Genomic DNA, 72,089 nt, shown 5'->3' on the forward strand with positions numbered 1-72,089 from the left:
ATGACCGTCTCTTAGGATAGTCCACACTACACTTTAAACGATCGTCAATGGATGCTAGTCCAAACCCGAGTAATGTATTATTATAATCAAATTATTATAATGAAACAATAAATGTATAACACTCCGTATATGTTTGAAAAGAATCAAAAACAAAGAAATGAGATGATTTATTTCTTTGTTTTCCAATAATATTATCACTCCAACTTCTTATGGTGTTTTTCTCTCTCGTACATATACAAGCCAATATGTCAGTATTTATATTATGGAGCAAGTGTTTTCCAACTTTTAAGTAAAAAATGTGTATGAATTATTTAGCTTTATCTCTATCTTTTGCTTTTTGTTTGTTAATACAAAAGAAGGGAGACAATGGAGTAGATATATATGGAATGTGCAATCATCATTCCATTGTAACTAATATTAGCTGGTACCAAATCATAAAGTTTATGTTATATATTAATTTATTAATCAACCAACTATTATTCAATATATAATATTTATCATATATTCAAACTTACATAGTTTAACTAATTCATTAGCCATTTAGTCTTGTTTCATTACTCGAACAATATACATATATAATGTGTGTATATATATATATATATATATATATATATATATATATATATATATATATATATATATATATATATATATATTATTAATTTGACATCTAGGTGTATAAGTGTGTGACCCCGATGGCTCAAATGAATTTAGCCATATAGTTGTATGTTGTACCTTGCACATAAATCCTACAATATCCCATGTACTTCTCATTTTTCTTCTCAAATAAAACATTGAAAACCCTAAATCCCCTTGCATCAAACAAAATCTATACTTAAACCATCAATTAAACTCAAATCTTCATCACAGTCAAATCAAACCTAAATTAAACTCAAATCAAACCCACAATACTATTATAAACTCAAAATTATAAATCTGGAAGCGATTTACTTTGTACTGTTTACTCAGTACTAAAACCCACTACCGACGATGGTTTATGGAGGAATCATTATCTAGGTCATCGGACATCGTTTCTAATACAATATGTTATATGTTCGTTTCGGATCCGAAGGGACTATCTATTCGTTTCAGATCTTTGATGCATCAGATTTATAAGTCCCACCTAGATGGTGGCAGTTTAAGGTGGTCGCTTGGATTCCAACGAGAGGTGGTAGTAGCTCTAGAAGGTCCGCAAGAGACGATGGTGGTATTACAAAGAAAGTGATGGGGATTTGCAAATTGGTGTGAAATTAGGGGATGACATCAGTGCTGGTGGTTGTTTGACATCGATGTTGTGTAGAAAAAGGAGAAGTAAGGAGAAAAAGAGAAATAAGTGGATTTTGGGTTTTCAATTTGGTACTACATTTGTTTGGGGTGGTGGTTATTTGTTTGGGGTGGTGGTGATGAAGTATAGATTGTGTTTAACGTAAGGGGATTTAGGGATTTCAATGTTTTATTTGGGAAGAAAAATGAGAAGTACATGAGATGTTTGGTAGAAGATGAATATCTGAATCAAAACGACACATTTATTCTCATATGCATTGCATATGATCAGATTTAACATAAATGTTTAGTCCGTCAGAAATAGAGACTGAATCAGCAACATTGACATACCACGGGACGAACTCCGTAAAATGAAACGTCTCGTCCAATACCACTTTGGCCCAAGAGGTTTACAATAGGTCCAAAACACGGTCAACGCCCTCTATATAAGACGTTTTGACCAAAACTTGCATTCATTACATAAGGGTGTTTCCATAGTAGATAGTTGACATAAGTAACAAACTTCTAAAGATAAAAGTGAGATAAATAGTACGTTAACACAACATAAAAACCATAAACGAAGTACATAAACATAGTGTAAGTAACTAGAGGGGGTGAATAGTTACTTAATGCGATTTTAAAATCTTTTTTGATTTAGAACTTGAGATTACTATAGTGTGATTTGATTTGTTTGTTCACAAGTAAAGCAAATGCAAAGATAAGGGATAAGAGAACAAACAAGAAGATTTATAGTGGTTCGGGAAGATGTTAACTCATCTTCCTTAATCCACTCCTTAATTCTAATAAATTGAGAGTTAGTTTCACTATGATGCTCCAAACTCGGTGGAGTGTCCGGATACAACACTAGCTCCTCGATAAGCCGCAACTTATGAACCCTTACATCCCTTTGAAGAATTCACAATAACCAAATGCTCTTACCACAAGATCCTAATGCTCCAACTAAGTGAAACCTCAACTATCTTCTAGATCCCTTTAAGAAGATAATTTACAAGTAAACTCACAACTAAGTTTACAATCACTCTTACTATAATCACTCTAAATATATTACAAAAGTATTTGAATGCTATCAGTAAATATATGGAAATGTAAGTGCAAGAGGTAAGTCTTCAAGTGCTCCAAGGTTTGGCTTTTATAGGCAAGAGCAAAATCAAACCAGACGCGTGCGGCTCTAATTGGTCATTGTTTGACGCGATCGTTTGTACTTAAACATGAAAAAAGTGATTACATTTAAGTGAAAAACAAGGTACTTTGATGAAATTTCGTTTATTGTAGGTGTGAAAAGAAGTTAGTGCAAAAGGTGCGAAAAATGGCGTTTGAAGTCAAGTTGTGGAAAAAGTTAGAAAAAACAGAAAAGTAGCAGCATTTTAACACTGGAGTAATTTACGCCACATCAGAGTAAATTACGCGAGCTTTTACGCCAAGCAAGTTTCAAAATCAGGAAAATAGGCATTTTAAGCGTACAATTACGCCAAGTTTTTACGCCAGTACAAATATGGGCGTAATTTATGCCAGCCTGGCGTAAATTACGCCAATGTAATTTTGCTGATGCCAGATTTTGAGAGATTTTTTTCTTTGGAAACAAGTTATTCATTCCCTATATAAAGGAAACCCTTTGCCACGAATTGGGGACCTTTTTTCTCCAGTTTTTAAGCCCCAAACATCAACCCTAACATCAAAATCATCAAGGTTTCAAGGATCGAAGGCAGTTCATCATGGTTCATCAAAAATCCATCATGTTCTTCTTCATCATCATCATGCTCGGTTAAGTTCCTTTCTTTATTCATTCCAATGAACATTTAGTGTATTGTTTATTCATTCAAGTATGTGTTTGGTTTGTAATTTTACAATGATAAAGTTCGTTGATTAATAATTTTGTAAATTGTTCAAGTGATTATTTAATGCAAGTTTGATGATTTTGATTATTGCAAGACGTATTATTGTGATTTAACAATTGTGCTTGATCCACTTAGTGTTAATTTAGATTAGGAATGAAGACAAGTGTTTAGGCTACATAATCATGCCCAGGATAATTGTTTTAACGAATTTAAGAATTCATGTCTATGTAATTTAGATAATAACATGATAAGCACACATGTTTGTTTGAATAAATGATACCTAATTGGGATTTGGAAGGGATAAAGCTTTTTACCTATTGATCACAACACATCACTTTTAATTACTAGTTTCATTCTCGTTGCTTAAACTTCATAAAGTTTAAGTCATTTTCATTAAAAGTCTTTTAATTAGTTTTAATTACAAAATCGACTCTAAGAATTGCTTGCTTTTGACCATAATCTCCCTTGGAACGAATCCTAATTACCCTAGCAAAGCTAGAGTATTTAGATCATTTTTACGGGTACTTCGACACCCATCAAATTTTGGCGCCGCTGCCAGGGAGGTGTGCGCTTGATTGCAAGCTCTTATTTGTAATTTGTTTTCTTTTAAATTTTAAAAAAACCATAAAAATTGTAAAACCTAAAAAAAATCCAAAAACATTTTCTCATTTTATTAGTTTTGTTCAGTTTTACGCGTTGTGTTTTCTTGTTTGTGTTTCTTTTCAGGTAGGCGAAAATCCTATTTGCAACAATGGCAGAGAGACACACACGAGGTGTCGATTCGTATTACCAACCGGGTGATTACGAAGATCACCCACCAATTGTTTATCCCGCTATGAATGCGGATAACAATAGAAGATTTGAGGTTCGCCCTCAATTGATTTCTATTTTGCCAAACTACCGAGGTATGGCAACGGCAGAACCTTATGAGCATATCATCGAGTTCAATGAGATTTGTGCTACAAATCAAGTAACGGGTTCACGGATGAAGAGATACGCCTTCGCCTATTTCCTTATTCTTTAAAAGATAAAGCAAAGCGTTGGTTTTTGTCCTTACCCGCCCGGAGTATCACTACTTGGGCAGTGATGAAAAAAATTCCTTGAGGAATTCTACCCGATAAGTAAAACTTCAGATATACGTATGAAAATAAAATCTTTTAGGTAATTGTGAGGTGAACTTTTTCATAAAGCATACGAACGTCTGAAGAAATTACTTAGATCTTGTTCCCACCACGAAATACCGAAATGAGAACTTGTCAAAGTTTTTTATGATGGTCCTGACTCGCAAAATAGACAATTCCTATTAGCGGCTAGTGGCGGCATGTTTATGACAAGAAGTAGTGAGGATGAGTGGGCATTTTTTGAGAAATTGAGCAAGGGTTCAAAAACCCAAGCTTCGGTTGAAAGGAAAATCCACAATTCTTCCCAAGTTAACCACATGTCTAACTCGGGAAGGTCAACTAAGAATTTAGAAAAGGAATTAGATGAGATAAAATTGTTGCTTCCCATGTTTAACAACCCGAACTAGGGTGGTAGTTTTAATTCTGTGCAGGTTCAAAAAGTGTGTTCACTATGCGGGGATACTTCACATTATGCAAATGGATGTAAGCAATGGAATCCACCAATGATGGAAGAACAAGTGAATGAGGTTCAAGAGCAAAAATATGATCCATATTTCAACACCTACAACTCAGGGTGGAGAAATCATCCAAACTTTAGCCGGGACAACAACAACACATTAAATGCACCAAACTAACACCAAACCATTACCCGAACCAAAACAACAACCAATACAAAAGGCAAAACCAAAACTAAAACCATAACTATCGAAACCAAAACCTGTCTCAAAATAATCAACAAAGTCAATCCTCAAGCACGGATGCCAGGATAGAGTCATTCATGGAAGAGATGAAGAAGACTTTGGAAATTCAAAATAAGTCAATTGCGGCATTGGGTAAGCAAATTGGTCAAGTGGCGGAGGAAAAGGCAACACGAGAATCGGGTACAATTCCGAGTTATACATTGCTAAATCTTAATCATGAATCATAAGGAAGAGGACATGAAGTGAACCTGGTGGGCACTTTAAGAAATGGAAAGGCATATGATAACAAGGTAAAAATGCCAAGGAACCCAAAAATCAATTATGGTCCAGGTAAGTCTCCTATTTTACATGATTTGAGTAATAATGTTAATGAAGTTCCAGTGAATTTTGGGGTTGAGTTAAATGTTGAAAAATCGGTAGTTGAAAAGTTTGAGGAAACGGATATGGAGACTAATACTATTCCATTCCCCAAGGCTTTGGAGTCCCTGAACCAATTCCCTTATGGGAAAAAGGGACAAAAAACTGATGATATTTGGGAAATGTTTAAATAAGTAATTCCACTTATTGATGCAATCAAACAAATTCCTGCATATGCTAAGTTTTTAAAAGATTTGTTTGTTCAAAAATGGAAACTCAATGCATCATTGCACAAAAAGGTCAAATTAACTGAAAAAGTGAGTGCTGTTATTTCTGGCTCACTTCCACCGAAGTTTAAAGACCCGGGGACACCTTTAATTTCTGTTACGGTTGGGAATGTAAATATTAAAAAGGCTTTGTTGGACTTAGGGGCTAGTATTAACATACTTACATCGAGTCTTGTTGAACGGTACGAGTTGGGAACTTTAAAACATACTGATATTCTCATCCAACTTGCGGACCGGTCAATAAGAACTCCAGAGGTATGTTAGAAAACGTGATTGTGAAAGTCGAAGATTTTTATTACCCTGTTGATTTTATAGTTATGGACATTGAGACTAACTTTAGGGAGACCCAACAGACGATCATTCTTGGCCGTCCATTTTTTTACCAAAATTGATGCACTTATCAATTGTAGAACTGGGGTTATGGACATTTCTTTTGGTAATAAGAGATCACAGATTAATATTTTTAATTCATTACATACACCGGATGTCCAGGATTTTTTTTGTTGGATACTAACCATGAACAGTTTCAAAAGTATGCACTGGATGTGAAAGAGAAGGAGGAGGTAAGGAAATCTAGTGAAGAGGGTATGACGAGTGAATTCATGGAATCTCAAATAAGAACTAACGCAGAAATTTTGATGAATCAACAAGAGTCGATAAAAAAATCTTGAGTGGGAATCCAAAAATTTAAGTCAAGTTCTTGAAACCAAGTCGAGTTCATCTATTAGCACCACTTATTTGTTACCGATGAAAGAAACCGTGATGGCAGTGTCCACATTTATTGAGAAAGATGATAAGATGGAACATTTGGTAACTCCGAAGATGATTGAGCCTTACCAGCCACCATCCATGAGAAAATCAAATGAGCATGTATCTAGTGGTAACAAAATGGAGAATATGTGTGCTGGGAATGTGATAATACTAGATTAAGCTTCGATTCATGTATAAGTTTAGGATTCAGTTTAAAGATGATGATGAATAATAAGAACAAGTATGAAGATGATGAATATACACAAACACATATCTAAATCTAACAATGTTTATTGATTTCTGAGTTTGTACAATGATTAGCACGTGAATTCAATTGTAGTCACAAATGAATTCCACGGCTTTCTTCAACAATCAAATCGATAAGGATCAAATTGATGTTACAAGGTTAACTTAGTCTCTCAATGTGTTTGAGAGAGTATTTGGGGGAAACACCTTGAAGGTGTGTGTAATCATGAGCTAGGGAGGGAAGGCTTAAGCATTCTTAGGGTGTGACTTAGTATTTATACTCATACTAAGTCACTTACAATTTAGCATATAAACACTAAGCCTATCAAACTCAACCCTTGATCAATCACTAAAATATATCTATTATTCTTAGGAATTTCTATTCCTAACAATCTCCCCCTTAGATATATGATGTGATTGATAATCTTCAGCTTTTGACAAATCTTTTGAGAAACTCATCTTTGCTGGAAATATTGATAAATCTTCAACTAGAAAATTATTTAAAGAAATCTTTTCTCTGAAGCAATCTTCAATCCTGAAAACTTCATTGAAGCTCTAATACTGAGGAGTATATAAGATACGTTGAGCAGATATCTTTAACCTTTGTGGTACACTGCAGTATTCGTCGAATCTTTATCTTTCTTGAAATGCTCAAGGAGAGAGAATATGAGTGACATTTGAGCTAGCTTGACTTTTATAAGACCAAAGACATTTTCTGAAGATCCTATTTTCTTCGAGGATCAAATTTTTATCACAAATATTCTTGTGTCTTGCCCATCTTGCCTCTTTTAACCCGAGGTGATTTTGTTAGAGCTTGATACTTGTACCGTGTCGCAAACCTAAAACCAAGGTTTTGCTGTGGTTGACAAATTTCCTTACCCAAAATGTTCGTACGTAATTTTTTGCATCATTCAACCAAGCATGATGATCATAAAGATTCAAGTTCATCATGAGGGGGAGAATATAATGATGAAAGTTGAAAATTTCATATCCAACAATTTACAAGACATCGAATGATTCTTCTACTCAGATTCAATACAACAAAATGTCAAGATTTCAGAGTATTAGATTTAAAAGACTTGTTTGGTTGAGGGGGAGTAATAGAAATTACCACTCTATATCTAAGGGGGAGATTGTTAGGAATAGAAATTCTTAGTAATTATAGATATAGATTTGTGATTGATTAAGTGATAACATAGGCTAGTCTTAATGGTTAAGCTTAATTGTAAGGTAAGTGGTATGAACTATAAATACCACTTAACCATGCAGAAACCATAAGCCTTCCCTTCCTAGCTCATAATTACACACACCTTCAAGGTTTTTCTCCCAAATACTCTCTCAAACACATTGAGATACTAGGTTAACCTTGTAACATCAATTTGATCCTTATCGATTTGATTGTTGAAGAAAGCTGTGGAATTCAATTGTGAATACAATTGAATTCACGTGATAATCATTGTACAAACTCAGAAATCAATAGACATTGTTAGATTCAGATCTGTATTTGTGTATATTCATCATCTTCATACTTGTTCTTATTATTCATCATCATCTTTAAACCGAATCCTAAACCTATACATGAATCGAAGCTTAATCTAGTATTATTAAGTGGTATCAGAGCCGAGCCTATAATGAACCGTAGGTCAGTCTATATGAACTCGATGAATGTTCCTTCATATCTTCATATCACCTTCAAACCTTCATCATGAAGATCTTCATATCTTCATGATGATCTTCGAACCTTCTTCACCAAACATTCATATCTTCATCCGAAATCTTCGAATCTTCAAACAAAATATCTAAAATTCTCAAAATCATCAAAACACTTAACCAAAACATAAACACATCCGAATTTCGATCTTCATCCGAATTTCATAAATCCGGATTTCATTCAAAACTTAAAAACTTTTGTGAATCTATACTCCTTCTGATTACTACATCATTTCATATCATTCAGATTCACAAATTCAAAAATCAAATTTCATATTCATGATTTACTCTTATTGTTACTGTACGTCACTGTTCATCATCTACAAATCTCAGATTCTTCATTTGATGATTTCACAACAACTTGATGATAATTCATGTTCCTTACACATCATCTAAGCTTCGTTGATCATAACATCTGGTTTTACAACATCACATCAATCGAATCAGTAGAGTTTTTATTCGTCACTTCAAAACTCAATGAGTTGAGGTCCTCGGAGTGCTTTGATCTATCTCAGATCAAATTAAACAGTGATTTTGATTCCTCATCATCCAGTAGTGCTTTGTGGTTATTCAATTTGTGTTAAAATACATCTCAGATCTAAGATTTGTGAAGTCAAACCTCGAATTCAAAAAGTCAACTGATTCATCTTCATTCAAATTCAAAGGTGTTTCAATGTTACAGGTCTTGGAGATGATTAGCGAGTGGTATATGCATCACTTTAAGTTAATTTCATGAATAAATCAAAAGCTAACACTCATCAGATCTCTAGTTGAATTGTTGAATGTTCACTAGCTGATGTTCATGTTTATTACTACTGTTCGCTAAGTTTAATTGATGAATATTGCTGTTTTGATTGAAGATTATCCTCAGGAATCTTTAATCGCCATCACAGGAGTAATTTAGAACTTGTTTCAAGCTTCGATTTAACTCTTGATGAAAATCAAAGTTCATGAAAAAGAGGCTGTTCATCATTGGCTGGTCGATGATGTTTTTGTGGAAATTCCTTCATGATTTCTTCAAATCGCTGCATTTAGATGCTATTTCCATCGATTTTGAGGCTTGAATTTGAATTTGAGACAGTTACATTGTTACGTGGAGATGAAGATGAATTGGTTGTTACGTGAAAGGTTACCAGATTCTCCTGATGATGTCACGTTACTAGATCATGATGCTAGTGATGTTACCGGATCTGAACAACCTACCAGATCTTAATCGGTTACCGGATCTAAGGCCCAACAGAAAAGGTGTGACGACCCGGAAATTTCCGACCAAATTTAAACTTAATCTTTATATAATTCCGAATTGATAAGCAATGAATTTTAATAAATCTTGAACCTCCGGAAAGAGTTTTACACAAGCTTTTGGTCACCCTTTTATTCCGACGATTCACGAACGTCATAACTTGATTTAATTGTTTAATTGTTTAATTATTGTGTATATACATGGATTTATATATATTTAACTTGAAAATATGATAATTAAATATCTCATTAAGTATATTAACAAAGTATTATATATATATTTTTATACTACTAATTTAAAGAGTTTTCAAACAATATATATGTTACTATTTAAACGACGTAATTAACTTATGTTAAAATGTATTTACATATAATATATTACGAGTGTAAATACATCCTTACAAGTATTGAATACACTTTATAATATACCAATACATATAAAGGATAGCTATACTCATATTTTCGTTCAATTTTCTCAAGAATTCTACTCGCATTCATATGGTATTTTTACCCGTATTATACACAGCTTCTAGAAGTATTTACTATTAGTATATACCAATAGAAATCTGCAATTATTTGTGTGATATGTCATCCATGAACTAATCAATTTAGTATGTCATGCATGACTTAATACAATTTAACTTATATTAGATATTTTCACTAAAAGCCAAAATTATAAGCTTATAAATAAGGACCATTTTAACTCATTTTTACTCCACATTTTCTTAAACTAAAAACACACACTTGAATGCTCTCATATCATACTTTAATCTCAACAACTTTCCTCTTCATAATCAAGGTAAAATACTTCTCAAAATCCTTGTTCAATTCCTTGTATAGTTGCTATCTTATTATACTTATAAAACTTGTAAAAACTAGAACTTGTTTTGGTGAACACCAAGCTTGTTTGAAAAGCTAATCTAATCTTTCTAACATAACTCTAATAACACTTATTTATATGTATTATGATGTTATATTAAGTTAATATAAGAACTTATAACTTGTACATATGAAGAACACCTTGAAACTTAACATATATCCTTTAATCTCCATTCGGTAAAAAGCGGGCTGTTTTGGGTTGGGAATTAAAAACCTATCTTAGACTTTGAGTTCGAGGGTAAAACTTTGGAAATATATTAACATATGTAAATAAGACTTCTAGTATTTTTTTTCATGATTTTAGACGAAGTGAAAGTATTTTATCAAAAATCATATATTGGGTGGATGCCGGGATTTTTCCAAATCTGTCCACCGACATAAAAAGAGGGTAAAGCTATAAAAATTACTACTTGGGATAAACTTTTAGAATTGGTTTTATAAAATCTACTTCTTAAGGAATCTATAGCAATTTGATTCACTTTAAACGGAGTTGTAATGAATATTTGGCGAGCAAAACAAAATCTGCTAAAATTAACGTTGTATGGACGAAATTTATATTATAAAAACTATATTAACCATATCCTTCTTAACTTTTCCTATATCCTATATATATATATATATATATATATATATATATATATATATATATATATATATATATTTGGACATGTTATCAGTAGTATAACAAAATATTATAATCTTGGTTAATTCTGTGATTGTATATATGTATAATAATATTCTTGGTACGTCCTAACACAATAAGTATACAATACGTTTTGATAAATCCTAAGACAATACGTACACAATACGTCTTAGTTAATTCTAAGACAATATGTATATAATACGTCTCTGGGTTGATGCAAAGACAATACGTATATAATACGTCGTGGGGTAATTCTAAGATTATATATATATACCGATTATTGGACTGTTGGACTTTTCAGACTATTTTGGACTACTAACAATGGACTACTAACATAAAATGTTAAAAATTATTATATAAGTATTCTATGAACTTGCTTTATTTTATTCATATGTCGTATTATTATCTGAATCGTTATTATTGTTATAGGTTCGTGAATCCAAGGACGATGGTCATATTTTTAATAAGTTGAAAAATTATTATTAATATACTTTTACTACTGTGAGTATATAGTCCCATTTTTAAATTCTAAAAATATTTTGGGATGAGAATACATGCATTTTATGTTTTACGCCATGGACACAAGTACTTAAAATATATTCTACGTTGAGTTGTACCACATTGCATATCTTCCCTAATAGCTTGGTAACTAATATTTACATGTTGTAAGAACATGTAAGCACGAATCCTATTGATAGATCTATTAGGTTTGACAACCCCAACCGGGCTTGAAGCGACCCATCCTAATCCATAAGGACGAATACATTACATTTGGTTACATCGCGAGGTATTTGACCTCTAAATGATACATTTTACAAACATTGCATTCGTTTTTAAAAAGATAAACTTTCATCACATCGAAAATTGACGGCATGCATAACACTTCTTAATATATCCAACTATAAATGACTTGATAATAATCTTGATGAACTCAATGACTCGAATGCAACGTCTTTCGAAATATGTCATGAATGACTCCAAATAATATCTCTAAAATGAGCAAATGCACAGCGGAAGTTTCCTTTCATACCTGAGAATAAACATGCTTTAAAGTGTCAACCAAAAGGTTGGTGAGTTCATTAGTTTATCATCAATATTCATTTCATCATTTTTAATAGACCACAAGGTTTTCATTTTTCATTTCTAATAAATGTAATCTCATATCAGGCATTTCGCACGGCATAGAGATAAAAATCATTCATATGGATTGAACACCTGGTAACTGACGTTAACTTAATGCATAGAATATCCCCAAAACAGAACCTCTCGTCTGTATAATAATCTCGAAGTAACCATCCATAACCTGAATGAGGGTTGTTAAGCCCAATAGATCTATCTTTAGGATTCGCGTCAATCAGGGGTCATTTCCCTAAATTCTTAGGTTACCAGGCTTGAAGGGCGATATTCGGTTTAATAATACAACCATAGAATGTAATTTTAAGTACTTGTGTCTATTTCGTAAAACATTTATAAAAGCAACGCATGTATTCTCAGTCCCAAAAATATATATATAAAAAGGGAGTAATGAAACTCATAATACTGTATTTTGTAGTAAAAATACATATAACAGCATTGAACAAGTGTAGGGTTGGCCTCGGATTCACAAACCTATATCATTTGTATATATATATTAAAACATATAATCGTAACTGAACAAATTTATTTATTATACCTTTAATTTATATATTATGTGTGTTTAATTTGGGTATATATTCCTAATGGTGAATATTTATATAATTATATTAATATATTTATATGCATACTTGTTATATATTATTTTTTTTTTTTAAAATTGATAGTTTGTTATTTGTAAGTATTTGTATAAATAATCTTAGTAGGTTTGATATATATATAGTTATGTGAAATTTTAATATAAGTATAGTATATATAATGAGTATATTTTATGTACAAAATATCTATCTGCTTAAAAATGATAGTGTTGATATTAGTGATTTACTAATAATCATAATAATAACCTTATTAAAAATGATAATATTAATGCTAATAATATTGATATTATTAATAATAATACTAATAGTTACAAAAGTTTTACTAATACTAATATTTATGTAAATAATGATAACTTGTATTATTTTCATAATAATGATAATAATAATGACCTTAATCATGATAATAATAATACAACTGTGAGTGATAATAATAATAATATTCATATTTGTATTTATAATCATAAAAAATGAAAATTTTATCCTAATACTATATTAGTGGTAATAATAGTATTGATAATTATAATACTTGTAGTAATAACATTAATTAATAGTGATACTCATAATCCTAAAAATGATAATAATACTAAAAATAATAACAATTATATATACTTATACTAATACTAATACTAATGATAATAATAATAATAATAACAATAATATTCCTAATACTTAATAATAATAATGTTGATAATAATAACAACAATACTAATACTTAATAATAATAACAATAATAATAATAACAATAATAATGATAAGGGAAATAAAAATCAAAGAGTATACCCATCTACATGCTTTTCTAAAAAGAATTTCCCCAGACGAGGCTCGAACCTGTGACCTCTAGCTCACCCGCTAACACCCCAAACCATCGAGCTGCTACCCATTTTCTGATTTATAACCCCTCGAATATTTTTATAACCCGTATATCTTTTATTTCCTATTCTATCTTCTTCCACCATTTTCAGTCGACCAGACCAATTCAACCAAAAGCAATACACCATGAATTGGTTTTTGAATTCATAAACTAAACATAAACAAATAACGGTTGATTTATTTATTTAAAACAAACAAAAAAAATAAAAAAAAATAAAAGAAAATCGTGATGTAGCAGTTCGTGTTGAAAACTAGGAACTCAAATTGCGTTTTTAAAATCTAGACAGTTTTAGACTAAATTTTCAACATGAATTATGTTTAAAATTACTCCTGGCAACTATTAGAATCATCAATTTAACTTAATTCATAATAGAAAGTTCGAATTTGATTTAAGAACAATGTTTGACTTTTTAATTCAAAAACTTTGACCTTAAAATTCGTACTCGATAATAAAAATTAGGATTTGAAACTTTCCAGAAAGTTTAAATGGATGATTTCTATCAATACTGCATTTTTAGATTTTAAAATTTCAATCGAAATCACGCAATTGACAAGATGAACTAAGACAGGGGAGTACGAGTTCTTTTTTTTTTGCAGAAACTGAGGCCCGAAATGCATATAATATTGCTATGGCTTCTCACCCCCCGTCGCATCATAAAAAAAAAGTGCAGCTGCCAGAGCCCCGTATTTACCAGCGGGGGTCCCGAGATAAAATTTCGATTTGATTCTTCATGTAAAGTAGATAATGATATTTGTAGTTGATAAGGGAAGTGATGAATTGAATGAGATTGTCAAAAACTCAGATCAATTGTTTGTTATATCGCTAAGTTGATCAACATGTTATATAAATCAGAAGAAAATAAAAAATATAAAAAATATATAAAAGCATATAGAGATTTCTAACTGATTTTGTTGGTTTCTTAATTGTATTCGTTCTATTATTCGATTTAGAGACAAGAAAGATAATCTAACACAGTTTGATGGGTACTCCTAACAAATTCGTACGATATCCCTTCTATATAGTTTATATAGTTATTTTTAATATTAATAATTAATAATTATATTAATAATAATAATTATTATATTATTAGTAAAAATAAATAGTAATGATATAAAATAATTATATTTAGTAATGATAATAATGATAGATGGTATTATTTCCCAATAACTATAATAATAATGATATTAATAACTTTTATAATAATAATAACAATAATCCTTAACGATAATGGTAATAATAATAATATTTGATAGGATACTAATACTAATACATTAAAAAAAATGATAACAATAATAATATAATGATATTGATAATAATAAAGATGATAATACTAATAATAATAATAATAATAATAATAATAATAATAATAATAATAATAATAATAATAATAATAATAATAATAATAATAATAATAATAATATTATTATTATTAGTAATTATATTAATGATAACGAAGATCCTAATTTTTATCACTAGTCATAATGATGATGATATTAACAATGATACAATTATTATAACAAAATCAAATATATCAAATTTATTTGTATGTATATAATAGTATTAATAATACTGATTTTAGTATTTATTTTTAATCCTAATGAAGTACTAATAATAATATTAATAATTAAATTTTAACTTGTACTATATATCTTTAATTATGTAATATCATATAATATATTATTTAATAACTTTTATTGAATAATTACTATTTATATATTACAATATATTAATTATTAGTAGAGATCATATAATAATATCATATATATATATATATATATATATATATATATATATATATATATATATATATATATATATATATATATATATATATATATATATATATATATATATATATATATATATATATATATATATATATATATATATATATATATATATATATATATATATATATATATATATATATATATATATATATATATATATATATATATATATAATCATTTTAATAGTAACTTAATTATTCTAATTATTATTTTACATTTTTAATTCCAATTGATTAAGTGTATTTTGTTAATTCAAAATATTAGGTATACACTTATATTTATATTTATATCTATATATGTATTTACATATTTATTTATAAAGAAATCGTATAAATATTTATATTTATAATGTTCGTGAATCGTCTGGAATAGTCAAAGTCTAATGAATTCTTATAAACTGTTTTAAAATTTAGAGACTCAACTTTACAGACTTTGCTTATCGTGTCGGAATCATATAAAGATTAAGTTTAAATTTGGTCGGAAATTTCCGGGTGGTCACAGTACCTACCCGTTAAAGAAATTTTGTCCCCGAAATTTGATAGAGATCATCATGGCTGATAATACGTATGTTTTTATGACGAATCTGAGTTGATAAATAGAGTTTTATCATCATTGAGTAATATGGATAAATACATTCGATTATTCATAGAGTACGAATGAAGCTATCACAAAAGGGTGAAACAAAGACATAGAGATTCGTTTTAACTTTTGACGTAGTCATGGTTGATTTCCGAAATTTCGGGTATTTAAAGATAATCTTCGAATCTATATAAGATTTGATTCTTCAGTAAATCAAGAAATTAAGATCTTTCTAATTAAATGCGGAGATCTGCCTTGATTTCTTTATCAGATATTTCACTATAAATTAACTTCTTCCGTTCTATTACTTTTACCACTCCTATACTCAATTTCCAAATTCAAAAGATTGTGAGAATGCTTAATCCAGTTCTAATCCTTGATATTTTCCTAATTAACATTTCTGTCATCCTTCTTTTTAATCTTCCACCAGAAGAATCTGTTTACTTCTACTATTACCTTGGGGTGATACTATTCTTAATTCTACCGTGTCTTTATATTGCTATTCGTATTAATATCCACGGTTTGTAATTTATGTGTTGTTATCAGGATTTTTATTCTCCCTTATATTTTGAAGTCCCTGCTTCCGTCTTCTATAATCATTGTCATTCACAGTTAATGCTCTCTCTTATTTGCTGCGATTTATACCCCCTTTGTATTTCAGAGCTTCATGCTTTTGTTTTCTTTTCGTAAGTAATGGTCCAGAATTCATAGGTATGGAGTTTTGAATTATCATAATATACAAGGTAGAAAGGAAAGGTAGTAGCACGATTTGATTTATCAAATTACTAGAATATTCGGAAAAGACCGAATCATCAAGAAAATATTTTCTTGATATTTTTGAGGTTAAATAGAATACAAGAGTTGTGTAACATGGCACATGATGACGTTATGATCTGTGAATCATCACGTTCCATTAGAAACTCAGCATGACTTACTGTAATATAATCACGTTGATTAAGTGTCATTATATTATACTAACCCATGCTTCAGTTCCCAACACTACTTCAAAAACATTCATATTTTAAGTTCAAAGTTTTACATAATATAGAAACTAAACAGTTTCCTTTATGATATATAGAGATAACACGAAGGGATAAATGATTTCAGATGGGAATAGTTATGAAAATATCTTCAGAAATACCGAGGATGTTTATAATGAAAGATACGATGATAACTTAGAATTTCTAGTATCGATGGATGATGAAGAAAATTTGTCCGCAAGGATTCAGAATAGATAAGGAGTAAGGTATTTTCAAAAGACATTAGTAGACACTGAATCATTTAGATTCTTTAAAGGCAGGTTTAGTTTTTATGATTTTGTCCACAGCCTCCTTCAAAGTTTCGCATAATCCGCTTTTCGCTACTAAATTTTCTATTTAGCATTTCTAACACTCCCTTCTTTATCATCAAACTTTTGGCCATTTAGACCGCCTATGATTTTGCTATTTCCTCTGCATTTAATGCTACCATATCTGGATCATCGGTTATCAATCTGAGGTGGTTTCAAGAGAATTGTGTTTTTAGATGATTAAATGCTGATGGTAATATGGTGGAATATAAAAGGTTTCCCGGTAATAATAAAAGAGTACACATATATATCAAGGTTATAATAAAGTTTTTTTGAACGAAAAGTCGAAGTTGATTTGCTGGAGCTGTGACAAAATTGGCTAATTTTGAAAGGGATTGCAAAGTTATTTTTGGTAATAACAACGCCAAAGGAGCTAGCACAGATTCGTGTTTAACGTTTAATCAGGTTTCGATTTTTTTCAGGTGCATGATTATATGCATAAATTTTTTCTTTCGTAGATGAAGTGCGGTTGGCTCATCCTCTAGATTGAGGTGTTTTCAAGAATCATGAAAGGTTTGAACGCCGATTGTAATCGTCAAGATACAAACGAGGTTTAAGATGAAATCAAGTGGCAAACTTGAAGAAACGTTTAGTTTCATATGTTATAATCAATATTTTAATTCATTTTAATTGTCCAATGTTATTAGTCCACAGTCGATAGTCCATAGTTAACAGTCCAATAATTCATATATAGTTTAATATATAATATTCAAATTAATTAATACCTATCGTGACATGTGTACATGTCTCAGACTCGATCACAACTCAAAGTATATATATTATTTGAGAATCAACCTCAACCATGTATAGCTAACTCAAGCATTACTGCATATAGAGTGTCTATGGTTATTCCAATAATATATATAGATGCGTCGATATGATATGTCAAAATCTTGTACACGTGTCCCGATATTTAAAGTGCGTAAAATAAATACAGAAATTAAATGACGATAAATAAAATTGTGAGAATTTAATTTGAGATAAATAAATTGCGATAAATAAAATGTAATACGGAATTAACAGTTAGCTAGGAACAGTTAGCTAAGATTTTGTTAGCGTGGATTCTTAACAGAATTTTCTCATAGTTAATTTGTTTGTTCCTAACAAATTTTATTTTGTCTAATGTTTTCTTCATTATGCCACTTGTTGGATTCTGATAGGTCAAAATTCAAATATGAAATTGAATGAAAATGATTCTCCTGCGGTGAACAGATACGTATATCGGTGATTGTAAGTAGGATAGTAAATGACTGTTGAATCAGATTCGAAGGATGTAAGGTGTAACTTATTAATGTGAAATTTAAATATTCCTCAGGTATTACCTACCCGTTAAAATGTTTTCACCATTAAAAGTTTGTACAAAAGAATTTTTAAATTACAATCTTTATGAAAATATATATACATATATATTTGCTTCAGATGTAATGATGGATTTAATGAGTTAATATGATATTAACTCATCTGATTTACCGTTAGAACAAGAATATATAATCTCTAAAACATCAGAGATTACATAATCACCATGTCGAATGAAGATAAATGATGTAGAACGATATGTAGAATGATGATCATACTCGAGGTACAGAATGGGATGCTGAGGCATGGATTGTTGATGGTACTGGTGCTGTTACTGGTGGTGCTGTTGATGTCGATGATGTTACTAAAGCTGGTAAGTTTTGCACCATATTCTCCAAATTGATTACTCGAGCGTGAAGCTCGTTGACTTCTTCGATTACTCCGGGATGATTGTCGATCGAAACGAGCGGCTGAATAAGGTTTAGAATTTGGGATATCATATAATCATTGCGAGATATCCTGGAAATGAGGGTGAATATGGTGTTTCGGACAGGTTCGCCGGTTAGTGCATCAGGTTCTTCACCAAGAGGTGAATTCGGTTGGTGGAAAGGATCGCCTTCTTCGCGTCTCCATTTATTAAGTCGACTACGAACCCATCCCCAATTCATCCAGAATTGGTGATGACTGATTTGTTGATCCATTCCGGTTATACTGCTTTCGGAGCTCGAGTGAAACTCCATATCGGAATAGCCGTCGGATTCCGAAGAACTTGAAATAGTGGCGAGTTCCATTTCGTATGATTGAATAAAGAATTTTTAGATAAGAAATAATTTTTGAATATCTGATGATATTCTAATTACATAGAATACCTATACATAGTACAGAAGATCCCGTAAATTACAGAGGAAATTAAGGAAACGTGTCAGATAAAGTCTACATAACAGATACGCTAACATATGGATTTGTTTATACACTGTTCATGCAATGAATGCAATAAGATGTGTCTAGACTGTGAACGATATGCAGGTAATTTCTTAAGGAGGATAAGCAGATAATTTTCGACTAGAAATGATAAGCAAAACTTTTGACATGCAGACACGGTCAAAGTCCAGACTCGCTAATGCATCTAATCAACTATCAGTTAGACACACTAATGCCACACCTGATTCGCTAAGACCACCGCTCTGATACCAACTGAAGCGACCCGTCCTAATCTATAAGGACGAATACATTACATTTGGTTACATCACGAGGTATTTGACCTCTAAATGATACATTTTACAAACATTGCATTCGTTTTAAAAATACAAACTTTCATCACATCAAAAATTGACGGCATGCATACCACTTCTTAATATATCCAACTATAAATGACTTGATAATAATCTTGATGAACTCAATGACTCGAATGCAACGTCTTTCGAAATATGTCATGAATGACTCCAAATAATATCTCTAAAATGAGCAAATGCACAGCGGAAGATTCCTTTCATACCTGAAAATAAACATGCTTTAAAATGTCAACCAAAAGGTTGGTGAGTTCATTAGTTTATCATCAATATTCATTTCATCATTTTTAATAGACCACAAGATTTTCATTTTTCATTTCTAATAAATGTAATCTCATATCAGGCATTTTGCACGGCATAGAGATAAAAATCATTCATATGGAGTGAACACCTGGTAACCGACGTTAACTTATTGCATAGAATATCCCCAAAACAAAACCTCTCATCTGTATAATAATCTCGTAGTACTAAACCATCCATAACCTGAATGGGGGTTGTTAAGCCCAATATATCAATCTTTAGGATTCGCGTCAATCAGGGGCCATTTCCCTAAATTCTTAGGTTACCAGACTTGAAGGGCGATATTCGGTTTAAAAATCTAACCATAGAATGTAATTTTAAGTACTTGTGTCTATTTCTTAAAACATTTATAAAAGCAACGCATGTATTCTCAGTCCCAAAAATATATATATAAAAAGGGAGTAATGAAACTCACAATACTGTATTTTGTAGTAAAAATACATATAACGGCATTGAACAAGTGTAGGGTTGGCATCGGATTCACGAACCTATATCATTTGTATATATATATATTAAAACATATAATCGTAACTGAACAAATTTATTTATTATACCTTTAATTTATATATTATGTGTGTTTAATTTGGGTATATATTCCTAATGGTGAATATTTATATAATTATATTAATATATTTAGATACATACTTGTTATATATTATTTTTTTTTAAATTGATAGTTTGTTATTTGTAAGTATTTATATAAATAATCTTAGTAGGTTTGATATATATAGTTATGTGAAATTTTAATATAAGTATAGTATATATAATGAGTATATTTTATGTACAAAATATCTATCTGCTTAAAAATGATAGTGTTGATATTAATGATTTACTAATAATCATAATAATAACCTTATTAAAAATGATAATAATAATAATAATGCTAATAATATTGATATTATTAATAATAATACTAATAGTTACAAAAGTGTTACTAATACTAATATTAATGAAAATAATGATAACTTGTATTATTTTCATAATAATGATAATAATAATGACCTTAATCATGATAATAATAATACAACTGTGAGTAATAATAATAATAATAATATTCATATTTGTATTTATAATCATAATAAATGAAAATTTTATCCTAATACTGTATTAGTGGTAATAATAGTATTGATAATTATGATACTTGCAGTAATAACATTAACTAATAGTGATACTCATAATCCTAAAAATGATAATAATACTAAAAATAATAACAATTATATATACTTATACTAATACTAGTACTAATGATAATAATAATAATAATAATAACAATAATATTCCTAATACTTAATAATAATAATGTTGATAATAATAACAACAATACTAATACTTAATAATAATAACAATAATAATAATAATAACAATAATAATGATAAGGGAAATAAAAATCAAAGAGTATACGCTTCTAAATGCTTTTATAAAAAGAATTGCCCCAGACGAGGCTCGAACCCGTGACCTCTAGCTCACCCGCTAACACCCCAAACCATCGACCTGCTGCCCATTTTCTGATTTATAACCCCTCGAATATTTTTATAACCCGTATGTCTTTTATTTCCTATTCTATCTTCTTCCACCATTTTCAGTCGACCAGACCAATTCAACCAAAAGCAATACACCATGAATTGGCTTTTGAATTCATAAACTAAACAGAAACAAATAACGGTTGATTGATTTATTTAAAACAAACAAAAGAAAAAAGAAAAAAAAAACCGTGATGTAGCAGTTCGTGTTGAAAACTAGGAACTCAAATTGTGTTTTTAAAATCTAGACAGTTTTAGACAAAATTTTCAATATGAATTATGTTCAAAATTACTCCTGGCAACTATTAGAATCATCAATTTAATTTAATTCAAAAACTTTGACCTTAAAATTCGTACTCGATAATAAAAATTAGGATTTGAAACTTTCCAGAAAGTTTGAATGGATGATTTCTATCAATACTGCATTTTTAGATTTTAAAATTTCATTCGAAATCACGCAATTGACAAGATGAACTAAGACAGGGGAGTACGAGTTCTTTTTTTTTAATAAAATTTTGATTTGATTCTTCATGTAAAGTAGATAATGATATTTGTAGTTGATAAGGGAAGTGCGGAATTGAATGAGATTGTCAAAAACTCAGATCAATTGTTTGTTATATAGCTAAGTTGATCTACAGGTTATATAAATCAGAAGAAAATAAAATATATATATATATATATATATATATATATATATATACATATATATATATATATATAAAAGCAGATAGAGATTTCTAACTGATTTTGTTGGTTTCTTAATGACTTTTTTACATTCCTCGTCCCTGTGGTTTGCTACAAAATACACTCCTCGTCCTTATGGTTTTTTTTTTTTTGCTTTCCTCGTCCTTCATGTATTGAATTGATACATCCCTCGTCCCTCCGTCCATTTCAAGTTAAATTCTGCCGTTAGATTAAATCATGTGCATAACATGTGAGGGTATTTTAGTCATTTCGCCATTTTCTTCCCCAAGGTCTACTTCAGTTTTTTTCCAAAACTCAAATGTACTACTACAACGACCCATGGTACAAGTACTCAACAACCTTCATCTTCATCTTTATCTTCAACCTCCACATACATATATACATATACATGAACAAATACAAACACACTCAAATCTAACGACATTAAAGAATAAAATCTAACAAATTTACAAATCCTTTTATTTGCAGCGGATTAACAAGTGAACATTTACACATAAATTATCATCCAAGACTAGATTGTTTTCAATAAAGGGTGTTTTTAAGCAATAGTAGATATAAAAAGTAAATTAACAAGGTCAAAGCTACAATCTTCATCATTAACAGAAGTAGAGCAACATCTACATCAGATCTATAAATTTATAAAGTCAAAAATAAGAATCTATAAATAATACGTGGAATATATATTAACAAAATACATTTTATTAATTCATCATCACTCTCTTCCTTTGCTTCTTTCTGTAAATTAATCAAATCACAACAATCAAATCACATAACTTGGCAAATAAACTCGGCCATTTTGCTTACAAGTGTAGCAATCTTCTAGGACTATACATACACATATACATACATTAATTAAAACGAACCATAAATAAATAATTTCAAAATCAGAGCTTGAAACCACCAGATCTGGAGCTGAAACAATCAGATCTGTTTCTGATTCGTGATGTATCTGACGACAGTGAAGACTTTCGCCGGTATCCTTCATCAGCAGCGGTATTTAGATTTGAACACATTACATATCCTTCTTCAATTATCAGTTGTGATTAACAAGATCTGAGTTCGAAATAGTGTTCTATATCAAAAACCTAAACCTCGACGATTATCAGTTGTGATGAACAACAAAAAATTCGTCACATATCCGATCGAGTTCTTCATAAACCGACAAATAACTACCTCCAGATCTGCATTTGGTGGCTGTTACATTTGAATTCAGTGATGATCTTTAATCAGAAATTCGATGATGTCCTAATCCAAATGGGGTTTATATGAATCTAATGTCTGATGATGAAGTTTTATTTTAAGATGAAAATGAAATTTTATTTGCAGGTTAGGTGTTGGGGTTCTATTTTATTTTGGGAAGAAGATAAGAGGAATAGATGGAGGGTTTTATTTTGTCCAAAATTAATAAATGCATTATAGATAGATAATAGCAATGACTAAAATACCCTCACATGTTATGCACATGATTTAATCTAACGGCATAATTTAACTTGAAATGGACGGAGGGACGAGGTAGGTATCAATTCAATACATGAAGGACGAGGAAAGCAAAAAAAAAAACCATAAGGACGAGGAGTGTATTTTGTAGCAAACCACAGGGACGAGGAATGTAAAAAAGTCTTTCTTAATTGTATTCGTTCTATTATTCAATTTAGAGACAAGGAAGATAATCTAACACAGTTTGATTGGTACTCCTAACAAATTCGTGCGATATCCCTTCTATATAGTTTATATAATTATTTTTAATATTAATAATTAATAATTATATTAATAATAATTATTATATTATTAGTAAAAATAAATAGTAATGATATAAAATAATTATATTTAGTAATGATAATAATGATAGATGGTATTATTTCCCAATAACTATAATAATAATGATATTAATAACTTTTATAATAATAATAACAATAATCCTTAATGATAATGGTAATAATAATAATATTTGATAGGATACTAATACTAATACATTAAAAAAAATGATAACAATAATAATATAATGATATTGATAATAATAAAGATGATAATACTAATAATAATAATAATATTATTATTATTAATAATTATATTAATGATAACGAAGATCCCAATTTTTATCACTAGTCATAATGATGATGATATTAACAATGATACAATTATTATAACAAAATCAAATATATCAAATTTATTTGTATGTATATAATAGTATTAATAATACTGATTTTAGTATTTATTTTTAATCCTAATGAAGCACTAATAATAATATTAATAATTAAATTTTAACTTGTACTATATATCTTTAATTATGTAATATCATATAATATATTATTTAATAACTTTTATTGAATAATTACTATTTATATATTACAATATATTAATTATTAGTAGAGATCATAAAATAATATCATGTATATATATATATATATATATATATATATAATCATTTTAATAGTAACTTAATTATTCTAATTATTATTTTACATTTTTAATTCCAATTGATTAAGTGTATTTTGTTAATTCAAAATATTAGGTATACACTTATATTTATATTTATATCTATATATGTATTTACATATTTATTTACAAAGAAATCGTATAAATATTTATATTTATAATGTTCGTGAATCGTCGGGAATAGTCAAAGTCCAATGAATTCTTATAAACTGTTTCAAAATTTAGAGACTCAACTTTACAGACTTTGCTTATTGTGTCGGAATCATTTAAAGATTAAGTTTAAATTTGGTCAGAAATTTCCGGTTCGTCACAGGGCTAGTCGCTCTAGTATCGTAAACGGTTGCATAGTACTTCGTTTTTACTACACTTGGTACAGTGTAGGGAGGTTTCATAATAAAGGGAATATGCCACATTAATGGCTAAGTATGGTTACCGAAGCGCTCAACAACTTATAGAATACTTTTATACACTTGCGAGTGTACATATATTTATAACTATGAAATCTTGTGGTCTATATTTATATCGATGCTAAACCTATATATCTCACCAACCTTTGTGTTGACTGTTTAAGCATGTTTATTCTCAGGTCCTTAAGAAAGTCTTCCGCTGTTGCATTATCTGAGCAAGCTGTGCATGGAGTCTCATATTTTTGTTTAAATGAAGTGTTGTATTCAATAAAACCTTCGTCATGTATTATATTCAACTTTTATGTCACGTGTGTAGTATTTGGAAACCGATGTATTATGGGGATTATTTCTTAAATAATCGCCCACTTGTTTAAAACATGCATTATGTATAATAATGGTGTGCTTTTTATGAAACGAATGCAATAATTTCTAAAACGTATCATATAGAGGTCAAATACCTCGCTATGGGACCAATGAATAACGTACTGCGTTTATAGTGATATGAACGGGTCGTTTCAAAAGGATACATGGCCCAATGTGCTTATTATTAAATTCACTGGTGGATATGGGCTTGTTACTTAGGCCCAACAAGAAGATTTAAATGGTGATTTCTACCAAAAGTGCTACAGTGTCAAATCCATTATTGGCTTTTCCATATGCGATAATTTTCAAGAACTTTTGGGGATTGCCGACTTCATCAACCACATAAAAATGATGCTTTATTGTATGTAAAGATCATTTTGGGGGAGAATGTCATATGGTTGATGTATGACTTCTATACATGTACGGTATAGAACTCGAACTTTAAAGAATGAATTGTTCATTTGAGGGAGAGCTTGGTATTCGAAGAAGTTTCCACATCTTATGGGGAGTTTATGGAATCTTATATCGAAAGTACTCTTGTTAAAGATGTACCACCACTAAGTCATGTGACGAAGTCTGTGATGTGATATAGAGAGGCGTGTCCCGGTGAAAATCGGCGGTATAAGGAATTGAATGTCGAGCCCATGTACTTTGAAGTTGGAGCTTTTAGAATATTGATAGTTCGTCTCAAGTCAAGCAAATTCTCAAAGAACGTTGAAGATGGAAGATGACCTTAAGTGATTGTTGTGACTACTCGCGGGACACAACAAATTCTTACTGGGAATTCCAAGATATTCATCAACGGCACATACATAGATGCACTTAGAGAGATTGTTATATTTCCATTTGTGTGTATCATTGTATGTTTTTCAAACGAAGCCATTATAGGTCACAACCAATGCAAAGGGGGAGATTGTTAGAACCCGTCTTATTGCATTGGTTGTGCCATACACTTGATGTGTAGAAGGTATAGACGAGGGCTACATATACCTTCCTTAGGCTTCATTTGTCCTTGCTTTTAGCCATTGATATGTATTGAGTGAAGAAAGCCGTGGAATGTAACGTTTGACTATTTGACTTTCTCTCTCAATCTTCATATCAATATTCAACCCACATTCATCGTGTTCATCCCCAAAAGGGACAAACATGTGGTATCATGTTACATCGAGTCCCGAAGTCATTGATATGTCATGAGGCAACACATCTCTTTCAGTTGTTGCACTCTCTAAGGAGTGTATGTAGTCAGACTTAGAAGCTGACTGATCTTTAAGGAGATCATCCTTCCGGAGGTCTGATAAATCTACCGAAATAGTGTCATATTTCCTCTCCGTTGGACGAAATAGATCTCCCTCATCAAGATAAGTTTGACCTCCAGACCCTGTTTGATGTTGAGGCTCAACCCCATCATTTTGATGAGTGTCACCAGGAGGACTTCTAGCCGATACGCAGGGTTCCTTTCAAGATTTTTTGAAACCCCTTCGGCCATTCTGGACTACAACTTCTGACGGAAGCCAGACAATTGTGTCTTATCGGAAGACTTTACTTCCTTTTGAGGTGACTTTACACCTTTGTTAATTGATATTGAAGATAAAAAACGATAACCTACTCCCCCCTCAACATTTGCATGTTTAGAAGGGTAGATTTTGACATTTTCACTCCCCTTGAAACAAGGTCGTTCCGCTTGTTTTCATAAAACCTAGATAACTGATGACTTGACGATTCAGCCTGCGAGAAAAACACTAAAGAACGGGTTTTGCACTGTTATGTGTGAAATGTCCCATTCATATTGATTATAAACGTTCCATATTAATTGATTTCGTTGCGAGGTTTTGACCTCTATATGATACGTTTTTCAAAGACTGCATTCATTTTTAAAACAACCATAACCTTTATTTTATCTATAAAGGTTTAAAAAGCATTACGTAGATTATCAAATAATGATAATCTAAAATATACTGTTTACACACGACCATTACATAATGGTTTACAATAAGAATATATTACATCAAAAATAAGTTTCTTGAATGCAGTTTTTACATAATATCATACAAGCATAGACTCAAAATCTTATCCTTATTTTAGTATGCAATAGCGGAAGCTCTTAATAATCACTTGAGAATAAACATGCTTAAAACGTCAACAAAAATGTTGGTGAGTTATAGGTTTAACCTATATATTATCAAATCATAATAATAGACCACAAGATTTCATATTTCAATATACATCCCATACATAGAGATAAAATTCATTCATATGGTGAACACCTGGTAATCGACATTAACAAGATGCATATAAGAATATCCCCTATCATTCCGGGAAATCCTTCGGACATGATAAAAATGAATTCGAAGTACTAAAGCATCCGGTACTTTGGATGGGGTTCGTTAGGCCCAATAGATCTATCTTTAGGATTCGCGTCAATTAGTAGATCGGTTTACTAATTCTTAGGTTACCAAGCAAAAGGGGCATATTCGGCTTCGATCATTCACCCATATAATGTAGTTTCATTTACTTGTGTCTATTTCGCAAAACATTTATAAAACTACATGTATTCTCATCCCAAAATATTAGATTTTAAAAGTGGGACTATAACTCACTTTCACAGATTTTTACTTCGTCGGGAAGTAAGACTTGGCCACTGGTCGATTCACGAACATATAACAAATATGTACATATATATCAAAGTATGTTCAAAATATATTTACAACATTTTTAATATGTTTTAATGTTTTAAGTTTATTAAGTCAGCTGTCCTCGTTAGTAACCTACAACTAGTTGTCCATAGTTAGATGTATAGAAATAAATTGATATATATTATCTTGAATCAATCCACGACCCAGTGTATACACGTCTTAGGCTAGATCACAACTCAAAGTATATATATTTTTGGAATCAACCTCAACCCTGTATAGCTAACTCCAACATTACTGCATATAGAGTGTTTATGGTTGTTCCAAATAATATATATAGATGGGTCGATATGATATGTCAAAACATTTGCATACGTGTCTACGGTATCCCAATATTACATAATATATTAGAATACATATATAATACAATATAAGTAAGCTAGGATATGATTAATATAGATTTGTTACAATATTTCCCGTAGCTACAACAATCAAAAAATATCCAATCTTGTTTTACCCATAACTTCTTCGTTTTAAATCCGTTTTGAGTGAATCAAATTGCTATGGTTTCATATTGAACTCTATTTTATGAATCTAAACAGAAAAGGTATAGTTTTATAGTCAGAAATATAAGTTACAAGTCGTTTTTGTAAGAGGTAGTCATTTCAGTCGAAAGAACGACGTCTTGATGACCATTTTGAAAAACATACTTCCACTTTGAGTTTAACCATGATTTTTGGATATAGTTTCATGTTCATAAGAAAAATCATTTTCCCAGAAGAACAACTTTTAAATCAAAGTTTATCATAGTTTTTAATTAACTAACCCAAAACAGCCCGCGGTGTTACTACGACGGCGTATGTCCGGTTTTACGGTGTTTTTCGTGTTTCCAGGTTTTAACTCATTAAGTTAGCATATCATATAGATATATAACATGTGTTTAGTTGATTTTAAAAGTCAAGTTAGAAGGATTAACTTTTGTTTGCGAACAAGTTTAGAATTAACTAAACTATGTTCTAGTGATTTCAAGTTTAAACCTTCGAATAAGATAGCTTTATATGTTTGAATCGAATGATGTTATGAACATCATTACTACCTCAAGTTTTGTGGATAAACCTACTCAAAAAGAAACAAATGGATCTAGCTTCAAAGGATCCTTGGATGGCTTGAAAGTTCTTGAAGCTGAATCATGACACGAAAACAAGTTCAAGTAAGATCATCACTCGAAATAAGATTGTTATAGTTATAGAAATTGAACCAAAGTTTGAATATGAGTATTATCTTGAATTAGAAAGATAACCAACTATAAATAACAAAGATTTCTTGAGGTTGGATGATCACTTGAGATGGATTTGCAAGATTTGAAGTAAGGTAGTAAACTTGAAAGTGTTTTTGGTGTGTTCTTGAGTAGTTGTTTTGTAGGTTGATCAAAGGTTGGTTTTAGGAGCTAGATTGATGAAGACTTTGTTGAATATGCTGGAGAACTCTTAGAAAATCATCATAGAACAAGAGATAGATCAAATGGATGAAAGAAAGTTGCAAAATGAAAGTGTGTGTGTGTGTGTGTGAAAAAACGTGAATGAGGGTGATCATATAAGCAAGTTGTATTTTGATTTTTAGTGTAATAATTCTAGCAAGTTGCCAAAATGGTTGGTTTTACAAGTTTATTAATCATTTAAGGCTGCTAAGGAGCAGATTTTTATTAGTATAGATGAATAGTAAGTACATCTAGAAGCTACATATTGTACGAGTACAAATACGTGTGTATACGAGTAGAATTTTAGATGAAAATGAATGAGAATGTAATTATACGAATTTTTGTTAAGTAGAAGTATCTTGATAAGTGTCTTGAAGTATTTCAAAAGTGTATGAATACATATTAAAACACTACATGTAAATACATTTTATCTGAGTCGTTAAGTCATCGTTAGTCGTTACATGTATATGTTGTTTTGAAACCTTTAGGTTAACGATCTTGTTAAATGTTGTTAACCCATTGTTTATGATATCTAAAGAGATGTTAAATTGTTAAATTATCATGATATTATGATATATAATATATCTTAGTATGATATATATACAGTTAAATGTCGTTACAACGATAATCGTTGCATATATGTCTCGTTTCGAAATCATTAAGTTAGTAGTCTTATTTTTACATATGTAGTTCATTGTTAATACACTTAATGATATATTTACTTATCATTTAACATAAATTACCAAATGTATCAATATCTTAATATGATTCATATCTACTTAGTAAGACGTTGTTATAACGATAATCGTTATATATATCGTTTTCGAGTTTCTTAATTCAATAGTCTCATTTTTATGTATATAACACATTGTTAAAATATCTAATGAGATATTTACTTGTCATAATATCATGTTAACTATATATATAACCATATATATGTCATCATATAGTTTTTACTAGTTTTAACGTTCGTGAATCACCGGTCAACTTAAGTGGTCAATTGTCCATATGAAACCTATTTCAATTAATCAAGTCTTAACAAGTTTGATTGCTTAACATGTTAGAAACATTTAATCATGAAAATATAGTTTTCATTTAATATATAATCATGGAAAATTTCGGGTCACTACAGTACCTACCCGTTAAATAAATTTCGTCCCGAAATTTTAATTAGTTGGAGGTGTTGACGTATCTTCTGGAAATAAGTGCGGGTATTTCTTCTTCATCTGATCTTCTCGTTCCCAGGTGAACTCGGGTCCTCTACGAGCATTCCATCGAACCTTAACAATTGGTATCTTGTTTTGCTTAAGTCTTTTAACCTCACGATCCATTATTTCGACGGGTTCTTCAATGAATTAAAGTTTTTCTTTGATTTGAATTTCGTCTAACGGAATAGTGAGATCTTCTTTAGCAAAACATTTTATCAAATTCGAGACGTGAAAAGTGTTATGTACAGCTGCGAGTTGTTGGGGTAACTCAAGTCGGTAAGCTACTGGTCCGACACGTTCAATAATCTTGAATGGTCCAATATACCTTGGATTTAGTTTCCCTCGTTTACCAAATCGAACAACGCCTTTCCAAGGTGAAACTTTAAGCATGACCATCTCGCCAATTTCAAATTCTTTATCTTTTCTTTTAATGTCAGCGTAGCTCTTTTGTCGACTTTGGGCGATTTTCAATCGTTGTTGAATTTGGATGATCTTCTCGGTAGTTTCTTGTATTATCTCCGGATCCGTAATCTGTCTATCCCCCACTTCACTCCAACAAATCAGAGACCTGCACTTTCTACCATAAAGTGCTTCAAACTGCGCCATCTCAATGCTTGAATGGTAGCTGTTGTTGTAAGAAAATTCTGCTAACGGTAGATGTCGATCCCAACTGTTTCCGAAATCAATAACACATGCTCGTAGCATGTCTTCAAGTGTTTGTATCGTCCTTTCGCTCTGCCCATCAGTTTATGGATGATAGGCAGTACTCATGTCTAGACGAGTTCCTAATACTTGCTGTAATGTCTGCCAGAATCTTGAAATAAATCTGCCATCCCTCTCAGAGATAATAGAGATTGGTATTCCATGTCTGGAGACGACTTCCTTCAAATACAGTCGTGCTAACTTCTCCATCTTGTCATCTTCTCTTATTGGCAGGAAGTGTGCTGATTTGGTGAGACGATCAACTATTACCCAAATAGTATCAAAACCACTTGCAGTCCTTGGCAATTTAGTGATGAAATCTATGGTAATGTTTTCCCATTTCCATTCCGGGATTTCGGGTTGTTGAAGTAGACCTGATGGTTTCTGATGCTCCGCTTTGACCTTAGAACACGTCAAACATTCCCCTACGTATTTAGCAACATCGGCTTTCATACCTGGCCACCAAAAATATTTCTTGAGATCCTTGTACATCTTCCCCGTTCAAGGATGTATTGAGTATCTGGTTTTATGAGCTTCTCTAAGTACCATTTCTCTCATATCTCCAAATTTTGGTACCCAAATTCTTTCAGCCCTTTACCGAGTTCCGTCTTCCCGAATATTAAGATGATTCTCTGATCCTTTGGGTATTTCATCCTTTAAGTTTCCCTCTTTTAAAACTCCTTGTTGCGCCTCCTTTATTTGAGTAGTAAGGTTAGTGTGAATCATTATATTCATAGATTTTACACGAATGGGTTCTTTGTCCTTTCTGCTCAAGGCGTCGGCTACCACATTTGCCTTTCCTGGGTGGTAACGAATCTCAAAGTCGTAATCATTTAACAATTCAATCCACCTGCGCTGCCTCATGTTCAGTTGTTTCTGATTAAATATGTGTTGAAGACTTTTGTGGTCGGTATATATAATACTTTTGACCCCATATAAATAGTGTCTCCAAGTCTTTAAAGCAAAAACAACCGCGCCTAATTCCAAATCATGCGTCGTATAATTCTGTTCATGAATCTTCAATTGTCTAGACGCATAAGCAATTACTTTTGTTCGTTGCATTAATACACAACCGAGACCTTGCTTTGAGGCGTCACAATATATCACAAAATCATCATTCCCTTCAGGTAATGACAATATAGGTGTCGTAGTTAACTTTTTCTTCAATAACTGAAACGCTTTCTCTTGTTCATCCTTCCATTCAAATATCTTCCCTTTATGCGTTAATGCAGTCAAGGGTTTTGCTATTTTGGAAAAATCTTGGATGAATCTCCTGTAATAACCATCTAGTCCTAAAAACTGGCGTATGTGTTTCGGAGTTTTCGGGGTTTTCCACTTTTCAACGGTTTCAATATTTGCTGGATCCACCTGAATACCTTCTTTGTTCACTATGTGACCGAGGAATTGAACTTCTTCCAACCAAAATGCACACTTTGAAAACTTAGCGTACATTTTTTCTTTTCTCAGCAACTCTAGCACTTTTCTCAAATGTTCTTCGTGCTCTTGATCATTCTTCGAGTAAATAAGTATGTCATCGATGAAAACAATGACAAACTTGTCAAGATATGGCCCACACACTCGATTCATGAGGTTCATGAACACAGCTGGTGCGTTAGTCAATCCAAACGGCATAACCATAAACTCGTAATGACCGTAACGCGTCCTAAAAGCAGTCTTTGGAATATCATCCTCCTTCACCCGCATTTGATGATATGCAGAACGTAAATCGATCTTCGAATAAATAGACAAGCCTTGTAGTTGATTAAATAAGTCGTCGATTCTCGGTAGTGGGTAGCGGTTCTTGATGGTAAGTTTGTTCAACTCTCGGTAGTCGATACACAACCTGAATGTACCATCTTTCTTCTTGACAAACAAAACAGGAGCTCCCCATGGTGATGTGCTTGGTCGAATGAAACTACGCTCTAAAAGTTCCTGTAACTGACTTTGTAGTTCTTTCATTTTGCTGGGTGCGAGTCTGTATAGAGCACGAGCTATTGGTGCAGCTCCTGGTATAAGGTCTATTTGAAATTCAACGGATCGATGTGGGGGTAATTGTAACGACCCGGATTTTTCCAATCGTTTTATACATATGAGATTAATATTTACATAAGTTAAACATTACCAACATGATAAGCAATCCAAATTGTTGAGTCTTGTGTTTTTGAAAAGAGTTTTACACAACGTTTGACCGTCCAATTTGATCGATGATATCACGAACTATATAACATATGATAATTATACGATTGTGTACATATACGTATTTATACATATTTAACATGATCTAAGGATGGTTTAACATATCATTGTGTACTAATAACAATGAGTTATAAGTATACTTTGAGACTACTAACTTAAGTTTTCAAAACGGTAACTATACGTAACGTTCTTTGACATATATACCTATAATCTATAATGCTTATACAAGTATCGTATAAATACGTATTTAATCACTTTTAAAGGGCTTAAATACATAAAACAATATAAATATATTCACAAAAGATAGTTATATTTGAATTCTCGTTCCGTTTCCTCAAGATTTCTACACGTATACCTAGGGTATATGTACCCGTATTATACGCAGCTTCTAGATGTATTTACTATTGATAAATACCAATTATTAGACCTCAATTATCTTTTCTTAGCAGCCTTGGTTAGTCAATAACATGTGGGATCAAGTAGGAAGACTTATGAGCTAAAAATCAAAACTTAAAATCTATATATATACATACATATACACGTTTACATATACATACATATACTTCCATATCAACTTTATTTCAAGATAAATGATCTTCTAAACTCTCTAATCTTCAACCTTCAAGTGTTCTTCAAGGTCTTCATAAGTTTCTAACTTCATAATCAAGGTAAAACTATGTTTAAACTTTGATTCAATTCATGTAAGTTAATTATCTTAAATCAAGATATAAACTTACTTACAACCTTTGTTTCTTTCTTGATTTCACTTCTTAATCTTCCAAGTCATCAAGAACAAGTTCATATCTTATTTATTCAGTAACTTTCTTCATCATACTTGAGGTATAACCTTTGTTCATCATCTTGTTCAATTATAACTATCTTATTAAGAATATACAAATCATAACAACAAGAACATAGTTTGAATGATTTCAAACTTATTCGCAAACTAAATAGATCCTTCTAACTTAACTTTTAAAACACTTCAAGACCTGTAATATATCATAATGATATGCTAACTTAACAAGATACAACTTGATTTTACAAAGAACACCTTAAAACTGAATCTACGTCGTCGGAGTGCAACCGGGGGTTGTTTTGGGTTGGATAATTAAAAACCATCTTAAACTTTGAATTGGAAGTTTATATTCTGGAAAAATGATATTTCTTATGAATATGTTAATATATAATAATCTCATGGTGTAACTCAAAGTGTAAGTATTTTTGTAAAAATGATCATCTAGATGTTGTTTTTACGACGTAAATGATCACTTTCATAAGATTCACCAAAGTTTGACCTATAACCTGTGATTTTGAATGCAAACCAAGGTATTTACAGTTCATATTCATAAATAATGGCTCGATCCAAGGAAGTGGCAAGTTAAACTAACAAAAACGGAGTTGTATTGAAGAAACTACGACTAAAACAAAATCGGGTATCCGAAGCTAGTTTAGCTACGAAAATAATTTGACTAAAACCAAACTAATCATATCTTGGCTAATTAACATGATATTTTATATATATTTACTCATGATTTGATTTTACATATTTCAGGACCACCCGTAAACAATACGAGAAGATTAATTATAAGACCTCATGATTGTACGCAACACGTCATTTGACAACACGGTACTTTATGTACGCAACACGTCATTTGACAACACGGTACCATGGGTCGAGATTAATTCTGATCAATACGAATACGATGGGGTCTTTATTTATTTTATTGAACAACTAATTGTGGACTACTAACATCAGACTGCTAACTACGGACTATTAGATATTGAAAGTATTATAAGTATACATGTAACGATTATTTGAAAAGAAAATATGTTGATATATTATATATGGTTAGGTTCGTGATATCTATCGGAGACCAGGTCGGGTTATATATCTTCAAAGCGAAAGTGAGTATATAGTCCCACTTTTAAACTCTAAATATTTCGGGATGAGAATACATGCATTTTATGATTTACGTTATGGACACAAGTGATTAAAAATATATATTCTACGTTGATTTGTACCACTGGCATACTTCCCTGTAACTTGGTAACTACTATTTACATGCGATATTGTAAACGCGAATCCTGTTGATAGATCTATCGGGCCTGACAACCCCAACCGGACTGGACGACCAGTATTCAACGGTTGCACAGTACTTCGTTTCAGTGACTACACTTGGTACGGTGTAGTGAGATTTCATAATAAAGGGAATATGCGATGTTGATTAAATGTTAAGTATGGTTATCAAGTGCTCAACCACTTAGAATATTTTTATTAAAACGTTTATGTATATTAAATCTTGTGGTCTATATTTATAACGCTGCTAGCATTAAACCTATATCTAACCAACTTTATGTTGACGATTTAAGCATGTTTATTCTCAGGTGATAATTAAAAGCTTCCGCTACATTATGCCGAATTTAAGCAGGATTTGGAGTATGCATATTTGTGTCAAAAATAAAACTGCATACCGAAAGATTTGTAATGTGAAATATGTTGGAAATCGTATTGTTATTATCAAATGTAAAGTTTGTAAGACTAAGATTATCGCTAAACGATAATCATTATTATGTTGTTTAAGCCTTTGGTTATAATAAAGGTTATGGATTGTATCATAAAAACGTATGCAGATTTTGAAAAATGTCACATATAGAGGTCAATACCTCGCAATGACACCAATAAGTACGTGACGTTTATAATCGATATGAACGGGACGCTACAGTAATCCCGGTAATTCTTTCGGAAATACATCGGGAAATTCTTTTGCGACGGGAACATCACTGATGTTCTTTTCTTCAGGTTTAACTTCCTCGATGTGTGCTAGAATAATGTAACAACCTTTTCTTATTAGTTTTTGCGCCTTCAAACTACTAATAAGATTTAATTTCGCGTTGTTCTTTTCTCCGTACACCATTAAAGGTTTTCCTTTTTCACGCATAATGTGAATCTCATTTTTGTAACAAACGACCTCTGCTCTTACCTTCTTCAACCAGTCCATGCTAATTATTACATCAAAACTCCCTAACTCGACTGGTATTAAATCAATCTTAAACATTTCATCACCCAGTTTAATTTCTCTATCCCAACATATATTATCTGCTGAAATTAATTTACCGTTTGCTAATTCGAGTAAAAATTTATTATCCAAAGGCATCAATGGGCAACTTAATTTAGCACAAAATTCTCTACTCATATAGCTTCTATCCACACTCGAATCAAATAAAACATAAGCAGGTTTATCGTCAATAAGAAACGTACCCGTAACAAGCTTCGGGTCTTCCTGTGCTTCTGCCGCATTAATATTGAAAACTCTTTCACGGCCCTGCCCATTAGTATTCCCCTGATTCGGGCAATTTCTAATAATGTAGCCTGGTTTTCCACATTTATAACAAACAGCGTTAGTATTACTTGCTCCGACACTATTCGTTTCGGCATTACTTGTTCCGACATTATTTATTCCTTTAGTTCTGTTAAACTTTGGTCCGTAAACCTCATACTTTGTCGCGCTATGACCATTTCTTTTACACTTGTTTCAAAATGTCGTGCAAAACTCCTGATGATTTTCTTCACACCTATTACATGGCTGTTTTTGGTTTTTGTTTCCGTTGTTGTTATTGAGGTTGTTGTTGGGATTGTTATTGTTGTTGAAATGGTTGTTGTAGTTGTTGTTGTTGTTGGGATGTTTGTTGTAGTTATTGTTAGGATTTCGGTTATTGTTGCGATTGTTGTTGCGGTTGTTGGGATTGTTGTTGCGGTTGTTGGGATAGTTGTTGCGATTGTGCTGGTGACTCTTGTCACCGTTTTTTTCCCACTTCATCTTGAGTTGTTTCGTGTTGGCTTCTTTGGTCGTCTGCTCTTTAATTCTTCCCTCAATCAGATTTATGAGTTTATGAGCCATTCGACTTGAATTCTGTATAGAAGCGGGCTCGTGTGAACTCACATCTTCTTGAATCCTTACTGGTAACCCTTTTACAAACGCGTCGATCTTCTCTTCTTCATCTTCGAATGCTCCCGGACACAATAGGCACAACTCTGTGAATCGTCGTTCATATGTGGTAACGTCGAACCCTTGTGTTTGTAACTCTCTAAATTCTGCCTTGAGTTTATTGACTTCGTTTCTAGGACGGTACTGCTCGTTCATCAATTGCTTGAATGCCGACCACGGTAGTGCGTAAGCAGCATTTTGTCCTACCTGTTCAAGATAGGTGTTCCACCACGTTAACGCAGTACCTGTGAAGGTATGCGTAGCGTACTTAACTTTGTCTTCTTCAGTACACTTACTTATGGCAAACACCGATTCGACTTTCTCGGTCCACCGTTTCAATCCAATTGGTCCTTCGGTTCCATCAAATTCGAAAGGTTTGCAGGCAGTGAATTCTTTGTAAGAGCATCCTACACGATTTCTTGCGCCGTTAGCTGCATTGCTAGATTCGGAGTTATTGTTGGTATGTAGCGCAGCCTGTACTGCGACTATGTTTGCAGCAAGAAAGGTACGAAATTCCTCTTCGCTCATATTCATGGTGTGTCGGGTAGTCGGTGCCATTTCCTTCAAAATAGCCAACTGAATCGAGTTAATCATACAGAATATTAAGAGTAGTCAATAGTATTTCGTAGCATAATATGAACTCATTTATAAAAGCTTTTTCTTCATATTAGCGTTTTATAAGTTAATTTCGGGTACTACCTACCCGTTAAGTTCATACTTAGCAGCTAATATACAATTCAACTACTACAATTTCATATGAAAAACTGATTATAATAATATATCACATACAAATATTCTTCAAACTTACAACTTCGCTATATTACATATAACATGAAATATAGTACACTTTGATACAGGACAGTTTTTGAAGATAGACCTAGTTAATACGCAAGTTGTTCAGCAAAGGAAATAAAGACACGTAATTCATAAGTCCAGAAACAAGTCATGCATTCTGATTTTACTAAGACGACTTCCCATCCTTGGTCTTGTGGAAAATAACCGTTATGACCATTGGCTAGGCAGCATGTTGTAATGTCGTCAAAAGGACGAGGGTTTCGTAATGTCCAACAGCCCCGTAATAATCTAAAAACCTTGTTTCTCACCCCAACTACTGAATCCGTCACTTGTGGGAAGGTCTTATTTAAAAGCTGCAATCCGATGTTCTTTTTCTCACTTTGGTAAGAAGCAAACATCACTAACCCGTAAGCATAAAATGCTTCTTTATGTTGCATGTTAGAAGCTCTTTCTAATTCATGAAATCCTATGTTGGGATATGTTGAGTCAAAATAGGTTCTTAACCCGTAGCGTAAAATTGCATTTGGGTTCCTCGCATTTAATGCTTTAAAGAAAACACGGCGTAACTTACGGTCTCCCCAATGTGATATACCCCACCTATCAAAGGAAAGCCTTTTATAAACTAAGGCATTTCTGAAAAGTCTTTCAAATATTTGACCAGTTAATTTTGCCATAATTAATTGTGCTGATGAATTCTGACCGACTCTAGACAAGATTTCCTCAATCATATCCTCTGGTAGATCTTCTAAAATATTCGGTTGTCTACCCTTAACGTCCATTTTGTTTTTATACTGTAAAATAGACAAGGATTAGATTCGTAAAAGATAATTAACAAACAATATAAGCAATTTTTACATAGAACATAAAAGTACAAGCACACTACAATACATATAATACACAACATAATTACAACCCTCTAATCTGAATCACTGGTTTCTTCTTCTTCGGACTTGGTTCGTTTTCCTAATTTTTTAGGAATATATGGTGTTCCTCTAATACGAGCCGTCGTTTTCCACAATGGTTTAGAAAAACCTGGTGATTTAGAGGTTCCCGGGTCATTGTTACATTTTAGGAAATACGGATGTTGCCGATACATATAAAGTTCATCGGGGTTGGAATCGGGTTTCTCTATTTTTATACCTTTTCCCTTATTATTTTCTTTCGCTTTATTAAATTGGGTCGAGGTAATTTAAAGAACATCATCGGAATCCTCATCGGGATCCGATTCATCGGAAAATTGGTAATCTTCGCAACATTTTGCTTCCTCGGCGGAAACACCATTGACCATTATTAACTTTGGTCAGTTGGTTGAGGATTTTCTTTTATTTAATCGATTTACTATAGGTATCAATATTTCTTCCTCCGAAACCTCTTCTTCTTCCGGTTTCTCCTCTTCCGGTTCCTCCTCTTCTGGTTCCTCTTCTTCCGGTTCCTCTTCTTCCGGTTCCTCTTCTTCCGGTTCCTCTTCTTCTAGTTCCTCTTCGAAAATTTGTGAATCTTCCCAAAATATATTCGACTCTTCATTATTATTAGGTGAATCAATGGGATTTGTATTAGAGGTAGACATCTATCACACAATATCAAACACGTTAAGAGATTAATATATCACATAATATAAACATGTTAATAATATATAGTTTCCAACAACAAAAAAATGTTAAGCAATCGTTTTTGAAGAAAAACACGGTCGAAGTCCAGACTCAATAATACATCCTAACAAACTCGGTAAGACACACTAATGCAATTTTCTGGTTCTCTAAGACCAACGCTCGGATACCAACTGAAATGTCCCGTTCATATTGATTATAAACGTTCTATATTAATTGATTTCGTTGCGAGGTTTTGACCTCTATATGAGACGTTTTTCAAAGACTGCATTCATTTTTAAAACAATATAACCTTTATTTTATCTATAAAGGTTTAAAAAGCATTACGTAGATTATCAAATAATGATAATCTAAAATATACCGTTTACACACGACCATTACATAATGGTTTACAATAAGAATATATTGCATCAAAAATAAGTTTCTTGAATGCAGTTTTTACATAATATCATACAAGCATTGACTCCAAATCTTGTCCTTATTTTAGTATGCAACAGCGGAAGCTCTTAATAATCACCTGAGAATAAACATGCTTAAAACGTCAATAAAAATGTTGGTGAGTTATAGGTTTAACCTATATATTATCAAATCATAATAATAGACCACAAGATTTCATATTTCAATATACATCCCATACATAGAGATAAAAATCATTCATATGGTGAACACCTGGTAACCGACATTAACAAGATGCATATAAGAATATCCCCTATCATTCCGGGAAATCCTTCGGACATGATAAAAATGAATTCGAAGTACTAAAGCATCCAGTACTTTGGATGGGGTTCGTTAGGCCCAATAGATCTATCTTTAGGATTCGCGTCAATTAGTAGATCGGTTTACTAATTCTTAGGTTACCAAGTAAAAGGGGCATATTCAGCTTCGATCATTCACCCATATAATGTAGTTTCATTTACTTGTGTCTATTTCGTAAAACATTTATAAAACTGCATGTATTCTCATCTCAAAATATTAGATTTTAAAAGTGGGACTATAACTCACTTTCACAGATTTTTACTTCGTCGGGAAGTAAGACTTGGCCACTGGTCGATTCACGAACCTATAACAAATATGTACATATATATCAAAGTATGTTCAAAATATATTTACAACATTTTTAATACGTTTTAATGTTTTAAGTTTATTAAGTCAGTTGTCCTTGTTAGTAACCTACAACTAGTTGTCCATAGTTAGATGTATAGAAATAAATTGATATATATTATCTTGAATCAATCCACGACCCAGTGTATACACGTCTCAGGCTAGATCACAACTCAAAGTATATATATTTTTGGAATCAACCTCAATCCTGTATAGCTAACTCCAACATTACTGCATATAGAGTGTCTATGGTTGTTCCAAATAATATATATAGATGGGTCGATATGATATGTCAAAACATTTACATACGTGTCTATGGTATCCCAAGATTACATAAAATATTAGAATACATGTATAATACAATATAAGTTAGCTAGGATATGATTAATATAGATTTGTTACAATATTTCCCGTAGCTACAACAATCAAAAAATATCCAATCTTGTTTTACCCATAACTTCTTCGTTTTAAATCCATTTTGAGTGAATTAAATTGCTATGATTTTATATTGAACTATATTTTATGAATCTAAACAGAAAAAGTATAGGTTTATAGTCAGAAATATAAGTTACAAGTCATTTTTGTAAGAGGTAGTCATTTAAGTCGAAAGAACGACGTCTTGATGACCATTTTGAAAAACATACTTCCACTTTGAGTTTAACCGTGATTTTTGGATATAGTTTCATGTTTATAAGAAAAATCATTTTCCCATAAGAACAACTTTTAAATCAAAGTTTATCATAGTTTTTAATTAACTAACCCAAAACTGCCCGCGGTGTTACTACGACGGTGTATGTCCGGTTTTACAGTATTTTTCGTGTTTCCAGGTTTTAACTCATTAAGTTAGCATATCATATAGATATATAACATGTGTTTAGTTAATTTTAAAAGTCAAGTTAGAAGGATTAACTTTTGTTTGCGAACAAGTTTAGAATTAACTAAACTATGTTCTGGTGATTTCAAGTTTAAACCTTCGAATAAGATAGCTTTATATGTTTGAATCGAATGATGTTATGAACATCATTACTACCTCAAGTTTTGTGGATAAACCTACTGGAAAAGAGACAAATGGATCTAGCTTCAAAGGATCCTTGGATGGCTTGAAAGTTCTTGAAGCAGAATCATGACACGAAAACAAGTTCAAGTAAGATCATCACTCGAAATAAGATTGTTATAGTTATAGAAATTGAACCAAAGTTTGAATATGAGTATTACCTTGAATTAGAAAGATAACCTACTATAAATAACAAAGATTTCTTGAGGTTGGATGATCACTTGAGATGGATTTGCAAGATTGGAAGTAAGGTAGTAAACTTGAAAGTGTTTTTGGTGTGTTCTTGAGTAGTTGTTTTGTAGGTTGATCAAAGGTTGGTTTTAGGAGCTAGATTGATGAAGACTTTGTTGAATATTCTGGAGAACTCTTAGAACATCATCATAGAACAAGAGAGAGATCAAATGGATGAAAGAAAGTTGCAAAATGAAAGTGTGTGTGTGTGTGTGAAAAAAACGTGAATGAGGGTGATCATATAAGCAAGTTGTATTTTGATTTTTAGTGTAATAATTCTAGCAAGTTGCCAAAATGGTTAGTTCCACAAGTTGATTAATCATTTAAGGCTGCTAAGGAGCAGATTTTTATTTGTATAGATGAATAGTAAGTACATCTAGAAGCTGCGTATTGTACGATTACAAATACGTGTGTATACGAGTAGAATTTTAGATGAAAATGAATGAGAATGTAATTGTAAGCATTTTTGTTAAGTAGAAGTATCTTGATAAGTGTCTTGAAGTATTTCAAAAGTGTATGAATACATATTAAAACACTACATGTAAATACATTTTAACTGAGTCGTTAAGTCATCGTTAGTCGTTACATGTATATGTTGTTTTGAAACCTTTAGGTTAACGATCTTGTTAAATGTTGTTAACCCATTGTTTATTATATCTAAAGAGATGTTAAATTGTTACATTATCATGATATTATGATATATAATATATCTTAGTATGATATATATACAGTTAAATGTCGTTACAACGATAATCGTTGCATATATGTCTCGTTTCGAAATCATTAAGTTAGTAGTCTTATTTTTACATATGTAGTTCATTGTTAATACACTTAATGATATATTTACTTATCATTTAACATAAATAACCAAATGTATCAATATCTTAATATGATTCATATGTAATTAGTAAGACGTTGTTATAACGATAATCGTTATATATATCGTTTTCGAGTTTCTTAATTCAATAGTCTCATTTTTATGTATATAACATATTGTTAAAATATCTAATGAGATATTTACTTGTCATAATATCATGTTAACTATATATATAACCATATATATGTCATCATATAGTTTTTACAAGTTTTAACGTTCGTGAATCACCGGTCAACTTAAGTGGTCAATTGTCCATATGAAACCTATTTCAATTAATCAAGTCTTAACAAGTTTGATTGCTTAACATGTTGGAAACATTTAATCATGCAAATATAGTTTTCATTTAATATATAATCATGGAAAAGTTCGGGTCACTACAATGTGTACAAAAGCCATAGTAAAATAAAGCAAAATAGTTTTGGTTTTAAACATTTAAGAATAACAAAACATATTTTTAGGTTTTGATTTTCGAAAATAAACCAAAATATTCACAAACTTTTCCTTTCTAGGAAAAATTTTAAGTACGGGTTCTGTACAAAAGTATACAGAAGCCATAATGAAGTCAAATCCATTTGAAAATGATTTATAATACCATTTGTAGGTACTATCAATTTGACTTATTGACATTGAATTCCACCTTGGTTTGATACATGATATATCTTTTGAAAACAATTTGCGTGGAATCAATGGAGATGCCTCAAAAGAGTACTTAATTGGTTTTGAATCACTTGTTTTGGTTTTCCACTTCTTGTTTGACACATGCTTAGAAAACATATTCTTTTTAGGTTTAGAAACATGGTCAGATGTATCACAGGATTTCATGGATGGTTTCTTAGGTTTGTGTGGAAACCAACCATATTGATCTCGATATCCCGTGATCTTCCCATTCTTCCCGTAAGTAGTTTCCAGAAACAGATGATTCATCTTGGTCTCGTAACTAGAGTAAACTCTCTTATTTGAGAAAACAGATTTCCCAGGTTAAGTTGAAGACTTCAATGGAGATTGAGTAGAAGTCTTCAGAGTTTTATTTTTCCAAGTTGATTTCCTCGGTGTCTTTGTAGACTTTGGAGGACCCTGATCTTTTAATTTAGGGGTCTCTAAGGTCTTACACGTTTCTCTCAGAATCGGATTCGAGTACATCGAAGATTAATGCAACCTAGGTCTTGGTTTAGTCTTTGAGATATTAACTTGCTTTTATACTGTCTTAGGTGTAGACATTGGAGTATTGGAAAAGTTTGTCTCGGGAATTGAAACTTTGGGTTTTGGAGTGTCAGTGGTAGCTTGTTCAGCTTTAACCCTAGTTTGGTGTCTCAAATGTTCATCTTGAAGTTCTTGATATGCTTTCTCTATCATAGTCAATTGCTTTTGCAAATCATTTATTTGATGTTTTAAATCACAAAATGAATCATTTATGGTGGCCTCTAAAATAGGCGTTTGAACACCAATAGAAACATTCTTAACGGCCTTTGGTGTGGTCGGAGGAATATTACAAAATGTGGTTTGAACACCCATCGACACCATTTTGGGTTTTAAACGGTGTGATGTATTCTCTTTCAATTCAAGAGCTTTGATTTTCTTGATCAAACATTGATTTTCATGCTCAAAAGATGCTTTTTGTGATTTTAAATCCCTTTCAAGTTTTGTGATCTTAGATTGTAAGAAAACATGATCGGATTCGTATTTTAAACATTTAGTTTCAAAATCTTTTGATTGAGTAGTCAAGGCAAGTTTTTCATCTTCAAAGAGTATAGCTTGCTTCACGATTTCAGACTCTAAATCAGAGAACTTGTGTTTTAAAGTAAGTAAGTCTGAATCTCGTGTGGCTATAGAAATAGCAACACTCTTGTTTTTCGCAATTAACTTTTTATTATCAGCATTTAAGGAGTCAATGGTTTCAGTGGCAATCTTTTGTTCAGCTTTGAGATAAATATACAGATTCTGAAGTCTGATGCGTTCCTCATCAAATGAATCATCTTGTTTCTTCAACTCTGCTTTGTGCCTTGAAATTTGTTCTTTCAGCTGAACTTCACATTTCTCATGTATGTTCTGGTTATCCGTCTTGTGAACATCTGTTCCTGATTGCTTTGAATCAACCAAACCACTATTTTTTAACTTGAACTTGAACACCTCATATAGTCTAACCGGACATGGGATTGTAGACGGAAAAGAGTTATAACATTAACACAAATGATTCTTGTGTGACATTCTTGGTTTTGTGAAGGTTCTGAGGGTATTGAAATTTGTGTCTGAGCAGCGGAAGAATTTATGTGAGACATTATCAAACAAATCGAATAATCCTCGAAAAACCTGTAAAAACTGACAAAAACGCGAAATACCGAAAATACGAACAAATATCGAATATCGGTTGCTTATTGACTTTAGGAGTCAATTTAGTAAGTGTATCAAGTTTTCTCGTGAAAACTGATAAACCTCGAAAAATGGTTGAAAGTGACTTTTTGGTTCGGGGGTTGACTTATGGTTAAAGTCGAAGGCAAATAAGTCAAAATTTTGGTTAAATCAGATTAACCACGGTTAAACTTGAGTTAAAAAAATTAACACAAATGACACTAATTGGCATTGGGTATATTATATGGGCCTTAGTCTATATACAACACTTAATGGATCACAAAAGTTAACAAGACCGAAACAGATATTGGGCTTCTACTTTTGGGCCTGCAACAGTGACAAACAAATTTAAAAAAATATGTAGCAGCTAAGAATTGAACCTGTGACTTTCTACTTGTGAGCAAACAAGCTTGACCAACTAAGCCAACACGTTTTTCTGAAATGAATATGTAACTTGAACCATTAAAACCCTTCTTCTGCAGTCTTCTTTTTCACCCAAATATAAAAGTACTGTGACTGTTCTTCAAATCAAAACTCACGAGCTTAAATCTTTCACCTTCAGTTCGTTAGATTAGATCAAATCAAATTAAATGAACCCTAAATTAAAATAAACGAATCCTTGGTATCTTCTTCTTTCCTCGTCTATATTTTATTCTTCAATAATACTTATGTAACAACGAGCCGTAAATCAAGAACCCTAATTTCTTACACTTGAATTCATCCCAAATCAAATCAAACAAAATTTGGGCAGCATAACGTTTCAATTTTGAAAAATTGATGAAACGTATACGTACGGTTGCAGGTTTGTATCCGTGTGGTTAAAGTGTGAATCCGTGCAGTTACGATTTTGAATCCGTGCAGTTACAATTTTTGTATCCGTATGATTAGGGTTTGAATCATTGTGGTTAGGATATGTATCCGGGTATGATTGAGTACGGTTACAGAAAGAAGTATACGGATGGAGTTCTTGATGATTCAGGCGATCGAAAAAAAACGGTTACGGTGGTCCTAAGGTGGTTTAAGATCGAAAATGCTCAAAACCTAATGAAAATGATTAAAATTTGTTGCAAAATGATCCTAGACCTCCGAATAACACAACAAGGTAAAGATTCGATCCAAAACAATACCGATTTGCTGTAATGATTTAGTTTTTGTGATGAACACGCCGAAATTCAAATTTTTGACACAAAACACTTTAATTGATTAAATTATGATATGAAACTTGGTAGAATTTATCTATTGATCATCAGAAAACTAACTATAATCTCAATTTTGATTGAAAAACACTGAATCAATAACGCGCCAAAAACAGTTGACTTTTCTGAAAACTTTTGACTAGAAGATTCCATTCGAATTGTTGTTTGTTAATCTGTTTTTATGATGAACGAAGCTTGAATGATTGAACTATAACAGAATTAGATGATTAGATCCTACAGAAACACTCTAGATTGATCAGATCAACTCGTTTTTGACCAAAAGCTAACCGAAACCCTAGATTTTGATTAAAACTGAATGAATCTGTGAATTTGAAGATGAAAATAGAAGCTAGATCGATCAACGATTGTTGTTTTGCTCTGATACCACTTGATAATACTAGATTAAGCTTCGATTCATGTACAGGTTTAAGATTCGGTTTAGAGATGATGATGAATAATAAGAACAAGTATGAAGATGATGAATATACAAAAACACATATCTGAATCTAACAATGTTTATTGATTTCTGAGTTTGTACAATGATTAGCACGTGAATTCAATTGTAGTCACAAATGAATTCCACGGCTTTCTTCAACAATCAAATCGATAAAGATCAAATTGATGCTACAAGGTTAACTTTGTAGTGACCCGAACTTTTCCATGTTTATATATATTAATTGAGATTGATGTTTACATGATTAAATGTTTCCAACATGTTAAGCAATCAAACTTGTTAAGACTTGATTAATTGAAATAGGTTTCATATAGACAATTGACCACCCAAGTTGACCGGTGATTCACGAACGTTAAAACTTGTAAAAAACTATATGATGACATATATATGGTTATATATATAGTTAACATGATATTATGATAAGTAAACATATCATTAATTATATTAACAATGAACTACATATGTAAAAACAAGACTACTAACTTAATGATTTTGAAACGAGACATATATGTAACGTTTATCGTTGTAACGACATTTAATGTATATATATCATATTAAGAGATATTCGTACATCATAATATCATGATAATATAATAATTTAAAATCTCTTTTGTTATTATAAACATTGGGTTAACAACATTTAACAAGATCGTTAACCTAAAGGTTTCAAAACAACACTTACATGTAACGACTAACGATGACTTAACGACTCAGTTAAAATGTATATACATGTAGTGTTTTAATATGTATTTATACACTTTTGAAAGACTTCAATACACTTATCAAAATACTTCTACTTAACAAAAATGCTTACAATTACATTCTCGTTCAGTTTCATCAACAATTCTACTCGTATGCACCCGTATTCGTACTCGTACAATACACAGCTTTTAGATGTATGTACTATTGGTATATACACTCCAATGATCAGCTCTTAGCAGCCCATGTGAGTCACCTAACACATGTGGGAACCATCATTTGGCAACTAGCATGAAATATCTCATAAGATTACAAAAATATGAGTAATCATTCATGACTTATTTACATGAAAACAAAATTACATATCCTTTATATCTAATCCATACACCAACGACCAAAAACACCTACAAACACTTTCATTCTTCAATTTTCTTCATCTAATTGAACTCTCTCAAGTTCTATCTTCAAGTTCTAAGTGTTCTTCATAAATTCCAAAAGTTCTAGTTTCATAAAATCAAGAATACTTTCAAGTTTGCTAGCTCACTTCCAATCTTGTAAGGTGATCATCCAACCTCAAGAAATCTTTGTTTCTTACAGTAGGTTATCATTCTAATACAAGGTAATAATCATATTCAAACTTTGGTTCAATTTCTATAACTATAACAATCTTATTTCAAGTGATGATCTTACTTGAACTTGTTTTCGTGTCATGATTTTGCTTCAAGAACTTTGAGCCATCCAAGGATCCATTGAAGCTAGATCCATTTTTCTCTTTTCCAGTAGGTTCATCCAAGGAACTTAAGGTAGTAATGATGTTCATAACATCATTCGATTCATACATATAAAGCTATCTTATTCGAAGGTTTAAACTTGTAATCACTAGAACATAGTTTAGTTAATTCTAAACTTGTTCGCAAACAAAAGTTAATCCTTCTAACTTGACTTTTAAAATCAACTAAACACATGTTCTATATCTATATGATATGCTAACTTAATGATTTAAAACCTGGAAACACGAAAAACACCGTAAAATCGGATTTACGCCGTCGTAGTAACACCGCGGGCTGTTTTGGGTTAGTTAATTAAAAACTATGATAAACTTTGATTTAAAAGTTGTTATTCTGAGAAAATGATTTTTATTATGAACATGAAACTATATCCAAAAATTATGGTTAAACTCAAAGTGGAAGTATGTTTTCTAAAATGGTCATCTAGACGTCGTTCTTTCGACTGAAATGACTACCTTTACAAAAACGACTTGTAACTTATTTTTCCGACTAGAAACCTATACTTTTTTTGTTTAGATTCATAAAATAGAGTTCAATATGAAACCATAGCAATTTGATTCACTCAAAACGGATTTAAAATGAAGAAGTTATGGGTAAAACAAGATTGGATAATTTTTCTCATTTTAGCTACGTGAAAATTGGTAACAAATCTATTCCAACCATAACTTAATCAACTTGTATTATATATTATGTAATCTTGAGATACCATAGACACGTATACAATGTTTCGACCTATCATGTCGACACATCTATATATATTTCGGAACAACCATAGACACTCTATATGTGAATGTTGGAGTTAGCTATACAGGGTTGAGGTTGATTCCAAAATATATATAGTTTGAGTTGTGATCAATACTGAGATACGTATACACTGGGTCGTGGATTGATTCAAGATAATATTTATCGATTTATTTCTGTACATCTAACTGTGGACAACTAGTTGTAGGTTACTAACGAGGACAGCTGACTTAATAAACTTAAAACATCAAAATATATTAAAAGTGTTATAAATATATTTTGAACATACTTTGATATATATGTATATATTGTTATAGGTTCGTGAATCATCCAGTGGCCAAGTCTTACTTCCCGACGAAGTAAAAATATGTGAAAGTGAGTTATAGTCCCACTTTTAAAATCTAATATTTTTGGGATGAGAATACATGCAGGTTTTATAAATGATTTACAAAATAGACACAAGTACGTGAAACTACATTCTATGGTTGAATTATCGAAATCGAATATGCCCCTTTTTATTAAGTCTGGTAATCTAAGAATTAGGGAACAGACACCCTAATTGACGCGAATCCTAAAGATAGATCTATTGGGCCTAACAAACCCCATCCAAAGTACCGGATGCTTTAGTACTTCGAAATTTATATCATATCCGAAGGGTGTCCCGGAATGATGGGGATATTCTTATATATGCATCTTGTTATTGTCGGTTACCAGGTGTTCACCATATGAATGATTTTTATCTCTATGTATGGGGTGTGTATTGAAATATGAAATCTTGTGGTCTATTATTATGATTTGATATATATAGGTTAAACCTATAACTCACCAACATTTTTGTTGACGTTTTAAGCATGTTTATTCTCAGGTGATTATTAAGAGCTTCCGCTGTCGCATACTTAAATAAGGACGAGATTTGGAGTCCATGCTTGTATGATATTGTGTAAAAACTGCATTCAAGAAACTTATTTTGTTGTAACATATTTGTATTGTAAACCATTATGTAATGGTCGTGTGTAAACAGGATATTTTAGATTATCATTATTTGATAATCTACGTAAAGCTTTTTAAACCTTTATTGATGAAATAAAGGTTATGGTTTGTTTTAAAATGAATGCAGTCTTTGAAAAACGTCTCATATAGAGGTCAAAACCTCGCAACGAAATCAATTAATATGGAACGTTTTTAATCAATAAGAACGGGACATTTCAGTTGGTATCCGAGCGTTGGTCTTAGAGAACCAGAATTTTGCATTAGTGTGTCTTATCGAGTTTGTTAGGATGCATTAGTGAGTCTGGACTTCGACCGTGTTTACTTGAAAAATGATTGCTTAACAAATTTTGTTGGAAACTATATATTTTTAACATGTGAATATTATGTGATATATTAATCTCTTAACGCGTTTGATATTATGTGATAGATATCTACCTCTAGAACAAGTCCCATTGACTCACCTAATAATAATGAAGAGTCAAATGTAAATTGGAATGATTCGTGGACTGATTCACAAGTTCCCGAAGAGGAACCGGAAGAAGAGTCGGAACCAGAAGAAGAATCGGAACCGGAAGAAGAATCGGAACCGGATGAAGAAATAGAACCGGTGGGGGAAATAATAAAACGGTTAAGCAAAAGAAAATCCTCAACCAACCGACCAAGGTTAATTATGGTCAATGGTGTTTCCGCCAAGGAAGCAAAATATTGGGAGGATTACCAATTCTCCGATGAATCGGATTCCGACGAGAATTCCGATGATGTTATAGAAATTACCCCAACTGAATTTAAAAAGGCAAAAGAAAATAATAAGGGAAAGGGCATAAAAATAGAGAAATCTAATTCCAACCCCGATGAACTTTATATGTATCGTCAACCCCCGAAGTCCTTAAGTTGTAACAATGACCCGGGAACCTCTAAACCACCAGGTTTTTCTAAACCAATGTGGATAACGACGGCTCGTATTAGGGGAACATCATATATCCCTAGAAACTTGGCAAAACGAACCAAAACCGAAGAAGAAGAAACAAGCGAGTCGGAATAAGATAGCTGTATTCGTGTGGTGTAATATATGTAATATAGTGTGCTTATACTTTATGATATATGTAAAAATTGCTTGTATTAATAAGTATTTTTTTTATGAATCTAACTCTTGTCTATTTTACAGTATAAAAACGCAAAATGGATAGACAACCCAATATTTTAAGAGACCTACCCGGAGACATGATTGATGAAATCTTGTCTAGAGTCGGTCAGAATTCCTCGGCACAACTATTTAAGGCGAGATCAGTTTGTAAGATATTCGAAGAACGTTCCAAGAATGTCTTGGTTTATAAGAGACTTTCGTTTGAAAGATGGGGGATATCACATTGGGAAACCCATAAGTTACGATGTGTTTACTTTGACGCATATATTGCGGGGAACCCAAATGCTATTTTACGCAACGGGTTAAGAAATTATTTTGACTCAATATATCCGAATATTGGACTTCGTGATTTAGAAAAAGCGGCTAACATGCAACATAAAGAAGCATGTTATGCTTACGGATTAGTAATGTTCGCTTCTCACCAAAGTGAGAACAAGAACATCGGGCTACAACTATTAAACAAAACGTTTCCACAAGTGACGGAGTCGGTAATTGGGGTAAGAAATGAGGTTTTTAGATTATTACGGGACTGTTGGACATTACGTAACCCTCGTCCCTTTGATGACGTTACAACACGCTGTCTTATCAACGGCCATAACGGTTATGTTGCACAAGACCAAGGATGGGAAGTAGTCCTAGTAAAACCAGAATGCATGACTTGTTTCTGGACGTATGAATTACGTGTCTTTATTGCCTTTGCTGAACGACTTGTGTACTAGCTAGAATTGTCTTCACAACTATCTTGTATCAAAGTTATTGTGTGCTATATTTCATGCTTTATGTAAAATAAGCGGTATTGTAAGTTTGTAAAATATTGTATAAAAGTTTGAACGCGAAATATTATTATAATCAGTTTTTCATATAGAATTGTAGTAGTTGAATTGTATATTAGCTACTAAGTATGAACTTAACGGGTAGGTACTACCCGAATTTAAACTTATAAAACGCTAATATGAAGAAAAAGCTTTTATAAATGAGTTCATATTATGCTACGAAATACTATTAACTACTCTTAATATTCTGTATGATTAACTTGTTCCATTTAACTATTTTGAAGGAAATGGCACCGACTACTCGACACACCGTGAATATGAATGAAGAGGAATTCCGTACTTTTCTAGCTTCAAACATAGCCGCAGTACAGGCTGCGCTACATACCAACAATAACCTTGGATCTAGCAGTACAGGAAATCGTGTAGGATGCACCTACAAAGAATTCACTGCCTGCAAACCTTTGGAATTTGATGGAACCGAAGGACCGATCGGATTGAAACGGTGGACCGAGAAGGTTGAATCGATGTTTGCCATAAGTAAGTGTACTGAAGAGGACAAAGTGAAGTACGCTACGCATACCTTCACAGGTTCTGCGTTAACATGGTGGAATACCTATCTAGAGCAAGTGGGAAAAGATGATGCGTACGCACTACCGTGGTCAGCATTCAAGCACTTGATGAACGAGAAGTACCGTCCCAGAACCGAGGTCAATAAGCTCAAGACAGAACTTAGAGGGTTACGAACCCAAGGATTTGATATTACCACGTACGAAAGACGATTCACAGAATTGTGCCTATTGTGTCCGGGAGCATTCGAAGATGAGGAAGAGAAGATCGACGCGTTTGTGAAAGGATTACCGGAAAGAATCCAAGAAGATATAAGTTCACACGAGCCCGCCTCCATACAACAGGCATGTAGAATGGCTCACAAACTAGTGAACCAGATTGAAGAAAGAATTAAAGAACAGACTGCTGAAGAGGCCAATGTGAAGCAAGTCAAAAGAAAGTGGGAGGAAAACGGTGATAAGAATCACCAATACAACAACAACAGCAATTACAACAATAATCGCAACAATTATCCCAACAATCGCAACATCAATCGCAACTACAACAAACGGCCCAACAACAACAACAACAACAACAACAACAGCAACTACAACAATCATCCCAACAACAATAATAACCGCAACAACAACAACAATCAGAAGCAACTATGCCAAAGGTGTGAAAAGAATCACTCGGGGTTCTGCACCAAATTTTGCAACAAGTGTAAAAGAAATGGTCATAGCGCGGCGAAGTGTGAGGTCTACGGACCAGGGGTTAATAGAACGAAAGGAACAAATGGTGTCGGAATGAGTAATGGCGGAGCAAGTAGTGTCGGAGCAAGTTATGCCAATGTAGTTTGTTATAAATGTGGAAAACCAGGCCACATTATTAGAAATTGCCCGAACCAGGAGAACACGAATGGACAAGGCCGTGGAAGAGTTTTCAATATTAATGCGGTAGAGGCACAGGAAGACCCGGAGCTTGTTACGGGTACGTTTCTTATTGACAATAAATCTGCTTACGTTTTATTTGATTCGGGTGCGGATAGAAGCTATATGAGTAGAGATTTTTGTGCTAAATTAAGTTGTCCATTGACGCCTTTGGATAGTAAATTTTTACTCGAATTAGCAAATGGTAAATTAATTTCAGCAGATAATATATGTCGGAATCGAGAAATTAAACTGGTTAGCGAAACATTTAAGATTGATTTGATACCAGTAGAGTTAGGGAGTTTTGATGTGATAATCGGTATGGACTGGTTGAAAGAAGTGAAAGCGGAGATCGTTTGTTACAAAAATGCAATTCGCATTATACGAGAAAAAGGAAAACCCTTAATGCTGTACGGAGAAAAGGGCAACACGAAGCTACATCTTATTAGTAATTTGAAGGCACAAAAACTAATAAGAAAAGGTTGCTATGCTGTTCTAGCACACGTCGAGAAAGTACAAACTGAAGAAAAGAGCATCAATGATGTTCCCATTGCAAAAGAATTTCCCGATGTATTTCCGAAAGAATTACCGGGATTACCCCCACATCGATCCGTTGAATTTCAAATAGATCTTGTACCAGGAGCTGCACCAATAGCTCGTGCTCCTTACAGACTCGCACCCAGCGAGATGAAAGAACTGCAAAGCCAATTACAAGAACTTTTAGAGCGTGGTTTCATTCGACCAAGCACATCACCGTGGGGAGCTCCTGTTTTGTTTGTCAAGAAGAAAGATGGTACATTCAGGTTGTGTATCGACTACCGAGAGTTGAACAAACTTACCATCAAGAACCGCTACCCACTACCGAGAATCGACGACTTATTTGATCAACTACAAGGCTCGTCTGTTTATTCAAAGATTGACTTACGTTCCGGGTATCATCAAATGCGGGTGAAAGAAGATGATATTCCAAAGACTGCTTTCAGAACACGTTACGGTCATTACGAGTTTATGGTCATGCCGTTTGGTTTAACTAATGCACCAGCTGTGTTCATGGACCTTATGAACCGAGTGTGTGGACCATACCTTGACAAGTTTGTCATTGTTTTCATTGATGACATACTTATTTACTCAAAGAATGACCAAGAACACGGTGAACATTTGAGAAAGGTGTTAGAAGTATTGAGGAAGGAAGAATTGTACGCTAAGTTTTCAAAGTGTGCATTTTGGTTGGAAGAAGTTCAATTCCTTGGTCACATAGTGAACAAAGAAGGTATTAAGGTGGATCCGGCAAAGATAGAAACTGTTGAAAAGTGGGAAACCCCGAAAACTCCGAAACACATACGCCAGTTTTTAGGACTAGCTGGTTACTACAGAAGGTTCATCCAAGACTTTTCCAGAATAGCAAAACCCTTGACTGCATTAACGCATAAAGGGAAGAAATTTGAATGGAATGATGAACAAGAGAAAGCGTTTCAGTTATTGAAGAAAAAGCTAACTACGGCACCTATATTGTCATTGCCTGAAGGGAATGATGATTTTGTGATTTATTGTGACGCATCAAAGCAAGGTCTCGGTTGTGTATTAATGCAACGAACGAAGGTGATTGCTTATGCGTCTAGACAATTGAAGATTCACGAACAAAATTATACGACGCATGATTTGGAATTAGGCGCGGTTGTTTTTGCATTAAAGACTTGGAGGCACTACTTATATGGGGTCAAAAGTATTATATATACCGACCACAAAAGTCTTCAACACATATTTAATCAGAAACAACTGAATATGAGGCAGCGTAGGTGGATTGAATTATTGAATGATTACGATTTTGAGATTCGTTACCACCCGGGGAAGGCAAATGTGGTAGCCGATGCCTTGAGCAGGAAGGATAGAGAACCCATTCGAGTAAAATCTATGAATATAATGATTCATAATAACATTACTACTCAAATAAAGGAGGCGCAACAAGGAGTTTTAAAAGAGGGAAATTTAAAGGATGAAATACCCAAAGGATCGGAGAAGCATCTTAATATTCGGGAAGACGGAACCCGGCATAGGGCTGAAAGGATTTGGGTACCAAAATTTGGAGATATGAGAGAAATGGTACTTAGAGAAGCTCATAAAACCAGATACTCAATACATCCTGGAACGGGGAAGATGTACAAGGATCTCAAGAAACATTTTTGGTGGCCGGGTATGAAAGCCGATGTTGCTAAATACGTAGGAGAATGTTTGACGTGTTCTAAGGTCAAAGCTGAGCATCAGAAACCATCAGGTCTACTTCAACAACCCGAAATCCCGGAATGGAAATGGGAAAACATTACCATGGATTTCATCACTAAATTGCCAAGGACTGCAAGTGGTTTTGATACTATTTGGGTAATAGTTGATCGTCTCACCAAATCAGCACACTTCCTACCAATAAGAGAAGATGACAAGATGGAGAGGTTAGCACGACTGTATTTGAAGGAAGTCGTCTCCAGACATGGAATACCAATCTCTATTATCTCTGATAGGGATGGCAGATTTATTTCAAGATTCTGGCAGACATTACAGCAAGCATTAGGAACTCGTCTAGACATGAGTACTGCCTATCATCCACAAACTGATGGGCAGAGCGAAAGGACGATACAAACGCTTGAAGACATGCTACGAGCATGTGTTATTGATTTCGGAAACAGTTGGGATCGAAATCTACCGTTAGCAGAATTTTCCTACAACAACAGCTACCATTCAAGCATTGAGATGGCGCCGTTTGAAGCACTTTATGGTAGAAAGTGCAGGTCTCCGATTTGTTGGAGTGAAGTGGGGGATAGACAGATTACGGGTCCGGAGATTATACAAGAAACTACCGAGAAGATCATCCAAATTCAACAACGGTTGAAAACCGCCCAAAGTCGACAAAAGAGCTACGCTGACATTAAAAGAAAAGATATAGAATTTGAAATTGGAGAGATGGTCATGCTTAAAGTTGCACCTTGGAAAGGCGTTGTTCGATTTGGTAAACGAGGGAAATTAAATCCAAGGTATATTGGACCATTCAAGATTATTGATCGTGTCGGACCAGTAGCTTACCGACTTGAGTTACCTCAACAACTCGCGACTGTACATAACACTTTCCACGTCTCGAATTTGAAGAAATGTTTTGCTAAAGAAGATCTCACTATTCCGTTAGATGAAATCCAAATCAACGAAAAACTCCAATTCATCGAAGAACCCGTCGAAATAATGGATCGTGAGGTTAAAAGACTTAAGCAAAACAAGATACCAATTGTTAAGGTTCGATGGAATGCTCGTAGAGGATCCGAGTTCACCTGGGAGCGTGAAGATCAGATGAAGAAGAAATACCCGCATCTATTTCCAGAAGATTCGTCAACACCTTCAACAGCTTAAAATTTCGGGACGAAATTTATTTAACGGGTAGGTACTGTAGTGACCCGAACTTTTCCATGTTTATATATATTAATTGAGATTGATGTTTATAAGATTAAATGTTTCCAACATGTTAAGCAATCAAACTTGTTAAGACTTGATTAATTGAAATAGGTTTCATATAGACAATTGACCACCCAAGTTGACCGGTGATTCACGAACGTTAAAACTTGTAAAAAAACTATATGATGACATATATATGGTTATATATATAGTTAACATGATATTATGATAAGTAAACATATCATTAATTATATTAACAATGAACTACATATGTAAAAACAAGACTACTAACTTAATGATTTTGAAACGAGACATATATGTAACGTTTATCGTTGTAACGACATTTAATGTATATATATCATATTAAGAGATATTCGTACATCATAATATCATGATAATATAATAATTTAAGATCTCTTTTGTTATTATAAACATTGGGTTAACAACATTTAACAAGATCGTTAACCTAAAGGTTTCAAAACAACACTTACATGTAACGACTAACGATGACTTAACGACTCAGTTAAAATGTATATACATGTAGTGTTTTAATATGTATTTATACACTTTTGAAAGACTTCAATACACTTATCAAAATACTTCTACTTAACAAAAATGCTTACAATTACATTCTCGTTCAGTTTCATCAACAATTCTACTCGTATGCACCCGTATTCGTACTCGTACAATACACAGCTTTTAGATGTATGTACTATTGGTATATACACTCCAATGATCAGCTCTTAGCAGCCCATGTGAGTCACCTAACACATGTGGGAACCATCATTTGGCAACTAGCATGAAATATCTCATAAGATTACAAAAATATGAGTAATCATTCATGACTTATTTACATGAAAACAAAATTACATATCCTTTATATCTAATCCATACACCAACGACCAAAAACACCTACAAACACTTTCATTCTTCAATTTTCTTCATCTAATTGAACTCTCTCAAGTTCTATCTTCAAGTTCTAAGTGTTCTTCATAAATTCCAAAAGTTCTAGTTTCATAAAATCAAGAATACTTTCAAGTTTGCTAGCTCACTTCCAATCTTGTAAGGTGATCATCCAACCTCAAGAAATCTTTGTTTCTTACAGTAGGTTATCATTCTAATACAAGGTAATAATCATATTCAAACTTTGGTTCAATTTCTATAACTATAACAATCTTATTTCAAGTGATGATCTTACTTGAACTTGTTTTCGTGTCATGATTTTGCTTCAAGAACTTTGAGCCATCCAAGGATCCATTGAAGCTAGATCCATTTTTCTCTTTTCCAGTAGGTTCATCCAAGGAACTTAAGGTAGTAATGATGTTCATAACATCATTCGATTCATACATATAAAGCTATCTTATTCGAAGGTTTAAACTTGTAATCACTAGAACATAGTTTAGTTAATTCTAAACTTGTTCGCAAACAAAAGTTAATCCTTCTAACTTGACTTTTAAAATCAACTAAACACATGTTCTATATCTATATGATATGCTAACTTAATGATTTAAAACCTGGAAACACGAAAAACACCGTAAAATCGGATTTACGCCGTCGTAGTAACACCGCGGGCTGTTTTGGGTTAGTTAATTAAAAACTATGATAAACTTTGATTTAAAAGTTGTTATTCTGAGAAAATGATTTTTATTATGAACATGAAACTATATCCAAAAATTATGGTTAAACTCAAAGTGGAAGTATGTTTTCTAAAATGGTCATCTAGACGTCGTTCTTTCGACTGAAATGACTACCTTTACAAAAACGACTTGTAACTTATTTTTCCGACTATAAACCTATACTTTTTTTGTTTAGATTCATAAAATAGAGTTCAATATGAAACCATAGCAATTTGATTCACTCAAAACGGATTTAAAATGAAGAAGTTATGGGTAAAACAAGATTGGATAATTTTTCTCATTTTAGCTACGTGAAAATTGGTAACAAATCTATTCCAACCATAACTTAATCAACTTGTATTATATATTATGTAATCTTGAGATACCATAGACACGTATACAATGTTTCGACCTATCATGTCGACACATCTATATATATTTCGGAACAACCATAGACACTCTATATGTGAATGTTGGAGTTAGCTATACAGGGTTGAGGTTGATTCTAAAATATATATAGTTTGAGTTGTGATCAATACTGAGATACGTATACACTGGGTCGTGGATTGATTCAAGATAATATTTATCGATTTATTTCTGTACATCTAACTGTGGACAACTAGTTGTAGGTTACTAACGAGGACAGCTGACTTAATAAACTTAAAACATCAAAATATATTAAAAGTGTTGTAAATATATTTTGAACATACTTTGATATATATGTATATATTGTTATAGGTTCGTGAATCAACCAGTGGCCAAGTCTTACTTCCCGACGAAGTAAAAATCTGTGAAAGTGAGTTATAGTCCCACTTTTAAAATCTAATATTTTTGGGATGAGAATACATGCAGGTTTTATAAATGATTTACAAAATAGACACAAGTACGTGAAACTACATTCTATGGTTGAATTATCGAAATCGAATATGCCCCTTTTTATTAAGTCTGGTAATCTAAGAATTAGGGAACAGACACCCTAATTGACGCGAATCCTAAAGATAGATCTATTGGGTCTAACAAACCCCATCCAAAGTACCGGATGCTTTAGTACTTCGAAATTTATATCATATCCGAAGGGTGTCCCGGAATGATGGGGATATTCTTATATATGCATCTTGTTATTGTCGGTTACCAGGTGTTCATCATATGAATGATTTTTATCTCTATGTATGGGGTGTGTATTGAAATATGAAATCTTGTGGTCTATTATTATGATTTGATATATATAGGTTAAACCTATAACTCACCAACATTTTTGTTGACGTTTTAAGCATGTTTATTCTCAGGTGATTATTAAGAGCTTCCGCTGTCGCATACTTAAATAAGGACGAGATTTGGAGTCCATGCTTGTATGATATTGTGTAAAAACTGCATTCAAGAAACTTATTTTGTTGTAACATATTTGTATTGTAAACCATTATGTAATGGTCGTGTGTAAACAGGATATTTTAGATTATCATTATTTGATAATCTACGTAAAGCTTTTTAAACCTTTATTGATGAAATAAAGGTTATGGTTTGTTTTAAAATGAATGCAGTCTTTGAAAAACGTCTCATATAGAGGTCAAAACCTCGCAACGAAATCAATTAATATGGAACGTTTTTAATCAATAAGAACGGGACATTTCAAACTTAGTCTCTCAATGTGTTTGAGAGAGTATTTGGGGGAAACACCTTGAAGGTGTGTGTAATTATGAGCTAGGGAGGGAAGGCTTAAGCATTCTTAGGGTGTGACTTAGTATTTATACTCATACTAAGTCACTTACAATTTATCATATAAACATTAAGCCTAGCAAACTCAACCCTTGATCAATCACTAAAATATATCTATTATTCTTAGGGATTTCTATTCCTAACAGAATGTGTCTGATGATACACTTGAAAATTTTGAAGAATCCAGTGGAAAATTAGTCAAAGTAATGGGGGGAACCATAGAAAAACTTGTTGAAAGGTTTGGAGGTCACAAGATAAAAATGAATAAGAATGTGAAGGTAAATTCTCAAGTTGATTATTAAGTGTCTTCCAAATTAGAGGATCTTGAAGGCCTAAGTGTGGGGTGATAGTGTAAACCCGCTACATAGTTCTTTAAGACATGATAGTGAGTGTAAGGAATATGTGGATGACTTGGTGATTCATCGGTCCATGAGGAAATTACATAGACGGGTTCATGATGCTAGGAGTAGAGGAGACGAAAGTTTGAGTAACCGTCTTGCGTGTAACTTGTCTCCTAAAGAAAAAGATAAATTATTTGAGTTAATGCATGTCACCAAGGAAGATGATGCATGGTTGGAGTCTAAGTTGAGAAAAGTTAGAGTTAATGAAGATTCTCACAAAGCGAGAGAATAAGGAACCTTCTACAGTCCCGGAATTAGCTGAAGTGGAGAACGAGTCGTGTGCACGACTCGGAATAAAATATGCACAAACTATGTGTATAGTTTGTAAGTCTCCTTTATTTTATTTTTACTTTATTTCTATTTTATTTATTTAGTTATATGAACTTTGTGGGTATGTTCACTACAAGCCCTCACGAGACAAAACTTGTCCACCCGAGGGAATCAAGTGATTTAAAGGCTTGTTGCACATGCTAAGTGCAATTGTGTTCCCTACAAAAGTGGGCTAGTTAGATTTTATGTTTTCTTGTTGTTTTTGTTTTGTAAGAATAAAGTTGGATGGAAGGAAACATTATGAAATCTGGGAAGTTCGTGTGCTTAATACGGTTGTTATGGAAGTTGATTTTATCCCCTAGTAATATTGTTCTTTTTCTTCTTCTCTTTGTTTAATATCATCACTTTTGTCTAAAATTATTTTAACATGCATACAAGTACGTAGCATGACTTAAGTGTGAGGGGAGGAAGGAAATTTGCACATTTGGCTTAGCTTGAAAATGATTGTTGTTCAAAGGTTTTATGGAATAAATGGTTTTTAATTGCATAGGTGGTCAAATTTTTAATTTTAAGGCTATAATTGAGATGTTGACCCATGAAAGTACCCATAGTGATTAAGAATTTACTTGGAGTTTTTGGACTTGGCCGGTGAGGAATGATAGTGTTTGGCAATTTATAAAATGCATTTGACCTTATTGACCTCGACCGATAGACTTTAAGAATATGCTCATGGAAGAAAGAAAGAAAAAAGAAGATGAAAATAAGATTCCGTGGTTGTACTTTAGGTAACATGTATGATAAAGAAACACTTTAGGATTTTTAAACCATTTTTTGTTTTACACCATTTTGAATGCCAATCCACCCAGGTCGTTAGTACACAATTGTGTACTAGAATCAATTAGTTACCACTAGCAGCCTGAGCCTTTAGAATAAAAACCAAAGAAAAACCAACTTCCCATTCCTACCCTTATTTTTGGTTATTAATGTCGAATTTAATCTTACTTTATCTTGTTTAGACTTAGTAACATTAGGTGACAACGCAACTCATTTATGCTGAGATATAATTAGTTTAAATTAGAATTGCAATTATAACTGGCTATCATATTACAGTGTTTGTGGCTTTTTGATTAGTTTGACTCAGAGGTATCCTAGGTTCCACATTGGATTCCACGATTTACTCATTGGTACATAAGTGCATAACCATAATAATCGTCACTGATTCAACCCTTGTAGAGTCTACTCTTTCCTAGGCAAAGGTCGAACAAAAGTCCTTATATCACAAGCTATGACAATGATATTCACCATATCCCACATCCATTACCTACATCATACATATATCTATATATCATTGTCATCATCACCATACATTCACCGTTACATCCAAATATGTATATGTTATGCTATCATGTTAGAAGAAGAAGAGGAAGAAGTTGAGAGAGACGATTTTTTTAAAAAAAAAAAAAATGAAAAAAAAAAGAGTAGAAGAAGAGTATGCCAAAACTTGTGAAATGAGTGCCTCATAAAGCATGGACCACTGAGGCATAAAATTCGTTCTCATTGAAGTGTAAAGTCAAAATCAAAGTGAACACTTCTCATGACCTCACAAATATATCCATACCTTTTATTTGATGCCTTGCATAAATGGGTAATGTAACCAACATCTGTTTCACCAAGCTTGTAGTATAGGGTATTTCTAATTAGACTTAGGGGTTTCATTGGTGTCGGGACTTAAAACCCATGCACTTAGTACTAGTGTAGACAAGGGCATGAGTTTGGTTAGTTGGAAAGTTAAGGAGGACAAAAACACAAACATATGTACGATTCTAGTTATAGTTGAAATTTTGATTTAAGTTTAATTTATCTATGTATGGATGAGGGTCACGTTAAAATTTCTAAACCATATAAAGTTCGATTGATTCGACATTCGTAACCGCTATACACCAATTTTTATCCGAGTCATGGCCAACCCAATAAACCCAACCAGATGTAATTCAACCCATTTTTTGTTTCTTTTGACATGTGATCTAGGTACATTTGTATTTATTGTTAAAAAGATTAAGTATGGATCATGAGAAAGTTAGTAAAGAATATTGCTTTAATTTAGTTCTAAGTGTTGATCTATTTGATGATTGGGGAAATGATTGAGGTTTATAATGTTATGCATAGCGTTGGAATTAGTAAGTTAAGGAAATGTGCTTTGAGGAAAAAGCTTGATTGTTGATGTATTAGAGGTGAAAAATGTTTGAGGTATTGAGTGAAATGTCCCGTTCATATCGATTATAAACGTTCCATATTAATTGATTTCGTTGCGAGGTTTTGACCTCTATATGAAACGTTTTTCAAAGACTGCGTTCGTTTTTAAAATAAACCATAACCTTTATTTTATCGACAAGGTTAAAAAGACACCACCTAGATTATCCAGAAATGATAATCTAAAAATATCACACTTACACACTACCAATACATATTGGTTTGCATTATTAATATGTTACAACAAAATAAATCTCGAATGCAGTTTTAAACAATATTATACAAGTATGCTGACACCAAATCTTGCCCATATATTAGCATGCAATAGCGGAAGCTCTTAATAATCACCTGAGAGTAAACATGCTTTAAACATCAACAAAAATGTTGGTGAGTTATAAGTTTAACCTATATATTTATCAAATTGTAATAATAGACCACAAGATTTCATATTTCAATATACATCCCATACATAGAGATGAAAATCATTCATATGATGAACACCTGGTAACCGACCTTAACAAGATGCATATAGAATATCCCCTATCATTCCGGGACTACCTTCGGACATGATGAATTCGAAGTACTAAAGCATCCGGTACTTTGGATGGGGCTCGTTGGGCCCAATAGATCTATCTTTAGGATTCGCGTCAATTAGGGTGTCTGTTCCCTAATTCTAAGATTGCCAGACTAAAAAGGGGCATATTCGGTTTAATAATCCAGCCATAGAATGTAGTTTCATTTACTTGTGTCTATTTTGTAAAACATTTATAAAACTGCATGTATTCTCATCCCAAAATATTAAATTTTAAAAGTGGGACTATAACTCACTTTCACATATTTTTACTTCGTCGGGAAGTAAGACTTAGCCACTGGTTGATTCAGGAACCTATAACAAATATGTACATATATATCAAAGTATGTTCAAAATAAATTTACAACATTTTTAAAACGTTTTGATGTTTTAAGTTTATTAAGTCAGCTGTCCTTGTTAGTAACGTACAACTAGTTGTCCACAGTTAGATGTACAGAAAATAAAGCAATATATATTATCTCGAATCAATCCACAACCTCGGGTACACAAGCCTCGGGCTAGATCACAACTCAAAGTATATATAATATTTTGGAATCAACCTCAACCCTGTATAGCTAACTCCAACATTACTGCATATAGAGTGTCTATGGTTGTTCCTAAATATATATATAGATGGGTCGATATGATATGTCAAAACATTGTATTCATGTCTATGGTATCTCAAGATTACATAATATATTAGAATACATGTATAATACAATATGAGTTAGCTAGGATATGATTAATATAGATTTGTTACAAATTTTCACGTAGCTACAACAAGAAAAATTATCCAATCTTGTTTTACCCATAACTTCTTTGTTTTAAATCCGTTTTGAGTGATTCAAGTTGCTATGGTTTCATATTGAACTTAAGTTTATGAATCAAAACAGAAAAATTATAAGTTTATAGTCGGAAATACAGATTACAAGTCGTTTTTGTAAAGGTAGTCATTTCAGTCGAAAGAACGACGTCTAGATGACCATTTTAGAAAAAATACTTCCACTTTGAGTTAAACCATGATTTTTAGATATAGTTTCATGTTCATAAGAAAAATCATTTTCCCAGAAGAACAACTTTTAAATCAAAGTTTATCATACTTTTTAATTAACTAACCCAAAACAGCCTGCGGTGTTACTACGACGGCGTATATCCGGTTTTACGGTGTTTTTCGTGTTTTCAGGTTTTAAATCATTAAGTTAGCATATCATATAGATATAGAACATGTGTTTAGTTGATTTTAAAAGTCAAGTTAGAAGGATTAACTTTTGTTTGCGAACAAGTTTATAATTAACTAAACTATGTTATAGTGATTACAAGTTTAAACCTTCGAATAAGGTAGTTTTATATATATGAATCGAATGATGTTATGAACATCATTACCACCTCAAGTTTAGTAGGTAAACCTACTGGAAATGATGAAAAAATAACTTGAGCTTCAAAGGATCTTTGATGGCTTGGAAGTTCTTGAAATAGAATCATGACACAAAAACAAGTTCAAGTAAGATTATTACTCGAATTAAGATAGTTATAGTTATAGAAATTGAATCAAAGCTTGAATATGAATATTACTTTGATTTAGAAAGATAACCTACTGTAAATAACAAAGGTTTCTTGATCTTAGATGATTGCTTGGAATGGATTAGGAAACTTGGAAGTAAACTTGTAAACTTGAAAGTGTTCTTGATGTGTTCTTGAGTAATTGTTTTTATGATGATTATAGGTAATAACCAAAGCTTGTATTTGATGATTTTTGATGGAAAAATAGTAACTTAGACGTTCATGGAAGAGTGTGTGTGTTTTGAGAGAGAATTGGGAAGAAAATTGGAAGTGAAATGGAGTAGGTGGTGAGTGGTTAAGGTGAGTGGGGTTAAAAGGAGTTCTTATTTTTGTTTCCTTGCTCATAAGTCATGCTAGTTGTCTAATTGTTGGTTCCACATGTTTGTTGACTATCTAGGGCTGCTAAGAGCTGAATTATTATGTGTATATACCAATAGTATATACGTCTAGGAGCTGGGTATTGTACGAGTACGAATACGGTTGCATACGAGTAGAATTGTTGATGAAAATGAATGAGAATGCAATTGTAAGCATTTTTGTTAAGTAGAAGTACTTTGATATGTGTCTTGAAGTCTTTCAAAAGTGTACTAATACATCTAAATACACTACATGTATATACATTTTAACTGAGTCATTAAGTCATCGTTAGTTGTTACATGTAAGTGTTGTTTTGAAACCTTTAAGTTAACGATCCCATTTAATGTTGTTAACCCATTGTTTATTATATCTAATGAGATGTTAAATTATTACATTATCAAGATATTATGATGTATGAATATATCTTAATATGATATATATACATTAAAATGTCGTTACAACGATAATCGTTACATATATGCCTCGTTTCAAAATTCTTAAGTTAGTAGTCTTGTTTTACATATGTAGTTCATTGTTAACATACTTAATTATATATATAATTATCATTTTATCATGTTAAATATAGTGTAACAATATCTTAATATATATCGTTTCGAGTTTCTTAACTTAGTAGTCTCAATTTCATGTATATAATTCATTGTTAATATACTTATGGAGATACTTACTTATCCATATATATATCGTCATGTCGTTTTTACAAGTTTTAACGTTCGTGAATCGCCGGTCAACTTGGGTGGTTAATTGTCTACATGAAACTCATTTCAAATAATCAAGTCTTAACAAGTTTGATTGCTTAACATGTTGGAAACATTTAATCATGTAAATATCAATTTCATTTAATATATATATAAACATGGAAAAGTTCGGGTCACTACAGTACCTACCCGTTAAATAAATTTCGTCCCGAAATTTTAAGCAGTTGGAAGTGTTGACGTATCTTCTGGAAATAAGTGCGGGTATTTCTTCTTCATCTGATCTTCTCATTCCCAGGTGAACTCGGGTCCTCTACGAGCATTCCATCGAACCTTAACAATTGGTACCTTGTTTTGCTTAAGTCTTTTAACCTCACGATCCATTATTTCGACGGGTTCTTCAATGAATTGTAGTTTTTGTTAATTGTAATCTCGTCAAATGGAATGGTGAGATCTTCTTTAGCAAAAAATTTCTTCAAATTCGAGACATGAAAAGTATTATGTACCCCGGCGAGTTGTTGCGGTAAGTCAAGTCGGTAAGCTACTGGTCTGACACGATCTATAATCTTGAATGGTCCAATGTACCTTGGATTTAGTTTCTCCCGTTTACCAAATCGAACAACGCCTTTCCAAGGTGAAACCTTAAGCATGACCATCTCTCCAATTTCAATTTCAAATTCTATATCTTTTCTTTTAATGTCAGCGTAGCTCTTTTGTCGACTTTGGGCGGTTTTCAACCGTTCTTGAATTCGGATTATCTTCTCGGTAGTTTCTTGTATTATCTCCGGACCCGTAATCTGTCTATCCCCCACTTCACTCCAACAAATCGGAGACCTGCACTTTCTACCATAAAGTGCTTTAAACGGTGCCATCTCAATGCTTGAATGGTAGCTGTTGTTGTAGGAAAATTCTGCTAACGGTAGATGTCGATCCCAACTGTTTCCGAAATCAATAACACATGCTCGTTGAAATTTCCCATTCATATTGATTATAAACGTTCCATATTAATTGATTTTGTTGCGAGGTTTTGACCTCTATATGAGACGTTTTTCAAAGTCTGCATTCATTTTTAAAACAACCATAACCTTTATTTTATCAATAAAGGTTTTAAAAGCATTACATAGATTATCAAATAATGATAATCTAAAATATATTGTTTACACATGACCATTACATAATGGTTTACAATAGAAATATATTACATCGACATATGTTTCTTGAATGCAGTTTTTACACAATATCATACAAACATGGACTCCAAATCTTGTCCTTATTTTAGTATGCAACAGCGGAAGCTCTTAGTATTCACCTGAGAATTGTAAGACCCTAATCAGTTTATACAGCAGTGTAAATATGTTACATAGAGTGTGGGTGATGTTGTGCAGTTAAACAGAAGTCACTGAGTGAGCTGAGCCTAGTGCGCGTCGCGCACTCTAAAGGGAGCGCGCCGCGCACCCCTTACTGTAGCCGGGTTCCAGCTTTTTAAATCAGATATTTTGATGGGCATTTTGGTAAATTCACTTATGGACGGGTTAAAGACAGATAGGTCAGTTTGGGGGAGCACCATTACTCCATTATCAACAACCTTATCACTTTAACTTTAATTCTAGAGAGAGATTGTGATTTTTGAGAGAGAAGGCTTAAATCCAAGAGGAAGGAGCTTGTTTTGGGTTAAAGTTCAAGCATTAAAGTCGTTCATCTTATCTCTAGCTTCGTTGTGGTAGTTGTGGTATGTTCTAATTTTATTTTCCTTACTTTGATTTAGTGTAAGGGTTAGGGTTTGAGTAAATGATGAACACAAAACCCATTATTGGTGATTTTGGGTGTTCTTGGGTAAAATTGAGTCTTGAATACTAATTGGTGACTAGTCTAGGGTTTCAAAGTATTAAATGATGTTTATGAACCCTAATTGGTGAGTTAATTACTAACACACCTAGTTATTTAGTAAATGGGTGTTGGTTAGTTAGTGGATGACCCGAAATGGGTGTGTTGTCTTAAAATGGTTATTTGGGTAATAAATTGACCTAGTTTGGAAAGATGGGTATGAATTACCCTAATTATGTATTAGTTGGTGTTGTTGGACCTTAATCACTAGCTTTTAAGTGATTAGTGGTGGTCTTGACTTTAATTGGGCGGTTTTGGTATAAATGGGCGATTTAATACATTAAGTCATTAAATGCTCATGTGTAAGTGTTAGTATTGAGTCCACTTAGCTTGTGTGTTGATCAAGTACTTATTATATTAGGTACTTTGCTTTGAAGCTTGTGGAGGTTGAAATCGTCATCTAATTATTAAGGTGAGTGGAATAATTATATGCGTATGTATATAATGTATCTATTTGTTGTAGCGTGAAAGGTGTAGTGTCGAGGTGTTAAGACACCACGTTTCACGTGAAGGGTGTAGCATCGAGGTGTTAAGATGCCACTCGGGTGTAGCATCGAGGTGTTAAGATGCCACCTAGGAGTGTAGTGTCGAGGTGTTAAGACACCACTCCGTAAAATAATGAGTGTTGCATCGAGGTGTTAAGATGCCACTCGGGGTGATGTGCCGAGGTGTTAAGGTGCCACCCTAGGGGTTAGTGGTGCGAGGTGTTAAGTGCCCTAATGGATGTTATGAACACCAATGGCGTTTTTGCGAGCGCCGTTCCCTTGTACTATTGGTCCACCATGGTTACTTGTGTTGTAAGCATATTATATCATTTCGAGTTATATTATTATGCGGTTGTTGCTAGCTTGTGGTATTGGAGATTATAGCTTGTTAATGTGACGATAAGCTAATTGTGATGCTAGCATGTTTGCGGTTTGTGTAAGTGTATGCAAGTAGGTATAATTATATATGTATTCGTATAATTATTGCATTCACTAAGCTTTGCTTACCCTCTCGTTGTTTACCATTTTATAGGTTCGGTTTTGGACAAGGGTAAGGGCATCGTATTGGACTAGAGATCTCGCTTGATACTAGGGGACGCTTTTGGGTTTAGTAGCTTTTGGAGTTTGACCGGTAGTTGGGTAGTTTAATCCCAAACGCCATGCTCATTGTGTAGTTTAGAACTTAAACTTTTTGGTGGTCGAAACTCTAAACTTGTATTAAACTTGTATTTTGGGTCGTGTGGGACCCGCTTGTAAAAGATCATTTTTATGTTTGATTCGTGTTAGTTTTACATATATAAGTTTGTTGTGAAAAGCGTCTGGTCTAAAAGTGTCGGGAAGTCGAAGATCTTTTCGCGAAAAATGGACATTTTGATCTGAACTGTCTCAGGCCTTGTGCGCGCCGCGCACAGGCAGTGATGCGCGCCGCGCACCCTCCAGATCAGTTTTAAATTTTTTTTTTGGGACTGTTTATGGTCGGTTATTGGGTTGGGTTATTACAAGTGGTATCAGAGCATGGTCTAAGGGATTTAGGTGACTTGAGATAGGCGCCTAGACTTAGAATTTTGTGTGCGCGTGTATGCGGGACTTGTAGGACTTTGGGTCAGATCGGGATGGTTAGTGCATAGGTTTATGTGAACTAATCATGCGCTATTTGTTTGTGTTGTGTTTAGCAATCATCAAGCGAGATGGACGTTGTACTAGCGAGTTAGCGCGACGTGCTCGCGTAGTAATGACTAGCTACCATTATTACGGGCGCAAATCGTGTTAAACAAGCAATGTACGATGATTGTTGAGCGAGATGGAGTAGTGTGGCATATATGTATATACACATGTAATTGTCCTTTCGTTTTTGTGGTTTAACCTATTTCGTTTTATAGAATGAAGACAAGAAACGGTCCCGATCATGATAACGGAAGTACAAGCGAGGACGCCGAGTTTTCGGCCAAGGTTGAGGCCGTCTTTAAAAAGTTAAAAGCGGATTTTCTTACGGACGTCCGAAAGGTCTTTCAAGATTCGGTCGATGGGCAGGTGACCGATTTGATAAATGAACGAATGAAGGCCACTATCGAAGAGGCCCTTGACGCTAGGAATATCTATCCTCGCGGTGAAGGAGGCGAAGGAAGGCGGGACTTCCACTACAAGAACTTCAAGGATGCTCAACCCCCGATGTTTAATGGGGTGCGGGATCCTTTAAAAAGTACATGTTGGATCTCCGATATTGAGGGAGCTTTCCGTACCACGGAATGTCCTCCCGAAAAGAAGACGAGGTATGGTTCTAGCATGTTACGCGAAGAAGCTAAGTTGTGGTGGGACGATAAAATCAACTTGTATGGTGAAGAACAATGTATGGTTTTGACTTGGGAAGACTTCAAGAAAGAGTTTTTCAAAGAATACCGAACTTCTTCCGACCTCGATAGAATCCGGGACGAGTTGCACCATTTGCAACAAGGTTCCATGGATTTGGTTACCCTCAAGTCTACATTCTTGGCAAAGACTCGTTTTTGCCCGAAATATGTTGGTGATGATCATAAGCTCATGAAGGATTTCTACCGTACTTTGAATGATGAGTACAAGGGGAAGATTAGTCGGGGTATGGCTAAGACTTTTGATGAATTATTTGAGTTGGCTCGGGGTTTTGAGCCGGAGGTTCCAAGAAAGAGTGATTTCATGTTTTCCAAAAGAAAGTTTGAAGGTTTTAGTTACTCTAACGCCTCAAGCAAGAAGAGCAAGAGCAAGAGGGGGGCCGAAAGTGTCAATAGTGTAAAGAAGGGCACTACCGGTGAGTTTTCTTATACGTGCTACAATTGTTGGCAACCGGGTCATATGGCTCGTGAGTATCCGAAACCATCTTCCGGAAACAAAGTCACTTGTTTTAATTGCGGCAAAGAAGGGCATAAGAAGCCGGAGTGTCCCGACTTGCGAAACGACAATGTGAAGCAGTTAGAGAAGGCAGCGGGTACGGCTAGGGGTCGCAACTACTTGATGACTAATGATGAAGCCAAACAATCGAACGAAGTTGTCTCAGGTACTTTCATGGTTAATTCTAATCCGGCGAGGATTCTTTTCGATAGCGGTGCAAATTTGTCGTTTGTGTCTCCTAAATTTGTGCCTAAACTTAATAGACCGATAGCTAAGTTAAGTCGTCCGATAGAAGTCGAAATAGTGGACGGCAAGAC

This window comes from Rutidosis leptorrhynchoides, chromosome 3 (assembly GCF_046630445.1).
Source record: "Rutidosis leptorrhynchoides isolate AG116_Rl617_1_P2 chromosome 3, CSIRO_AGI_Rlap_v1, whole genome shotgun sequence".
Taxonomy (NCBI): Eukaryota; Viridiplantae; Streptophyta; class Magnoliopsida; order Asterales; family Asteraceae; genus Rutidosis; species Rutidosis leptorrhynchoides.